Here is a 72089-nt window from a genome sequence, read left to right as displayed (position 1 = left end):
ATCTCTTCATAAAGTTATCACAGACTGAATGGTTGAAGACCCAGCTTGGCTATCAAAATCCAGGTGAATCTTTTCTGGCCGTCTTAGAATGGGAATGCCTTCTTCAGGTTGTCAGTGGCATTCCGGTAATAGATGAGGCAATGTATGACGGTAGAATCAGGTCATATCAGGAAGAGCTAAAGAAAGTTGGAGTAGCAGTAACCATAGATGACTTCTTAGAAGCTATTGCATTTCGATTGAATCATCTTTTAGAGGGAAGATCTATCACAAACAAAAATGTTCTTGCACTGTTATCATGTTATAGGCAGTTTGTAAAAAAGGAAATTACATTGACACATGATCTTTTCCCTTTCTCCCTTGGGAAGGAATGGTTGTATACTAATCATGGATTCAGATCTCCAAAAGCTTCAATCCTATTTAGTCCAGAGTGGGAGCCTATCTCAACTATAACAAATCTTCCATTTATCGACGGTAATTCTGCATTCTATGGTTACTCCAATAAGATCAATGATTTCAAAAATGAGCTCAAGGCCCTTGGGGTTGTAGTTGACTTCAAAGAGGGAGCTAAACTTGTCATAGATAGTATCAACCTTCCCAGAGATCCTTCTATCATTAATCCAGTTAGCATTATATCCTTGCTACAGTGCATTCTCAATCTGAAGGAAAATGCAGAATCTCTTCCTATGGAGTTCAAGCAAAGGATGAAAAGTAGATGGATAAAAACAGTTCTTGGATACAGATCTCCAGAAGAAAGCATTCTCTTTGATCCCAAGTGGAGTTTGCCAAGGAAAGACGGTCCCTTTATTGATGACATCTTCTATGGATCTGAGCTTACATCTTATAAAAGGGTGCTTAAAGAAATTGGTGTATCTGTGAATGCCACTCAAGCATGCATGTTACTGGCGCTTCATATTAAGTGTCACTCTGATATTATTACTATTTCAAGAGTGTACCTGTTCCTGAATGAACATAAATGGAAGGCTGATGATGAAGCTGCAGAGTGGATTTGGATCCCAAGTGGTGGTGGACAATGGGTGAGCTCCAGCAGCTGCATACTACATGATAAGGTTGACCTGTTTGGTTCCCAACTCTTCATTTTGGATAAATACTATGACACGAAGATTCTTGAATTCTTTTCAAGGGTTTTTAAGGTTCGGGTTGGTCCATGCCTCGATGACTATTGCAAGCTCTGGTCCTCGTGGGAAGTTTCGGCGCACCACCTTACTGTGCAGCAATGCTCCTTTTTCTGGGTCTTCATTGCGAATCACTGGGATAGCAACACAGAAAAAATTCTGTTGGGAAGCATATCAAAATTACCAGTGAATCGTAATGATGAGGTCATTCTTTCCAACAAAGAAGATGTATTCATTCCTGATGATCTCTTGCTGAACGAACTGTTTGGCATGGTTTCTGAAACAATCTTTGTATGGTATCCTCAAGTTACCTCTCCTGCACTTTCTAGAGCAAATATGAACAAGATCTATAGCAGCATTGGTGTTCAATCAATTTCTGAGGCTGTAGAAAAGGATGAGTCATTCAGGACCACTGGTGCTAGTGTTAGGAAAGTCAATCAGAAATTTCTGATATGGAACAATGGATTGCTGAGGATTGTGCTTGCTTTTCTTTCTGATACTTCTCTTGATATAATTGCTAATGAAAGGCATCGACTTGTCAAATATTTGCTTGATTTAGAAGTCTTGGAAATTGATGCTCCTGTTACCGTTAGCTATAAGCTGACACTATCCTCTGGAACAATTTTAAATTCAAAAGCTACTAGATTGTTCCGTTGGGAGAAGGATAAGGCAAAGTTATTCTTACAAAGAGATGAAGGTGGAACGAAGCGAAAGAGAGATGGTGGAATGAAGCGAAAGAGGCACAACATTGAATACGCAACAAATTTTGCAGATGTGATAGCAAAGGGCTTATTGTCTGAAATGCCTGACCAGATTGATTCACTTGCTCAGCTCATTTGTTTTGGTTGCTTGTTGGACTTTGAGGAATATGCAGTGAACTACTTATTGAAGAGCAAAAATCTCCAGTTGTTTCCTGAAGACGAAGAGTTTCTATCATCTATATCGTCTAAAAAGGTTCAATTTACTATTTACTATTACATTCTTGTTTTGAGCTAGTAAAGTTCTCTCACGAGTTTCAAACTATACTCACTCTTACATACTGCAGAATGTGCGAAAGGTTGAAGCTGGAAAAACTACTATAGTCCTCGACTAATTAATGCTCAACTGCGCTGCTATTTGGAATCCTTATGTAGGCTTTTGCTTGCCAACATGCTTTTGGTGATGAAGTTTCTTGAGTCCTTCAGTACTTTGTAGTATATAATTTTGTCTGAGATAGTTCAGTAATTTTCATGCTTAGTTAAATATTTATGCTTATCATCACTACTACTGAAAGTTCTTAATGTTTATTATGCTATCATCACTATTTTGCGATCTTCCACTTGGTGAAAACTTTGCATGGATTTTGTTTATGTAATTTGCTTCCTTGGATCAATCTTTATTTTGGATGTTATGTTGGATTAATACCTAGTTTGGATTTTGTTCATTGGAAAGAATGAACAATCCTCCATCATCACTTGGGATTGTAAACACTTTTGCAAAAATGAACTATTGGGTTGTTTCTTATATAAGCATTCGCAAAGTTTTGAGCCAGTTAGGGTTGCACTAAGAAATCCTATATTTCCTCTAGTTTTGTGCTAACTATGCTCAAGGCTTTCAAGTGTTTGGATAAGGTTGAAGGCTCAACTCAAGCATCTTCGTATTCTCTTTTACTCTATTTTTCTCATTACATTATTTTTTAGAGGAGTGGATGATTTTAAAATCTTAGATTTTGATTCTATTTTACAATCAATTGAGTGTTATGCTCTAGTGGAATCATTTATGTTCAGTTTACTTGGGAGAGTGAGAAATTAAAACTAAGGAAAAATTTCTGCAGTGGTAAAGTTTTCGTCGTTTACTTCATTAGAATTTTCAGATGGAAGAGAAATGTAATCCATCAATGGATGGTTTTGGAGTCAAAATTGATCATCTCAAAATCAGACAAAAAGCAGTGGATGAAAAAAAAATGATGCATGTACCTCTTTTCATTCACAAAATTACATCATATATTAAAAAAATATGATGCATGTGCTCTTTTTAACTCATAAAATTACATCATATACTTAAAAAAATAACGCATGTATCATTTTTTATTTATAAAATTACGTTGCATGTATCTACCTTCTTCTACCAAGATAAACAAAAATATAAAGGAAGAGATTTCTTTACCCTTTCTCTTCTATTCTTCCGAAGATAAATTTTTATTATAGATTCTTTTCCCTTCTTCATCTGCGCTTCAAGTAAATAGAATATTAGGGATGATCCACCAACTATATCATAAATTGTGGAGTAGGAGTGAGGTCTCTAAACCATGTTAACCGATTTTTTTTTAATGTTGTTTTGTTTGTGTTTTCATATATATTTTTGTTGCATACCCTTGACATTAACTACATATACAATCATATTCACAGATAACTATTTCACTATTTATGTTTGTGTGAAGAATTTTAATTTATAGGGACACCATGATTGGCATTGGTCTATTTGCACTGGTAGAGGAGGTTGGTCACCATGATTTGGTTCGATTTCCTTTTCTAGCACAAAACTATAAGACTTTATTGATAAATGCTTATAGAGTGCCATGATATCTCAAGTCTATCAAGTTGGATTCTATCAAGTTGGATGGACTTTTTATTAGATGATTTGTTGCCGAAGATATTAAGAAAAATAACTAAATTGAAATTATATAAAATTAATTATAACTTATCTATTGAGATGGCTTGAGCGGATAATCTCAGGCTACTAACGGGGCTGGTTCTGCTAAACTTATGGTGGTTCGAGTTAATTAGTTGATGCGGTGCGTAGCAAAATCGGGAATCGATCGTCAAGTCAGGAAGGAAATTCGCTGAGTAAGATACTGAAGTCTGTGCTCAATGCAGTTTTCTTGAAACAGATTTACCTGACTTTCGGCTATGTTTCGAGATTCTCTCGGATCGTCTGTTTCCCAGGATACAACAGCAAAACCACGCACGTAACCAAGTACTGGTTATTCGTTGCGAGCTGAGAATGTACCCGAGTGTTATCACGAGTAATTCAGCAGAACGGATGTCCAACTGAGAGAATTTTATGGAAGAACACGGGTGGATGGAGGTTCGCTTCCTGCTCTTCCTCTCACACTCTCTTATCTTCCACTACTGTCCACTTTGCTCAAGGTCCAGTCTCCTTATAAAGGAGCTTTCACCCTTTAGTCGTAATAAATGATCGATTAATGATCATTTATTGTCATTAATTGCCGTCAATTTCAATTGGATCAATTAATGGTCATTTATTGTCGTTAGTTTCAATCGAATGAATTAATGACTATTTATTGCCATTAATTATCAACGGATTCAATTGGATTGAATTAATTGAAATTAATTCGTCTGTTTCACCTGAGAAAAAAAACATGGTAAAACATTATTTTATTTGCTTGGACAAATATTACCTTGACCGACCCAATATTCGACGTGCACAAGTCATACTCGCACACGTGTCAACCTTAGTTCAATACAGTTTAGACCCTGAATTTGCATCCACCCTTGCGCACCCACGTGTCAACCTTTGACTTCACATAGTCGACAGTGATAACTTATGTTGAGAGTAGTTGTCTAATGGCATTATGTTTATGACATATATGTCTAGATTTACCATTATACAGATGGTTCTGTGCCCGACCAATTGCTGATTGACTATCGCAATATATGTAAATTGGTGACACAGGTTTTAGCCAACTCGGAATATCTTCTAAGAATTGTCGTAAATATTCAGTCTCTTCACCACATTTCTCAAGAGTTACAAACTCATATTCCATCGTGGATCTAGTTATTACAGTTTACTTAGAAGATTTCTATGATATTGTTGCACCTCCAAGAGTAAATACATATCGACTCGTAGACTTAGAGTCTTTTACATTAGATATCCAACTCACATCACTATATCCTTCGATCATAGCAGGATATTTCGTATAGTGTCGTCCATATTTATGAGTATACCTCAAGTACCTCAGTACTCTTGCTATCCCTTTTCAGTGCTCAACATTGGGATTACTCGTATATCTACTTAGTTTACTTACCGCGTAGGCCAAGTTTGGTCGTATACACTCATCAGGTATATCAAACTTTATGTAGGATCGTAAAGCGCTAAAAGGGGGGGGGGGTGAATAGCGCTCGTTGCTAATTCGTTCGTTTTGAATAAATATGCAGCGGAAAATAAAAACACAATGCAAATACCAAGAATTTACTTGGTTCGGAGCCTATGACGACTCCTACTCTAAGGCCCGCATGTGAGAGTACTTTCGATGGCCAATCACTAATCAATCGGAAAGATTACAAATAGAGTTTTACAAGTAATTTGAAATTTAAAGAAAATCGACAACCTTGTCTAAGAAAATCTTTGATATAACCGTCGTTGGAGCTTTTGGGCATCGTAGAAGCATTTTCTGAGCAGCTCGAAGAAGCGGAAGTCGTTCGTTGTGTTGTTCTCAAGCTCTTGGTCGAAGTTGCTTTTATAGGCTGTTCCGGGCGCTCGGAACCCCTCCGGGCGCCTGGATCACATGGCTCGGCCACTCCGTAAGTTCTACATTAGCTTGGCGATAACTTTTGAGTTTTGGGCCCCTGTACCGACTCCGGACACCTGAATCAGTTCGGGGCACCTGGACCAGCTTTTTCCAACCCCTTATTTTCTGCAAAATAAAGTTAGTACAGGCAAAAACAATATATATATATATATATTATGAAATTTGACAACATCTGACTGTCCGGTTCTGACTTTGAGTTTTATCGAAACTCTAGGTTGAACTGACGCCTACTGTTCTCTCTTTGGGGAGCGCGTCCTCACCTACTCCTCTCAGGAGAGTTTACCTATTGCCAGACCGGTTCTCCAGACCGACTGGACTTTCTACCTAGGGTTCCCACCCCCTAGGATCTAGGGTTCCCACCCTCTAGGATCTAGGGTTCCCACCCCCTAGGGTTTTCCATAACCTAGGATTACCACCCCCTAGGACCTAGGGTTACCTTCCCCTAGAGTTTTCCATGACTTAGGGTTACCACCCCCTAGGGCCTAGGGTTACCTCCCCCTAGGGTTTTCCACCTGCCTAATCGCAACCAGGACTTTCCTTCACATAGGGTTACAACTCCCTAGGACCTAAGGTTACCACCCCTAGGATTTTCCACTTGCCTAAAATCCACTAGGACTTTTACCTAAGATAACTTAGGATTTTTCTGCAAGCTCAATCAATCTTGTTAGATCACAAGACAACTTAACTTCGGACCCTTTGACATAATCAAAATTCAGGTTCGATCGTCTTATGCTTCCCACACCAACACTTTCAATCACTCGAGAATACTCTATTTGAGAGATACTTTCTCCTTTATTTTTCGATAGGTGTCGGCTCGTATCTATCGGTATTTGTGCCAACACAGTATCACCCTTGGTGAATTTCTCAAGAATTTTATCCACGTAATGGGACTGACTAATAACAAGTCCTTCTATTGTTCTAAGAATTTTGATTCATAGAATCACATCAGCTAGGCCCATGTTTCATATCAAATCTTAAGTTCAATATATCTTTAGTAGATTTGATTATCTTATTATTGCATCCAATGTTAAGTATCTCATCTACATATAGGCACACGATGACGTAGTCATTCTCGCTTTCATATAGACACATTTATCACATTCATTAATTTTGAATCCAAATTCTTTTATGACATTATCAAATTTCTCATGTCATTGCTTTGGTGCTTGTTTCAAACCATATAATGACTTCACCAATCTACAAATCTTGTTTTTCTATCCTAACACAGAAAATCCTTCAGGTTGTTCTATACAAATTTCCTCTTCTAAATTTCCATTTAAAAATATTGTCTTTACATCCATCTGATGTATCTCTAGATTCCATAAAGTTACAATAGCCAACAACACTCTAATGGAAGTTATTCTCAACATAGAGAATACATATTAAAATAATCAAGGTCTTCTCGTTGTCGGTATCCTATGATTACCAATCTGTCTTATACATATTAATTGTGTCATCTGACTTCATTTTCTTCTTGAAAATCTACTTGTAACCTAGTAGTTTACTTCCCGGAGGAAGATCCACAAGTTCCCAAGTGTAATTTTGTAAGATAGATTCTATCTCAGATATAATTGCCTCTCTCGAGTGGGATCTATTAGAAGAGCTTACTGCTTCTGAGTAATTGCGGGGTTCACTTTCCAACATGAAAGTAATAAAATCTATTTCATAGGATTTTTCCACTTGAGCTCTTTTACTTTGCCCAAGCTCAATCTTGACTGGTTCCTCATCATCATCGTCATCTTGTGTTTCATATACCCATTTTGTGGAGTTAGCTTCCTCTCAGGTCTTATAAGGAAACACATGCTTAAAAAATAAGGTATTTCTTGATTCTATTATCGAGTTCTTGTATATATTCGGTATTTGTCACTCATACACATAAAATTGATACGTACTGCTGTTATGTGCATATCCAATAAATATGCAATCAACAGCCATTTATCTTATCTTAATTTTTTTTTTGGATCGGACACCAAAATTTTGGCAAGATACCCTCACATTCGTAAATATTTGTAGGATGATTGTCTTTCATTCCACAACTTATAAGAGCTCTTATTTATTTTCTTTAGAAGCACCTTATTTAAAAGATAATTAGTGTTAATACAGCTTCCCTCACATGAACTTTGGCAGTTCAGAGTTCAATAGAAGAGCATTCATCATTTCTTTTAAACTTCAATTCTTTCACTCAGCAACTCTATTTTGCTGAGGAGTATAAGGAGCTGTTGTTTCGTGTCTGATTCCATGTTGAGCACACAACTTAGCAAACGGTGATACATATTCACCGCCTCGGTCACTTCGAACTACCTTAATCTTTCTATTAAGTTAGTTTTCAATCTCATTTTTATAAAGAATAAATTTCTCTATAGCTTCATTCTCACTTTTGAGAAGATACACATAACAATATTTTGTGTTAACATCTACAAAAATAATAAAGTATTTATTCCCACCACGTGTTTGTGTACCTTTGAGGTTGCATACGTTGGTGTGAATTAGCTTGAGTGATTCGTTGCTTCTCTCAATATGTTAAAAGGATGACTTTGTCATTTTCGCTTCAACACAAATCTCACACTTGTATTTTGAGTCAAAGTGGAATGTAGGTATGATTTGCATGTTTATTAATCTATGCAACACATCGTAGTTAACATATCCTAGTCTACCATGCCACAAACATGAATACTCAAGCATATAAGTGGAAGATCTTTCATCTTTATTTATCTTAAGTTTAATGGTCATTACATTGAGTGTGAACCACCCATTAGATACATAGCTCATTCCTACAAACATTCTATTTTTGGGCAGTTCAACTCTGTCTAACTCAAAAATAATGTGAAAGTCATACTTGCTTAACAGTGATCCAGACACTAGATTCTTCTGAATCTCCTAAATATATAACACATTGTTCATTTTCAACACCACTTTTCCTTAGTCTATGATGTTCGAGGTTGCTGAGTTCTCCATGAACAGTTTGTCCCCACCTTTGACTTCTTCAAAGTTGTGGATTAATTCCTTATTGTAGCAGGCATGTCTGGTGGCTCCAGTATCAATCTACTATTGTCGTGGGTTTGAACCGACCAAGTTCAGTTCAGAGACAACAACACAAAGGTCGTCCATTTTTAGTCCCTCGTTCAGATTGATCTCTTGCTTCTTTTTCGACTTTCTGCATTTCGAAGATTTATGACCAACTCGACTACAGTTTAAGCGCTTCCCAGAGAATTTCTTAATGCCTCCTTTGGATCCTATCTTGGAAGTCTTGGGGTTCTTCCATTTCGAGTTTTGACCTTACTCGACCACGTTGGCTTTCACAGTAGTCTGAGAGAACAACTTTCTCTATGAACTCTTGTTGTTTTCTTTGATGTGAAGTATAATAATGAGTTCCTCCACATTCATCTCATTCTTCTTGTGCTTCAAGTAGTTCTTAAAGTCCTTCCAGCCTGGAGGCAACTTCTCAATGATAGCAATCACCTGGAAAATTTCACTCAGAATTATCCCTTCTGAGTGAATCTTGTGCAAAATCATCAAAAGCTCCTGGACTTGACTGATTACCGTCTTGAAGTCAATCATCTTGTAATCCAAGAATCGACCCATGATAAACTTCTTGGCCCCTGCATCCTTCGTCTTGTACTTCTTGTCTAGGGACTCCCACAGCTCCTTAATCATTCTCTTCGTGCTATACACAGCGTACAACGAATCGATAAGGCAATTGAGATTGTAATTTCGACAAAAGAACTCTAAATGAGTCTATGCCTCCACTGTACTGATGGTGTAAATATCAGTATCCTCAACATGCTTGTGAGGGTCCTTTGTCAAGAATCGAGCCAGATTGAGCATGATCAATTAGAAGAATATCTTCTAGTGCCACCTCTTGAAGTTCACTGAACTTCTCTGACATTTCCTCGTGGTTGATTGACACAGTTCCATTTGAGGCGGAGGGGACCTTCATGTGTTGAGTCTGTTGCATCTTAACACTTTGTTCTATGATCATCTCAACAGAACCGAGTCTATTTCAAGATTGTTAAACAATCTATTGCCGGAGATATTGAGAAAAATTACTGAATTGAAATTACATAAAATTAATTCTAATTTACTTGTTGAGATGACTTGAGTGGATAATCTCAGGCTGCCAGCGAGGCTGGTTCTGCCAAGCTTCCGATGGTCCGAATTGCGGAGTTGATGCAGTACGTGGCAGAATCGAGAGTCAATCTTTGAGTCGGGAAGGGAATTCGCTGAGTAAGATACTGAGGTCTGCATTCAACGTAGTTTTCTTGAAATAGATTCATCCCACCTCTGGCTGTGCTTTGAGGTTCTCTTGGGTCATCTATTTTCTAGAATACAACGATAAAATTACGCATGCAACCAAGCACTGGTGATTCGTGGTGACTGAGAATGCACCTAATTACTATCACGAGTAGTTCAGTTGAACGGATGCACGATTGAGAGAGTTTTTGTGGGAGAACATGGGTGGACAGAGGTTCGCTTCCTGCTCTTCCTCTCACTCTCTCTTATCTTCCGTTATTGTTCACTTTGCTCAAGATCCAACCTCCTTATATAGGAGCTCACACCCTTTGACCGTAATAAATGACTAATTAATGGTAATTTATTATCATTAATACAGTTTTAATTTGATCAATTAATGGACATTTATTGTCATTATTTATCGACGGTTTCAATTGAATGAATTAATGACCATTATTATCATTAATTTTCGACAGTTTCAATCGAATGAATTATTGGCCATTTATTATTATTAATTGTCGACAGTTTCAATTGGATTGAATTAATTGAAATCATTTCATTCGTTTCACAAGAGCAACAAAAAAACGTGACAAAATATTAGTTTATTCATTTGGGTAAATCTTGTCTCGATCGGTCCGGTATTTGACGTGTGCAGGTCGTACTCACACATGAGTCAACATTGATTCAATACAATCCGAGCCCTAGATTTGCACTCATGCCTCCGCACCCACACGTGAGAGAGTATCTTCTCATGTATATGTTTACAACATTAATGTATGTATCATAATTTAAACCAATAATAAAACTAAGAGACTTCTAATGTGGAACTAAAAACTCATAAAAGGGTAGCCCGGTGCACAAAGTTCTCGTCATGCAGGATCCCGAGAAAGGATCCATTGTACGCAACCTTACCCTACTATTTGCAAGAAGCTATTTCTAGGATTCGAACCCATGACCTTTTGGTCATAAAGCAATAACTTTACCGTTGCACCAAGGCTCTCATTCAACTAAAAACTCATGCATAAAAGAATTTTTTTCATCCCTATCTCTTTATTTCATTCACATTTCCAACCCTCTTTGTTAAAAGGAGTTACATGAATTTAATTTGAGTGTAAGAAATGTGTAGTATTTGTCACTCACCAAGAAATTGTCGAGGAGGATTGTCTTCGGCTTCTTCTTCATCGTCATCATCCTCTTCATCATGAAAAAACATTGAAGATTCACACATGGTGAAGAGATCAAAATCCAAAGAAAATACTTGCTCTTCATGTATATATAGTTTGCAATCAACTAAAAACTAAGAAAGGCGTAATATTGATTTCAATGTCTGACAATGTGATGAATACCTCGTCATGACTACTAAAAAAGGCCCTTTAACGATAGAATTTCCCATCATCAAAAGGGCAATTTTCATCGTTAAAGCTCATCAACGATGGTATTAAATATCATAGAAAGTTGTAACTAAAAGTACTCGTCAAAAATTAATTAGTGACGAAAAATAAAATACCGTCGTTAATAACTCTTAATGACAGTTTACACTATCATCGTTAATAACTCTTAATGACGGTATACGCTACTATCATTAGTGAAAATAACAACAAGTTTAGATACCGTCGTTAATGGCAACAACGATGATCATATGTACCGCTATTAATAATAACGATTATATTTACCATTATTAATAATTTAATATCATTTAATCGTTTCACAACAATTTAGTATACCATTGTTAATGGCAATAACGAAAGTATCACTAATTCAGACCTATCAAAATGTATATATTTTTAATAAATATATTAATGAATACTAATAAAAATTAAAACATGATATATTAAAAATTAAACCACCATATATATTAAAATATCATTCAGTAATTATGATAATTGTTTCTACACATCATTAAGCTATATATCAAATGTCTAGTAATCATCTAGTAAAATTAACATCCATTTACATCAAAAGCTAAGTATTCATTTCTCTAATGTCTTCATATGCAAAATGTTGACATTCTCAAAACTCAAGTCTATTTCACTTCAACTCTCCCATACCTATAATAAATATACCAAAAAAAAAAAAAAAAAAAAAAAAGACCGTTAGAACTTAGAATTCTTAAGGATCAAATTTGTATACCACATTAAAATGAACATAGTATAAAGTGGAATGTCAATTCAACAAAAAAGAATAAGAACAATAGACAATAATTGTAATTTTACTAACCTTCTCGAATAAATAGCTCACGGAATAACCTCCTCAAGTATGAATAATCCAGCTTGTCCTCAAAACGCAAGGATCAACAGTAATGGAAATAAGATATAAATTCTGAAGGAAATAACTTACAAAGTGCCTAGTTTACATCATAAAAAATCTAAACTCTCGCACAATAAATATGCAAATTGAAATAAAAATAAAAGTGGCTGACTAAATTGTTCTCAAGTATGTAAAAGAAGAATTTTGAATTATCTCAAAGGGATAAGCACTTTCTTCTCACTAATTTTGTCATACTTTTGCTTTTTACTGACAACTTTAAGTCCTTTCCAAAGAAGGCTGAAGCAAAATAAAACCATCAAAGATATCATATTAAGTATCCAATTGAAACAAAAATGAAAAGAAAGACGGTAGATGGACAGATGTTAACCTTCCTCTTAAAAAATACATAAGAACGTAACCAAGAGATTCCAAATCATCTTTGGCTTTGCTCTGCAAGTAAACAATCATGTATTAATAAATACAAATGAACAGTGTCAAGTACATTATATTTACATTAATATAAGGATCAAGAAACTCACCAATCCCGTCCCCTCGGATGGGTCTAGTGACTAGCGCATAAAGTGTTGCCACCATGAGGTCTGGGGTTCGAATCTCGACAAACTCGAGGTAAATGTCTCCCTTATGTGCTAGTCACTATTTGAAAGGCTAGTAGCCGCCCGTGATTTACCTCTTTCGTGTTGGCCCTGGGACAGGTTGGCGGGGGCGCTGGGGGCGAGCATATTCGTCTTTTGCCACCAAGAAACTCACCAATCCCTATATGTGTATTAACACTGGCATAGCTTGCAGTTCCGGTAAGATTCTTATTCTCCCTGTAAATGGATACACCATATGAAACCAAAAACACATTGCCTATAAAACAATTCAACAAAATCCCATGATAGGAAAATGTAAAATATAACAAAATTTGTTAGGCCGGATGGAGTAAATAAAAACAAGAAAAAGATTCCAAAGAAAAGTCAATTTATAGTCATAAAACAAAACTTGCTTAGGAAAAGACAGAATTCTCTGCTCAATTTAGTTTGTACATTTCTTGTTAGTCACCAAAGATCCTAAAGTGTTATGCCTAATTGATTGTTTACTATAACACAACCCCCAAAAAAAATCATTTCCTTTCAGAAATAACAAAAACCCTGAAATTGATCAAATAAGCTTGATTAAAAAAAAAACTGTGCAAACATCTCAAATTTTATTTTCGCCCTCCATTTCACTCTTTACCCTTCCTGTCAAACTGCTTATAAAAAAGCATGTATAGTACAGATTAATTTTTAGGGGTTGAAAAGTCTCACAAACAGTGGCTAGTATGGACATGAAGAAACTTATAAAAATAATGAATTATAAACTAAGAGAAACAATACAAATTCATTTAAGATTCTGCATACTTGTCACTATTGAAACATCAGCCTCAAAGAAAAATTTGTAAAAAAAAAAAACACAGAATTATTATATCAAGATCAAGTTTTGATTACCTATAAGGGATGTGCTTATGAGTTTGGAAATGCCTGTACTTCTTTGCGTGACCATAATTAATAATATAAACTTAAGAGTCAAAAGGTAATACCAATCAACAAATCAGAAAGTGAACATGTCATGCTAGTTACTCGGTTGCTCCATTTCTAACATTCACAACATAATAGATGCGGAAGATGGCTATCAAATCTTCTCTTGAATAAAAAAATAAACCTCACGTGAGGCTGTTAGAATAGGTTATCTTCTTGTGGTATTGTGGTGATAGATTTGAAGAAGATAGCCTCATCTTTGACAGTTGAAAAGAAACCCTATGCAATAAAAACAAAACCCTAGATCCCAACCTCATCTTAAGTACTGCAACCATTGTGAATCAGTGAAAAAAAGATTAGGATTTTAAAACCTAGATTCCGTAATGCGATTTGGGGGAAAATACCTTGATTTGGTCGCTTTCGATCTTGGAGAAGGTGGAGATGTTGAGCACTGGAGGCTTTGAAGTGGCTGCAAGCATCCTTGACGCTGCGAGGGTCCTTATGGCCGTGTGAGGTCGCCCGGGCGCCCTCACCGCGCAACCTCGTGTTCGAGTGAAGGAGGCTCGGTTACAAAAGAGCATATGCTATGAAAAAAGATAGAAACGTAAATTCATGGACCGTCATTTTTTTTGGGGGGGGCCTTATCAATCTTAATTTTTTCTTGAAATTTTTTCCTTTCACATATCATTTTTCGTTAAAAAGGAGCAAATTTGAGGGAAAGAAAATAAGAAACTGATTAAGACAACCTAATAGATATGTACATATATTTAAAAAAAATAATGTTCAATATTGACCGAATAAAGTCTGTATGTATTCAAATTTCTAAATTTAACTTCTCAATTTTCTTTTTCCAAAATTCCCATGTTTGACTGATTTTAAAAGTGAGAGATAAATGCTCATAATTTTAAAATTGATATTTTTATTTATTTATTTTTTAATTTTAGTGCACTAGATTCACCAAGTCAGCCGGCTCTTAAATTTATATATAAATAAATAAAAATAAAATTTAGAAAACGATCGTGTTTTTATGTTTTAAAAAATTTAGGCTTTAAAAAATTTAGGTTTCAGCGCAGTAAAAAAATCAGCTTAAATTTCTAGCTCAATAAAAAAATCAGAAAACTAACAATGACGAGAAAAAAAACCATGGTTAAAATTTTCCAATAACGACGAGTGAAAATCCCATCGTTAAAAGTATGATATTAACGATCGAAACAAAAAATATCGTCATTAATGACAAAACATCAATGATGGGAGAAAATATCGTCGTTAATGCATATATATCAACGACGGGTACTAAATCTGGTGGTTATTGAATCACCAATAACGATGATATTTGATACCGTTGTTAATTTTCGACGTTAAAAGTAACTTTTAGTGCATGATATCTTACCAGGTGCCATCATATTTTTTTTAATTTCTATACAAAGAAAATAAACTATGCATCCAACAATTCGATTACGAAGACTTAGACACAATGTCTAAGTGGTGTCATCATACGTTTAAATACCTATTCACCGAAAATAGAACTATGCATCGATAATGCTATTAGAGTCCAAAGAGCTTCTTGCATGCCTTCTTAAGCTTCCCCATCTTTTTCTTAGACATGTCTTGGTGATGCTCTTCCTCTTGACCATGCTCTTCATCGTGCTCACGATTGATTGTGATCTTCTGTTTGTTGTCGTGAGCAATGTCATGTTCGATACTCCTATATTTGCCATCCTTTACCGAGGTGGATCCCCTCATGGAGAAGGTTCTTCGAAGGGTGGTGGTGTTATTTGATCTCGACCTTTGTGGAGTCGAAGATTGTGCTCGATTAAGCATTACCTCTAGTGTCTCTTTACCCTTTGTGGTGCCACTTTCATTCTTGAAAGGAACCTCTTTCATTGAAAAGGAGTTTGTGTTTTCTCCCATGTTGAATGTGCGCGCACACACACATAAAAGACTACTAATGGAGAAAAAACAGAGAGGAGGCTTTCATTCTTGTTCTTTAGAGTAATATATATTAGCAATCCTGGGAGGGAAAGAGTGTTGGTTGAGCGGAGTTATCGGGGATTGGTTAGCTATGTGTTTTCTTAGCCAAACAACACCACCCGATAACAATGGAAATCTATTTTGCTCCAACAACTATCAGTTGATATTATTCAATAATCACATTCTGCCAACAATTTGTGCCACTTTGACATGTGTATAATTTTTGATAAAGACATGTAACTGATGTGTATTTAGAGTAGACCAATAAGTTTTAACTTCTATTTGAAATTTATAAGAAAGCCTCTAAAATAAGTCAATGAAATAGCACCTAAGAACATTTCAAACATGGTCATGGAACTAAAGTTGAGTGAGCATGGCTTCATTATGGATCACAAGTGCGGACCGTTAATGATTTCTCCGAGATTAAAAATGAGACTTCAGTAACTTTAGTATATAAATTAACCGAATTAATCGAAAATTGATTTAATGTTGGCTAACCGAATCTAATCAAAGCCTTGTTAAAATCGAATTAAATTAAAAATAGATTGTATCGATTAACATTGAATTAACCGAATTTATTTAAAAATAATAATAATAAATAATATAAAATTAATAATAAAATTAACTAAATTAACCGAATGCTCACTCCGACCGAGATAGTTAAGGACATATGAAGTTCATAGTGAAAATATCCAGACTTTTATTAAAATTTGAAATTTAAGAATAAGCGTCTAGAGACAACTAAACTCAATGCTCATGGGTAGGTGGAAGAATCCAATTCAAGATGACTTTTGATTTTAACTACGACAGAAGTAATGGCGAAGGCAAACAAAGCCCAAGAGCATATTTGACACTTAGAAGAGGATAAATAAGGTTATGCCCGAATTCCTAGAAGGAAGAATATCTTGAAGATTAGTACGAATCTCTTTGCCCTGAATTCTTGGTCTCTTCTCAAAACAATGTACTTCGGATGCCGTTAAAAGTTAAAATGGTATATTGATGTTGTTTTAAGTTTAGGTATATTCAGTGTAGCATTCTTTGATAAAATAAAGTATTTTATAAACGTTTGGGGGGGATGTTTTTTTAGTTTTTTTCGTCAAAATTTGAAAGTTCTGATTGAATTTGTATTTTTTTTTCACAAATTGGTAATATTTTAAGTTTAAGTATGTTCAATGTGACATTCTTTAGCGGAATTTAGATTGTCAGCATAAATTTAACTGCATCCGAAGTATGCCAATTTAGAAGAGACCAAGAGGGAACCAGAGATTAGTGACCAAAAGATCAGAACTGCTTGAAGGCCATTTGGAAAGGCTAGAAGAGTTGAATTTCCTTTACCGCTTGTACATTCCAATATTTGTGGTCAGGCATGGATTTCATTATTTTTATAAATTGGAGTAAAAATGATAATATTTATCTCATGTGGCTTAATATCATCGACTCCTCAACTAAATACAGATCGATAAATGACAAGGGAGTATTTTATCTTAACTTACCAGTCCTTTGCACGGGGAGGTCAGACACTCAAGAAGGTGTTTTGCATCTGCTAAGAATTGACCCTAAAGTTTATTGGATCAGTGATCCCCCTAAAGTCCGTCCCACAGATATAGAGGGAGATAAATACATGTACACAGTTGAAAGCGCATGGTAGAGACATTAACCTCAGGTCATGACATCCCGAGGATCGAACCTTGGATCTCTCGACCATAAAATCATGCGCCCCCAACTGTACTACACCCTAGGAGCATTCATTACTTTTATAAATGACTATACTTGACATGGTTGTCTATTAAATCACATAAAAAATCTAAAGCAATAGATTGTTTCATTGTAAAAAAAAAATGATTATACTCATCTCATGCGTTCCTTAATATCCTTCCCAAGATTATGTGAATGAGGTAAATCACAGAATTACCGATCATCAAGTTGTTAAGGCTAGGAAGAATTTTTTTTCCCTAAAAAACATACGCCCATCAAAAATTAATCTTTGTCCATTATAATAAATCTGTCAACCGACCAATTGAGCATTTTCATGGGGATGTCTTCGTGCTGATCCAAGGACAGGTTGACGGGGGGGCATTGAGGATGAGCGAATAACTTTTTTCCATATTTTCATATAGGAATGTAGAGTGCTTCTCATATGAGGATGAGAGTCAAATAGATTCATGATAAACCAATAAGGCAGAGAGTATCTCAAGGAATTATGTAATGAAGAAGGGATTCCGATAAAGAGTATACAAAAACTCTTATAGGACCTCAAAAGGAATACGTCTTTAACCTTTTGTATGATGCTCTTGGTAAGTAAAAGGTGCGCCTTTAACTTTTGTGGGTAGCTGCTTCGTCACGGATCGGTTCGTTCTATTTTTGAGTCAATTAGATATTTTAGATAAAATAATTTGATGTATTTATTTATTTAATAATAAAATCTAGAACCACCAGTTTTAATGTAGGAATACTTACATGTATAAATATTTTATTAACGGTTAAGGGCATTCATATTGCTCTTATGAATGGGGTGTTATAATAACCTTTTGGTATTAAAAAATATAGATTTGTTATATTAATGATCCTTCTAGTGTCAGTTTTATGGATATAGAGAGAGGTACATATAGATACATAGATGTTAGGTGTATGGTGGGGTAAATCCAAAGTCGTCAGTTCCTGAGAATCGACCCTTGCTCATTACGCTAAAGATGTCATGCGCTCATCGTCTGCGCTACACCCTGAGAGCACCCTTTTGGTATTAAAAAAAGGTAGATCCGCTACCTTAGCGGCCCCCCTAGTGCCGGCCCCATGGATATGAAGGGAGGTTCATGCAGGTACACAGGCCATGGGCACATGACGGGGTACACCCTTTTGGTATTAAAACTATTATGAAAGGGTGTTCCACGTGTTCGCGTATAAGTTGGTGTGGGGTGGGTCAGCCCTAGCCCACCCCATGAGTGTATTATTTTTTTTAATTTTAATTATTCATTTTTTATAAATTTTAAAATTAAAAATTAAATAAAATGAATAAATAATAAAACATGAGCGTATTTTTAATAATAATAATATTTATTTATTTTAAATTATAATAATCTGATTTTTATATGCTTTTTTTTAGCATTTGGATTTGTATTTTGTATCATTTTATTTATTTATAAATTTTTTTTATTGCAAATGATTGAGTGGAATGTGAGACCCATAAATAATGAATGTTAATGTTAAACAGAATGTGGGTGAAAGAAATATGCTATTTTAATGAGGTGCATGATGAATGCTATAATGGGAGTGGGCTGTGGATGCTCTAAGGGTGCGTTTAGTTCGGGGTTATTCTTGATAACCTTGGTTATCCATCCAAGGTTATCAACAAAAACCTTGTTTGGTTTAGGTATTCGATGATTCCCGAGTAATATTCCATGCCCGACACGTCAGCAAAAGGGTCATGCAGCCCAGAATCGGAAAACCTCAAAAAACTAAGGTTTTCTTGATTCTGGGGTTAACGAATTTTTTTTACCAAAAATACCCTCCGATAAGAAAAAATATGGAAAAAAGAGAAAAAATTGTAAAAAATATTAAAAAAAATAAAAAAAAAAATTTAAAAAAAGTAAAAATAAAAAACTTTAAATTTTTAAAAAAGATTAAAATTTTTAAAAAAAAATTTAATTAAAAAAAATTAAAATAAAATAAATAAATAAAAATAATATAAAAAAATAAAAAAACACATAAAAAAGTAAAAAAATATACAAAAAAAAAAGTAAAAAAAATAGAAAAAATAAATAATAATAATAATAATAATATGTATAGTTGATTTTGTAACTGAGGGTAATACGGTAAGATATTAAACTAAGGTATTCATTAAAACCTTAAAACAAACAAGTTTTTGTTGCATTACCTAGGTTGAACCAAACAACATTTGATTATGTTTTATTCCCCATAACCTTGGTTATGTGATCACTAGGTAATCACATAACAGATCTATTTTATGTGATCACATTACCAGGTAATCACATAACCAAGGTTATATATGATAACTTGAATCAAACGCACCCTAAAAGCTAATAAACGTTTCCAAATGGTTCGATTAGATAAAATTTCCCATTCTAAATACATTTTAAGGGGGAAAAAAATAAAAATTGGATCTATTTTAATCATTTAGCTGTGAGTGGACTAGACCTGTTCACGGTCAAGTCCTAATCCGGATCTACAATCGAGTCAACAGATCATCAATCCGTTGATTCAGATTGCAAGCTCAAATTGTAATTGGCTCGTCCTTGTCGGACTGATTAATATTTAAGGGGCCCTGAACCGTCTGATAAATTTTTTAGATGTAAATACATGTCTCTCAAATGAGAAGTGAATATCTTAATCGACTATGAGGGTGTTTGGCTCAGCTTATAAGTTCTACAAAATAACTTATAAGTTATTTTAGGGCTTATAAGCTCTTCAAATATATTTGATAAATTTTTTTACAAATAGCTTATAAATTGTCAAAATAAACTGTTTGACAGCTTATAAGTTGTTAAAAAAAAAGTAAGGGAGACCTTATTTTTTTTAAAAAAAAATTTATTTTAATAATTTTCTTCTCTAAAATATTCTTATATATTTTCATTAATCTCCATCTTATCCTCTATAGATTTTTACAAACCTAACAACACTCTCTACATCAACTTCTTTTCCCAGGGCACGAAGTCTCCGATACTCCCTTCCATTTCTTCTCTCCCCAGTGCACAAATTCTCTGACTCGATTAGAATTTTTTTTTTATCTAACTTTTTCTTAGAATTTAAAAAAAATAAAAGTGTCAAATATATTATTGATCAATTTTTAACTATAATTTTTATTAGAAATATTAATGATTATCATTAAATTTTTGAAAATTTCTAAATTAAAATATCAAATAGTTTTATTTTTTATATAAGTTTAACCTATTATAAAAGTGTTAACTAGTTTCGTTTGTTTTATATATATATATGTGTGTGTGTGTGTGTGTGTGTATGTGTGTGTGTGTGTTGAGAGATGTTTTGTGCGCGACAGTGAGCGATGCACAGACGTGGCGTTGCCAGCTCGATTTCGCTATAAAAAAATATGTCATTTATTCTCTCTCCCCTTCCGCCTTCTATTCAAAACTTCTGCGTGAGAAATTTCTCAAATTAAAATCTCCCTCGACGTTCTCTCTCTCCCTTCGTCTCCATCGTTCGTCGGACCTCACGCTCCAACCGGGAAAGTTTCACCAGCGTCTTCAATCTCACAACTGATGTGAGAGCTTACCACCTCTCTCCTTCCCAATGGTAATTCGTTTCATTTTAATTTGTTATTTCCCACCGTTATAGCATACATATATTAGAAGGATTAATGCTATAACGTGTAGGGATGACGCCAACTACAAATGCCTGCAGGCTACAACCATGTCTGTGCATTAGCTGCTACACGTTTAGCAGCTACAAACGTGAAGCAACCACTTGGTAAGTCATTTTTTTGTGGTGGCTTCATTTTCTAGCAGATATTACCCCTACAAATATTTAAGTTCATGTATATCAACTTGGTAAAAAATTATTTGAAATTATTTTTTTACTGATGCAGCGCCTTTGCTTCGCTTCTAAATGTTGCAGCAACTACTTCGCAGCAAACTGTCCTTGTAGCTGCTACAACTTGTTGCAGCTAACTTGGAATGGTGGTCATAGAAGGAAGGAAGGATTTATGCTACAACGTGCAAGGCCGACGCCTGCTACAAACGCTTGCAGCCACATGGACTTTCATTTGCTACTACAAGTTATAGCAGCTACTTAGACAGTTAACTACTACACCTTGTAGCAGCTAACTGTCCATGTAGCTGCTACAATGTGTAGCAGCTACTTCGATAGTTAACTGCTACACCTTGTAGCAGCTAACTCTTTATGTAGCTGCTAAACTTGTAGCAGCCGCTTGGTAAGTCATTTTTTTAGTAGCTATATTTTCTAGCAGATATTAACCCTAAAAATATTTTTATAGTTGTATATTCACTTGCTAAAAAAATATTTAAAATTATTTATGCTATTCCAGCGCCTTTGCTTTGCTGCTACACGTTGTAGCAGCTACTTCGATAAATAACTGTTATACCTTGTAACAACTATATTTTATAACAGATATTATCCCTAAAAATATTTAAGCCGATGTATATCAACTTGGTAAAAAAATTATTTGAAATTATTTTTGTTGATGCAAGGCCTTTGCTTTGCTGCTAAACATTGCAGCATCAACTTCGTAGCTAACTATCCATATAACTGCTACAACTTGTAGCAACTAACTTGGAATGGTGGTCGTAGAAGGAAGAAAGGATTTATACTACGATGTGCAAGGTCAGCGCCTGCTACAAATGCCTGCAACCACTTGGACATCGAATGCTGCTACAAGTTGTAGCAGCTATTTCGACAGTTAACTGTTACACCTTGTAGTAGCTAACTGTCCATGTAGCTGCTACAACGTGTAGTAGTCACTTGGTAAGTCATTTTTTTGGTAGCTACATTTTCTAGTAGATATTATCCCTAAAAATATTTTTGTAGTTGTATATCAACTTGGTAAAAAATTATTTAAAATTATTTTTACTGCTGCAACGCCTTTGCTTTGTTGTTACACGTTGTAGCAGCTACTTCAATAAATAACTGTTACACCTTGTAGCAGCTAACTGTCCATGTAGCTGCTACAACTTGTAGCAGCTAACTGTCCAAGTAGCTGCTACAACGTTGTAGCAACTCTTACATAAGTCGTTTTATGTTAAATTGTAATTTCCTCTCATCTTTTCATATTATATATCGTTTATCTATGAATATCTTTACAGGATGTCTCGGGTGGTAAACTGTTAATTAATTCCATAGCTAGTTGCTACAACACTGTAGTAGCTACTCGGAATGATAGCTGGTACAACGCTGTAGCAACTACTCGGAATGATAACTGCTACAATGGCGTACAGTTACACGGAATGATAGCTGCTACAACTCTATAGCAGCTAAGTCTACGGTTAGCTGCTGTAAAATTGTAGCAGCTACTTGGAACGATAGCTGTTACAACGTTATAACAGCTAACTTGACGGTTAGCTACTACAACGTTGTAGCAGAAACCATCGAGGTAGCTGTTACAGCGTTGTAGCAATTACTTGGAATGTTAGCTGCTACAACGTTGTAGCAGCTACTTGGAAAGATAGTTGTTATAACGCTGTAGCAGCTAACTCGATGGTTAGCTGTTACAATACTATAGCAGCTACTTGGAATGTTAATTGCTACAACACTATAATAGTTATTTGGTTTTTGCTATGTGATATACGCAGACTGCATAGTAGCTAAGCGAGCTAAGAGGGCGAGCGGGCTATCAGTCGATCTGGCGAGTAGAGAGGCTAAATGCGCTTTTGCCGGACGACCAAAGAGACCAGGCAGGCTAAGCGTCCGGGCGGACGAAGCTTAGAAATCGGCCGGGCGAGTGCGCTGAGCGAACCGATCTGCCTCTTTCCTCTACATCTTTTCTCCGTTCACACATATCCAACAGAAGATTTGGCATCTATAGCTGGTACTTTCAAAGTTTTATTTCACTTTAATACTAGATCTTAATAAATATAGCTGCTATAATTATCTTTGTTTTTGCAGGTTCTAACAACATGCCCTTGGAGTAATGAAGCTAGGTTTACCAAACTCTAAACTAGCGATAATTTTCTTTCTACTCTGATTCTTACGCTGTTAGTCCATTAATCATCTGAAAAGTATTACATAAAGTCTCCCTATGTATTCATTAATCCATTGATCTTTCTTGTATCCTCGATCCCTAATTCTGCCATTAATGAATTGATGGGTCTCCAAAAATCTATTAATTTCAAATTATATGAGTGACCATTGAATTATTAATAGGGATTGGGACTAGTTAGTTGCATTAGCAATAGCACAGATACACGTTGTACGGTTGTAGCACCTCACTTCTCTAGAGTTGCTGCTACAATGTTTAGCAGCTAATCCGTACTAACTGCTACACAGTATAGCAGCTACTTATGAGAAGCTACACATTGTAGCAACTCGCTTTAATACTGGATCTTGATAATGTTCAACTTATAATTGTCTTTGTTATACTAGTTCTTGATAGGTAGCTGTTACAACATGAAGTGTGTTGTAGCAGTTACGAACCAGCAATTGCTACAACATCAACTTGATTAAAATTAAATTTCATTGACTCCTTCCATTGCATTTAATGTGTTATCTAGAAATGATTAAAAATATTGGAGAACAAATTCAAGCACGGTGTTTAACATCTATCCACAGAATAATCACAACAGCTAGTTGGCAGTAGCTGCTACATCATGTAACAGCTACTCAGGAGTAAGAAAATAAGGCGTAGCAGCTATAAAATACATTTATACCTTTCTTGACAAAATATTATCAATAAATTTACATTTCGATTACATCATAAGTTTAATATTAAACATAGTGTTCAGAACCCCCATGAGCGCTCACATTATTCTCATAAGTTGTACAACGTCATTTTCATATTGGCCGAGTTGCGTCCACAGTCTTCTCCATGAGCGATCACCCTTAATCAACGTACAGAGTGTTGTGAACACCAAACAACTTCCATTATTTTCCATGTCTCTCGTATCCTTTGGTCGTGGATGGGAAAAGTTCGTCGAGGCGATCATCCTCTCCCTAATCCAGGAGTATTCCTCAAGGCATTGCTGAGGCTCTTCGTCGGCAACACGGAATATTGGGAGAACTTAAACTACTCCATGAGCAGCCTAACCTCATCAACATACACTCATTGGGGCTAGACGCTAGTGGTTCCTTTAAAGAAATTCCTTTACGAATATGAAAGTTTACACTAGACTGTGGAAGGCAACAAGACCGCTTTATCAATCCCGATTTGGAAGCAAGATACACTTCAAGATTTACAGTGGATGTCATGAAAGAAATGACAAAGGTGGTGTCGAGAAAATGTCAGCAATCCATGAATAAGCTACTCATTTCCATTGGGATTTCATGAACGGATCCACCCTCTGTTATATAGGAACACAACGGTGCTATACAATTCAATTTGGGAGTAGGTATATTCATGAGCCCACAGTTGCCCTTTTGACAAAGCAGGATTTTACCAGTAGTCATGAGTCATGATTTATGATAGCTATGACTAGTCATATGAGTTATGTCAACTATGAGTGGTCATTCTATGGATGATGAGAGAGTAATGGACCAGATTTAGTAAGTTGTCATTGAATTAATTTATGTGTCTCCATAAATTCATTAATTTCAATTTATATAAGTGGCCATTAAATTATTAATACAGATTAGGGCTTGTTAGCTGTATCGGCAGTAGCCACTACACGTTGTAGTAGCTCACATCTCTGGAGTAGCTATTGCAATTTGTATCAGGTAAGTCGCACTAACTGCAACACAGTGTAGCAACTAGTCTTGAGAAACTGCTACACGTTGTAGCAACTTCTGCTAACTAGCTATTACAGATTGTATTCGTGATTATCTTTATTGGACATCTCGGATGATAAACTGGTAATTAATTTCATAGCTAACTGCTACAATATTGTAGCAGCTACTTGGAATGATAGCTACTACAACTCTATAGCAGCTAACTCAATGGTTAGCTGGTACAACATTGTAGCAACTACTTGGAATGATAGCTGCTACAACTTTGTAGCAGCTACTTAGAATAATAGTTGCTACAACGATGTAGCAGCTACTGCCATGGTAGAGTATACATTATATGCATAGAAGGAATCAAGGCTTGACGGTTAGTTATCCTTGTCTTTACTGCCTGTCTTATCTTTTCACAGGTTTTAATGAGTTGTACTATCTGTAATTTGATGACCTATTTTTATGGTATTGGAAAGACACTCTGGTTTGACTTGTCTTTATCAAGAGTTAATGATGTCAGAACTCATTTTCCTATAAATCGTCTATCAACCTAACTCCCTCTTTCACACTACCTAGCCCTTCGTTCTCTTATACATTGGGTTTATTGTAGTTGTTCAAGGAACATGTCTTTCTTTAGCAGGAAGAAGAAACTCACTCTGGGTGGTGTTAAAGAACCCCCTATCGAAGAGGATTCAAGCTCTACATCTTCTTCCTTCGAAAGACCATCTCTATTAGTAAAATCGTCTGCTTCTCGGTTTGTATTATCCATTCTTCTTCTATTATATATATCTTTCATTCCTTGAATTTACAAATTTTCTAAAACAATCCTAATAGGTATCTCAGTCTAGCCATGGAACATCATGTTGTTTATGGCTATATTAAGATTCTCACAGAACAACGGAACCAGGCGAGGAAGGAGTTAGAAGCTGCCCTTTTCCGAGAGAAAAAGAACCAAACTGAACTTGTACAGCTACGACGACAACTGTCCCAAGTTAATGGAGAATTAGAGGATGTTATAAATCAAATGAATGAATGAAATATCATTCTTTGTGAGGTTTAGCCTAACATTTCTCTAGCAATGCTGCCCTTCTACGAGAGAAAAAGAATCAAACTTAATTTGTTCAAGTGCAACGATAAATATCCCAAGTTAATGTAGGATTAGAGAATGTTATAAATCAAATGATTATAGCATTAGAGTTTATAATAACTTTTTGACTTAAGATCTTGTTTGTCTTATATTATTATCTTTGTTTAGAATATTAATATTATTCTATTCATGTATATCAAACCCAACTATAGTCTCCAAGTCTTTTTTCATTTACGCTCAACAAGATGTTACTCTGTCAATCTCAATTTTTTATTTAGATTAATTAAATGAGCTTCTAGATGTTGTATCAGTTAATGTATAAATAGTTAGAAACTGCTACTTGTTGTAGCAGCTACTGCAGCACCTTGTAACAGCTAGTTGTCAGAAGCTGCTACAACGTGTAGCAGCTTCTCAAGAGTAGCTGTTACACTGTGTAGCGGTTATGATGGATTAGCTGCTACACATTGTAGCAGCTACTCCAGAGACGTGAGATACCACAACGTCTGGCAGTTACTACGGATTAGCTGCTACATATTGTAGCAACTACTCTAGAGATGTGTGCTACTACAACGTATAACATTTATTGCGGATTAGCTGCTACACATTGTAGCAGATACTCCAGAGATGTGTGTTACCACAACGTGTAGCAGTTGCTGCGAATTTGCTGATACACATTGTAGCAGCTACTTCAGAGATGTGAGCCGCTACAAGCTACAACAGTTACTGGTGATGCAAATAACAAGCCCTACTCCCTATTAATAATTCAACGATCAGTTATATATTTTAAAAATAATAAATTTATGGAGACACATCAATTAATTAATGGTGACCTACCACATCTGGTCCATTGATCCGTAACGTTCATAGAATAACCACTCATAGCTGTCATTTATGACATGTATGACTAGTCATACTTGTCATAAACCACGACTCGTGAAGAATTCAAAAAGCTGTTTTGTCAGAAGGCCAGTTGTGGATGTGTGAATACAACTATTCCCAGATTGAATAATAAGCGCCTCTGTTTTCCTATATAATAGAGGTAACCAGGCTCATTTCATGACATCCAAAGATAAATGAGTAGCTTATAAATGGATTGATGATATTTTCGCGGCACCACCTTCACCATTTCTTTCATGGCATCTAGTCTACATCTTCAAGTGTTTCTTGCTATAAATGCGGGAATGAGAAAGTGGCCATGTTGCCTTCCACGGTCTAATGTAATCTTCCATATTCATAAAGGAATATCTTTAATGCGAACATCATTGTCTAGCCCTGATCAAAGTACGTGCATGTGGTTAATCCGCTCATGGATTAGTCTAAATTCTGTACAAAATCCTGTGTTCGCGATAAAGAGCCTCGGGAATGCACTGAGGAATCCTCATGGAGTAAGCACTGGATTCTTGCCTTGACAAACTTCTCTCATCCTCAACCAAATGACGTGAGAGAAATGGAAAACAATAAGAGACCAATGTGAGAGGTCATGGGGGTTTAGAACACTGTGATCACTGTGTTCAATATTACACTTACAATGTAAGGGAAATGTAATATTTGATTGACAATATTACACTTACGATGAAATCTTTGCCATATTGCCAATAAATGTATTATTTGAATTTTATTTCATAGGTATGTTGTGATATGATAATACGGTAAATTAAAATGGACTCATGAGTCATTATCAAACTCACGAACAAGGAACATGAGGTCCACGTTGTAGCAACTAGAGTGTGGTAGCTGCTACACCATGTAGCAACTAATGGGGTCAATGAAATTTAATTATAATTAAGTTGATGTTATAGCAATTACGGGTCGGTAACTGCTACAACATATGACTTCATGTTGTAGCAACTATCTATTCGTAGTTGCTACAACACAGAGGGAGGCATTATATAAGACATATCAGATTATTAATAGAATAATAGTATAGAAATCAGAGTAGAATAAGAAATTCTACCAATCCTCGTTATTTTAGGAAAAAGGTGATGATTTGAATAAATCTTACCTTGTTTAAAAGATCAAAAGAGGAAGCCTTAAGAATAGAAAAGGAACGAAAACATTTGTGAATGTTCTATTATAATAGTTAATCTTTCATTATAGGCAAGGGAGCATATACATACGCCGCTCTACATATAAAATGTCACTTTTTGTCTATTATGATATCGACAGTATGACAGAAGTTTTTCAAACCGATCTATAATGACCAACAAGGTTGTCAAATTCATCTGTATTAACTAATAATCGCTCATCGACACATTGTAACCCTAGCTTCATAATTCAATGGTCGTGTTGTTAGAACCTGCAACAACAAAGATAATTATAAGCTAAAATTTATCAAGATCCAGTAATAAAGTGAACTTTTCCAACATGTAGAACTTCTCAAGAGTAGCTGCTTCACTCTGTAGCAGTTAGTGCGGATTAGCTGCTACAAATTGTAGCAGCTTCTCAAATGTAACTGCTACTGTTGGATCGTGAAAGTCGATAGGGGGGTGAATATCGATTTAAAAAGTCGAAAAGAAGATCGAGTACGCAGCAGAAAAATTGAAATTGAAACAATGCTAACATAAGTAATTTTTTACTTGGTTCGAAGCCTTGGTCGACTCCTACTCCATGGCTCACACTCGTCGAGTGCTTTCGTTAGACAATTTACTAGCAATTCGAATAAGTTTTTACAAATTGAAAGTACAGGAATGCTTAAGAAGATTAAATATCAACAATAATTAAGAACGAAAGGAAATAGTGCGGTGTCGGAGAAGCTTTAGCGTCGCAGGAGCACAACACGGCAGAGCAAGCTTTGGAAGGCTTTGTTGTGTGTTGTTCTTTGCTCCAGGATGCATCCTCCTTATATAGGAGGCTCCGAGCGCCCGGATCCCTTTCGGGCGCTTGGACTGTGACGTAGCCCGTCTAACCAGAGTACTCCACGTGGCGCCGTGCGTCGGGGGTAGAATTTGCATTTCGGGCGCCCAGACCACTCTTCTCCAGAAAGTCCTTCTCCTGTAAGAAAGAGTTAGTCTGAGGCAAAATGTAAATTATATTATCCTGCAAAACAAGGTGTTAGCACAGTTATAATAAACAAAGTATTAATTAGATTCTGTCTTACCGAGATCGGAATCTAGTCAAGATCTCAACTTAGAATTCCGAAATGGTTCTAAGTTGGATCGACGCCTAAGTTCCCTTCCCAGGAACGCGTCCTCACAGTCATTCCCCTCTAGTGACTTACCTTAACTTACCTGCCAGACGTCCCGTTATCCCTTCGACCTGTCTGGACTTCGTGCCAGCTATCAGGTCAGCCCGTCGACCTAGCTGGACTTCATGTCAAACATCCGGTCAACCCGTCAACTGGTCTGGGCTTCGTGCTAGCTATCATGTCAACTCGTTGACCTAGCTGGACTTCGTGCCAGACATCCGGTCAGCCCATCTACTAGTCTGGGCTTCGTGCCAGACGTCCGGTCAGCCCTTCGACCCGTCTCGACTTAACCTACTTTGTCATTCATCAAAACTTGAGTTAGACCGTTAGTGCATATATATATATATATATACACACACATGAATATGATATGCTGCGCGATGCTACAGTGTGCGTCGCGCAATATAACAATTTTTTAATATATTTTTTAAAAATTTTGAATTAAAAAACTATTAAAATATTTTTTTAAGAATTTATTTCTAGGATTAAGCTTCTAATTGGATTATAATTTTTAAGCTAATTTTTTTTAAAGATTTTACCTCTTGGGTTTAGGCTTCTCAATTGAGGGGAAATAAAGTTAAAAATAACCATATAAAATGAAATAAAGAAATGTTATGGAGTATTGTAATGTGTTTAGTTAAAAGAAATATTAAAAATGAAATAAAGTATTTACGGAGTATTGTAATGTGTTTAGGGGATATATTAATGTATTAGGGATTTATATAAGGAAATGTTGATTTTTTTAATTCAAAATCTAAAAAAATAATAGATATTATTTTTTTTATTTGTTTAAATTTTGAATTAAAAGATTTATTATAATATTTTTTTAAGATTTTATTTCTAATCTTCCCAATTGGGTTATAATTTTTAAACTATTTTTTTTTTAAGATTTTAATTTTAGTGTTCAGACTTTCCAATTGGATTATAGTGTTTAGTTAAAAGAAAAATTAATAATGAAATAAATTTAAGTAATTATAGAGTATAGTAATATATTCAAGAGATATATCTATGTAATAGGGGTTTATATAAGAAAGTGTTGAATTTTTTAAATTCAAAATCTTAAAAAAAATAATTACAAAAAAAGAGAAAGCTAATACGCTGCGCACAGTTATGTACTGTGCACGACTGTGGGGTAGGATATCAAGGTTTTTTTTAAATTTTTTTTTTTTAATTTTGAATTAAAAAAATAATTAAAATATTTTTAAAAAATTTTATTTCTAGAGTTCATGTTTCCCAATTGGATTATAATTTATAAGTTATTTTTTTTTTAAAGATTTTACCTTTAAGGTTCAGATTTCCCAATTGGATTATAGTATTTAGTAAAAAGAAAATTTAAAATAAAATAAATTTAAATATTTATGGAGTATTGTAATGTGTTTAGGAGATATATTCATTGATTAAGGATTTATATACCAGGAAATATTGATTTTTAATTATTTTTTTAATTCAAAATTTAAAAAAAATAAAAAGAAAAAAAGCGCTGATATCCTGCGCGACGCGCATAGTCGCGCAGGATTAACACACACACACACTCTCTCTCTCTATATATATATATGATAATTTTATTAATTAAAAGATGTTATAATACCAAACACTTTAACCGCTTATATTTTTATAATAGACTTAACAACTTATAAGCTCCTAAAATAACTTATAAACGAGTTTGTAATATATTTTTAATAAATTTAGTTAAACACCTTATAAACAGGGGTGTAAATGAGCCAAGCCCCTCGCGAGCTATTCGAAGCTCGATTCGATAAAAGCTCGTTTGAGCTCGTTTAATGAGGCTCGTTAAGATAAACAAACCAAGCTTAAGTTTCACAATATTCGGCTCGTTAGCTCGTGAACATGTTCGTTAAGCTCATGAATCAACTTTTAAATAAAAATAATAATAATTTTGATATTAAATTTATAGATTTTACACTCTACTTATGAAAAACACAGATAAATATATTAAATTTATTTATTAGAATAAAATTATAAATTTTAATAAGAATATTATAATTTTTTAAAAAATATATAATTTAATTTGTAATGAATATTTAAATTTATAATTTATATTTATTAAGCTTGTTTAGGCTCGATAAAAGCTCGAATAAGTTCGTGAGTCATGAATATATTCGTTAAATAAAGCTCGAGCTCGGCTCGATTATAAACGAGTCAAACTCAAACATCCAAGAGTTCGACTTGGCTCGGTTTGATTACACCCCTACTTATAAACTGTCATAATTAATATTTTCCTATTTAATTAATTATTTAATAATTAATTAATATTTGTTTATATGGTTATTCTTAATAAGTTGAAGAAATGTAAGAGATGATTCTGTTAGTTAATTATTTAATAATTAATTAATAATTTATTTTGTTATATGATTATTTTTAATAATTATGGACCAATAATAACGACAGATAATTTTATGAATTTATCATTTTATTTGTTTTAATATAATAATCAATCATAACTGACGAACTCCGGGCGTACAGATGTTGACCGTTCACTACGAACTATTACCGATTTCCATGTGGCCGGTACAGAAATTTCGTAGAGCCGAACCCAGGACTGGGTTTATCTATATATACGTATAATTCAACCCGACTTTAATGTATAATTTAGGGAAACGCTGGCTGGAGTGTGGGAGAGAAGGAAGAAATGGAGAATGCCGCAGATCGCCCCATCCTAATCCTTCACAATGGCGTCATCGTTACCATGGACCAGTCGTCCCGCGTCTTCCGTGACGGCGCCGTCGTCGTCGCCGGCGACCGCATCGAGGCCGTCGGCCCATCTGCTCAGATTCTCCGCGATTTCTCCCACCTTGCCACGGTCGACTCCGTCGTCGACCTCCGCGGCCGAATCCTGCTTCCAGGTGCACTGCTCCTCCTGTCGTTTAGCTGCTGATTCGATGTTTCATCTTTCCACCCTCATTTTGCGTCTCTGGCCGGTGATTAGGATTCGTCAACACGCATGTGCATACGTCGCAGCAGCTGGGGAGGGGCATCGCCGACGATGTTGATCTGATGACGTGGCTTCACAAGCGTATATGGCCATACGAGTCCCACATGACGGAGGAGGATTCCTACCTCTCCACGCTGCTCTGCGGTATCGAGCTCATCCGATCCGGAGTGAGTGGCTTGTGGTTCTGAAGGATAGCATTTGTTAGAAACTCTCGATCCTTCTACAATAATTTGTATGCTTTGTTTCCCTATCTTTGACGTCATAGAATTCATATGGTTGAAATTGTTCTTTGCAAGCCGTTACCGTCCTATATAATCATGGACTTTTGTGGATATTCAGAGGTTGCAATCTTCGCAATTTCGTTTAGGGGAATTAGAGTATTTGCGACTCAAGTTTTGAGCACAAGGTCTCCAAGCCAGAATTATTCAATGCTTTGGATGATATTGATTGGTTATTTAGCATGAGCTAGTGTGGCATGTTACTATAATATCTGAATTTTATGCCAGTGATTAGGCTTATAATTTTCCCATTATATTTCAATTGGTGGTATTCATCTTTTCAAATGGAAGTTTGTGATTGTAATTTGCGGGTTAATGAATCAGGTAACATGCTTTGCGGAAGCAGGTGGCCAACATGTCAGCGGAATGGCTAGAGCAGTGGAAGAGCTGGGTTTGCGTGCATGTTTAGCAAAATCTTCTATGGACACAGGTGATGGATTGCCTGCAAATTGGAGTGCTTGTTCTACGGACAATTGCATTCAGGTTTTAAATCACACAACACATTCTACACTTTGCAATTTTTGATATGCTCATAGCATGCCCAAATTTCATTTAGATTTTTCACTAAAAAATTTAGACTAAATTTAGGTTATATTGTGCTGTTAAAGTAAGAGAAGAGGAAACTTAAATTGCACTAGAAAATGATAGAAAGCAAACAAAATAACCAGACATGGCATTTATCTTGATTGCAAAGTTCAATTTAATATTTATATTTCTTTTATATCGTTCTTCCAAGGAGTTTTGAAGTAAAATTGTAGCTTAGTATGCCAACACTTTCTAATCCATAAAATATTAATGTTTAACATGTTTTACCTTTCATTCGTCTTTCTTGACAATATTGGACATGATATACTATTTAGTGTACAAAAAAATGTAGATATTTTTTTATTCAATTCTTTAACCACGTTTGAGTTGAGATACCAATAGAAGAGATTCATTGAGAAATTAGAGTCTGATCTACCATTCAATAGTTATGTATAACAAAGTTCGAAATCTCAGCCCAAGCTTAAATTTCAGTCTTTTGGCCAACTCAAGACATGTATGCCCATGTTGAATGCTGGTGTTGGAGGCATGTTGAAGATGAACAGTTGGAGAGGAGGAGACAAGGAAAGGAGAGGAGGAAAACACATGAAACACTGAACACCAGGAGGAGGACCTAAGGGTTGCCTCAAGTGGTGACAAAGTCAAGGGTGATATGACCTTTGATGTTGATGAATGGCGTTCCTGAGTTGATTGAAGGGTCACAGAGTTTCACATGCATCTCTCAAGCTACCTCACTATAGACCATGGGAAGTTTTTGCCTAGGTGAAATCTTAATTCATAGTCTATGGAGAGATTTTGAAATTTTTTTGATGAATTTTTCATGGACCACAAGAAGTTGTCATTGTTACTAGTAGTTATGCGGAAGTCTCACGAGCTTGTGATATCTTCCTCAAGTGAAGTTGCCACTATTGTTGGAAGTTGTATGGAAAGCCCTCATTCCATTGTGAAAGCTTGGCCAACCTTGAGTGAAATAGTTGCCATCTCAAGAGTCTTGTGGAGTTGTCATCATCGTCACAAGGTGTTGTTGGGTTAGGTTTCCTTGTTTTGAGCCTATTTCGTGTGCCAGCCACCTAATGTAACGAGAAGCTTAACCTGTGTTGACTAGTGTGGAACAAAATCTTAATCCATTATATATAGTTACCTCTAGTTTGGGAAATTAGATATGAACATATGCTGCTAGTGTGTGAGTGCAATACTTAGTAAGTAGCCCCACCTCTTACTTTAAGTTGATGCAACAACAAATTGAACTGAAACTTACATAGAGAATTGGACAAAATTGATGAAATAAAGTGACAACTATCTCACATAGAGAAAAACAAAATTTTGAAAATTAGAATTTTATTCATTAACAATTGATCAATTAAACAATGAAAGAAATACCACTAGTTGAGAAACAAATTAATCTCATTAAACTACTACCAAATTACATGTTCCTCCAACCAAATTAAAGGATATCAAACTTTTGAATTTCAACACCTAAAATAAAATAATTATCAAATCAATAAAAAATTTGAAATTCATGTGAGTGCAATCGCCCTCAGGTCAAGGTTGACCAGTTTGACTAATCTCGAGCTTGAGTTTCGATATTTGACAATATGTGAGAGAAGTCAAGCAGGTCAAAGGAGGACCAGATATTTGTCAAGGGAAGTTTTAACTGGACGTTAGGTAACTGAAAGTCTTAGGTTAGTCAATGGGAAATCCTAACTAGAGATTAAGCAACCGAAAGTTATAACTGGTGGTTAGGTGATGGGAAATTCTAGCGAGGCTAGGCAATGAAGACCTAGTTGGGAACTAGGCAGTGTAAGTCCTAGCGGGGTTAGGCAATGGAAGACCTAGTTGGGAAAGGTTGACCAGACACTTGGGACACTTGGTGATCCAATGGGAGTTGACACAAGATGAAAAGTCCAAGTGGGTTAAAGGTTGACCGGACATTTGGTGATCGGAAATCCAACAGGAGTTGGCACGAGATGAAAAGTCCAAGTGAATCAAAGGTTGACTAGACACTTGGCAAAAAGCCCTGGAAAGTTAAGGGTAACCGGATGCTAGGCAATGGGAAGTCCCAACGAGTCACAAATGACTTTAGGTTGGGAAAAGGAACTTTAAACTCGAGTTCAGAGTTTAGGGTTGGGCAATCGATTAGTCTAAGGCCAATCGATTAGGTAGATTGGGAGGTTTTCGCAAAGCTCTGAATCGATTGACTAATTGATTAGGCCTTAACAAATCAATTGGGGGATGTTTTCGTGGGACAATCGGTTAAGGCCAAACCAATCAATTTGAGTAATCGATTGAGGGCTTTTTCACGATAGCACAGAAAGTCTTGCAATTGATTGGGTAATTGATTAGAGGCTTCATAACCAATTGGTATGACTTACCAATCGATTAGTCAGGAAGAAAAAGACATGTTATGTAGGTTTTGATCCATCAAATGGCGTGCAGTCGATTAGGGGCAAGCCTAATCAATTAGGAGGTGAAAAACAATTTGAATAATGTTCATATAAAGGGAGTTCTTCTAGGGCTTTCACCGCCGGTTCTTGGGTGTTGGAGAAGAAGTGTTGTGGCATTTTCCACCACCAAGAGGCAATCCAAAGCAAGAAAAGTGTAAGTAAAGCAAGGTTTATGTTGTAAAGTCGTTTTCGATTTCCTTTGTAATATAGTTTGCATTTCTTGATCGTATTTCTTGTGCCCTAGATCGTATGAGGTTTCTCCACTTCCGGAAAGTTTCCAAGAAGGAGGTTTTCATAGTGGATACTGTGAGAGAGAGTCGGATCCTTGGATTAGTCACCTCAAGAAGGTGGATACCAAGTAAATTGAAGGTGTTAGCATTGTTTCAAGTTTTCTGCTGTAACATCAAGTTCAAAGAAGCGATTGAAACTATTCACCCCCTCTGGCTCTCTACATGTCCTAACAATTCAAATAGACCCTTTGTTTACATTACGCAGTCACTTTGTGCAAGCCATATGTATTATTATATATACACTTCTTTATTGTGTTCGACTATTAGACATAACTGATAGATACTCACCGACTGATGTAGTCTCAGAGAGAGCTATACACTAAGCATCATAATACAGCAGAAGGAAGAATCAGAATATGGTTTGGATTAAGACAGATTATGAATGCAAGTGATCAATTATTACTAAAAACAAGAGATGCGGCTGAGGAATTGAAGACGGGCATCCATATGGTAATCATTTTTGTCTTGGATATTTTCACTATCTTATGCAAAGGCAAGTTTATAAGTTTTAGCAAAATTTTGGAATTTCTTAGATGATGATAATCTAATCAAGCTGATTTATTTACAATTTAGCATTCATATGCAATGTATATAGCATGTTCTGAGAAACATATTAGGGTCAAAAAATTAAAATGTCTATATAACTTACTTCTGAGCTCTGTTTTGCAAAATACAATTAGTTTTATTTGACAACTAAAAAATTCACAATCCTTAAAAAACCGATACCAATTTTATAGTGTTTGCACATCCAAGATTCTAAGAAAATCCAACCTAGAAAAACATAAATGTGTCCTCCATTGGACACAAAGGTCATAGAAAGATTACAAGGAATTCTTAGGTTAAACACAAAAAAGTTATAAAGTATATTGAAAAAGTGTAACCAGACATAACTGCATTGAACTAAGAAATCGTTTCAAACAAAAAAAATTGTTGCCGATGCCTTATATATTTTGCATTTTATCTTTTCTTGGTAAAGATAGATAATTCCCTATCATGATGGCTCTTTGTAAATTGATGGCTTATTTTATGGAATTAAAATTTTGTCCATTAAAAAAAGTACATTTCTATGCATTTGTTTTGAATATTGAAAATTGAAATGGAATCTTCCATGGACTTATGAAATGGAAAATTTGTCATTTCTGCTTAATTTTTATTAAACTCATCACCCTACATTTCTGTATCAGTTTTAACTTTCTTTATATATTAAACTGGGAAGATCTCAATGTTAGGACAATTGAATTTGGAGTATGTGGAAAAGATTTCACTAATTGTGATGCTTGGTTAACGTAGATGGTTGACTAGGGCAATATTTCATATAATTTTGATGTTGGCTTAAAAAAAAATATTCTGTAGCATGTTGCAGAAATCCCTTACGAAAATCAGCTTGTGATGAGCACTAGAAAGGTTGAACATGGTACAGTGACTTACTTGGAGAAAATTGGTCTTCTACGGAGCAACTTGTTGGCCGCTCATTCTGTTTGGCTGAGTGATGCTGAGGTACCACTATCATAGCAGTTACTTTTGCTTTATTGATACGTTGGATTCGTCATTGAACGTATTTGTGGAGTATTCACATGGTTTTAAAATTTGGGCAGGCCGCCAAGTGGCCGCCTCCTAGGCAGTCCAACTGATTCACTGGAATAAAAAATCTGTTTTTTTAAAGTGTTCCTTGGTTATGATCTTCTACATAACGGTCACGTAAGAGAAATCCCACTAGTGAATATGGAAGATATATTGGTTTTTGTGTCCCCCTTATACTGCTGCAGGGAAATAATTTAGAATGAATCATCTTTACCTCCTGTGAATAACAAACGTTTTTTATATGTGGGGATGTAGCTTTCTATAAAACGATTAATAACACTTTTGTTGGAGCTCTCACTGCTGGAATAATAATTATTTGTTTTCCTTTCAACCTCTCTACTCATCCTGCAGGATTTGTAGCAATGACTATAAATTTCTTTCAGCTTGCTCAAGTGTTGCAATTCAAGCAAATAAGGAGTTTGTTTTTCATTTAAATTTATTTCTATGCAGATTGGCTTCTTTGCTAAGGCTGATGTCAAGGTTTCTCACTGCCCTGCCTCTGCAATGCGTATGCTTGGATTTGCTCCCATAAAGGAAATGCATGAAGCTGGTGTTTGTGTTTCTCTTGGAACAGATGGAGCGCCATCCAACAATAGGATGAGCATTGGTATGCATTGAGATCCTTGTATGTGAAATGAAAAACTATTAGTTCAAAGTTTAGCTATTACATAATCTGATAAAACTTGGAAATCTACCTGCATAATAATTGTTAACTTGTGTCTGAAATTTCATTTCCTAGATAGAAGTTTGAATAAAAGTCTGGTGAGCTTCAGAATTCGATTAAACTATTAATATGTCTATGAAAATGTTCCTGACAATATATGAAAAAAAGTTATGAGACCATTTTGTCTTTATGTATTACCTCCTGTCATTCCCCATTAATATACCTATATAGGAAAGTTTAAATTGATGAATAATGTGCTTTTGTTAGAAATTAATCTTTTAGATTTAACTAGGTTTGAGTCATAGCCACATTTGCCCACTAAAGCTAGATAACAACAAAATGATTACATAAATACATATACTTGACTGTAGACAACTTCACGTAAGATGTAACTTGAACAATGTTGGTGTAATTTTCACAAGATTGTGATAGAAACCTTTTTTTTCACCTTTTCCTGGAATAATATTTAACTGCAATATTTGGTGGATGTATTACTTTTTCCTTCTTCATTCAGTTGATGAGATGTATCTAGCTTCACTCATAAACAAAGGAAGAGAAGCTTATACAAGTGGGACAACCAATCCAACTGTTGTGCCTGCTGTAACAGTATTAAAGATGGCCACAATAGATGGTGCAAAATCAGTGCTCTGGGACAATGAGATTGGTTCAATTGAGGTTGCCAAAAAGGTTGGCCAATTATCTGTCCTGTTCTTTTTTTTCCCTCTTATCTCATTCTAATCTTCTTCCTGTTTTGATACTTTGGAAGGATTTTGATAGGAAATTACACTAATCTAGTGTTTTGTAGGAACACTACTTCTACCTCTATGAATAGGATTCCTTTTGAATTCAAAGTATTCCTCATCAACAAGTGATTTAACTTTGATTTTTTTTTCTTTCTGTTTTCAGCCATTTTTTTTTAAATCTATATTATTTTGCTAAATTATTTGTTAATTATTAATGATGTTCAATTTCTTGGGCAAAATAGGATCGGCAAAGGCCAATCTAGATTTGGAATTGGCAGTCTTTGAAAACTATACTAGAAAGTTTAAAACTATATGCTGATATGCCATTTGTTGAACTGATAATAGGGAAGTCATGTAAAGACATGTCAAATTTATTCCAAATTGTAACCAGCATTTTAAACAAAAAATTACAGCAACTAGTTTTCAAGGAAGATTGAAATACTAGTATGAGTTATCATAAACTTAGAACTAAAAAAAGATGATCAAGTTGGTTAGCCTAATGATTTTGTTTGTTAATCTGTTTCTTTCAACTATATTAAGAGTGCTACTGATTCCATACGAGAGATATATTCTGGTGTTACGTGAAAAATCACACATGATTATTATAAAGTACATGTTGATGCATTTTTGTAAACCAAAAAGTTTAATACAAGATTATCTCCTTGATTACATAAGCTTGAATTTGGATATGCTTCTCCAAAAACTCTCATATTTGTGTTTTGAGAAAAATTGATAATAATGCATATTTGTTTGTTTTTCCATCTGACTTAAAATACCAACTCAATTTTCATCATAGATACTTTACCTCCATACCGGGAGATATTCAAGTGTCTTTCTCTTTTTGTTGACATTTCCACCATCATTCTCCCTTTGTCCAAATGCTCTCATTTTGATCTTCAACACTTTTCTTTTCACACATTAAAGGTATAGTTGAAATGCATTATGTTTCCATCTTATGGTAATCCGAATGTTGCTTTGTTTACGGTAAGGAATGTCGGACTTGAAGATGATGGTAACTTGTCCTTCAGACATTCTCTTCTCTTGCGAGATTGTTGATTAAGGCATGCAACCCAATAGGATTACCCCTAAGTCATAAATTTATGGGTCAACATGGATCAAATAGAAGAAGTCAGTTGTTGTTTGGCTTGAATTTTTCAAGAAAAGAAACGGTTGAGATGTGGAGAAAGTTTAAAATTTCATACCATGTCAGCTAGCGAAATTTACCATTTCGTTCGGCACCGCGAGCCGCCACGACCTCTGCCATCCCGTGACTACCATAGGGACATCAGAGTCCACCGTGACCTTCTGCGGGGTCACGGAGGTCACCGCAAGATTAAATTTAAACTTAGGTTTAATTAAACTTATATTAATAATTTCAATCGATTTCTGCCTATCTATTCTTTATACCTTTTTCAGATGAATTATGTCTATTTCACATCTAGGATTTACATATACAACATATATCACTGTCAAGATTAAATTTGCAAAACAAACATTAGGTTGCGTCATATATATCAAAGAGTATATAATAATGATGTATTTGATTCATCAAATACACGGTCAACTCCTAGAGATAATAATAAATTTTTTATTTATTTACCATGTAAGAGATGTCAATATGATTTCGATATTTTTTAAATATGAAATATATTAATTAAAAAATCTAAATATTATTTTTTTTTAAAAAAATAATATTTAGATTTTTAAAAAAATTAATATTTAGATTTTTTTAATTAATATATTTTATATTTAAAAAATAATATTGACACAATATAGTACCAAAACCATATCGATTAGGTCCTAAACTAAAACTCCAATACGGCTGCTCGAGATTTTAAACCATGGGAGATTCACCATGTAGTGATGACACATTTCAATTTTGTGCCGCTTGTGTAGGAGCAAAATTAGATGTGTTGTCGAATAAGGGTGAGATGAAATTACACTTTACTACTCGGTTTGCTATGGAAGTATTTGTAGAAAGTGGAAGGAATAATATTGTATTACTTGTTAATAATACGAGACAATTACATAGTTATATAGATCTCATGAGCAAACCCTAAATATAAAACTTCAATGTGTGACTAAAATCTCTTGCACATAATGCAATTAACCCTAGTTACCTCTAGCGAAGGTTCAGGTTGTGTTTCCTAAAGAGACACAACAACGGAAGGAAGAAGTTGGGGGAAATATTCTTTGACCACCCTTTCTCTCTATTTCCTTAGACATAATGGAGGGAAGGAAGAGGTAGAGGAAATCTTCCTCCAAAGAGCTAGATTTAATTTCTAACATAACTGTGAACAGTCTCCATTTGGGTGGATATATATATATATATATATATATTCTTTATCTTGGTTTTGTTTTCTTTTTGTGTTTTCACTTGTGAATTTTGGAGATTTAAAACCTTGCTCTTTTGTTTTATATGAATTGATAGGAAAGGAAACTCTTCTAGCTTGGTTACTCCCTAGTTGTTTCCTTGTCCAGAGGTAAAACAACCATAAATTTTCCTTCTATGTCAGTCAAGTCAACACTGGTGGAACTCATCTTTCTACATTGACATGCAAATGAAGGTAGATATTTGATATGTCATGAGGTGAGGGCCAGTGGCTTCTACTAATTGTGCTAGATGTGAGGGCATATCCGGGAGGCAAGTGCTTTGTATATGGGAGGCTAGGGTGGGAATGGGATGCTATGCGTGTGTGGGAACTGGAGGCATGACATATCTTTTGAGTGATGGATTTTGACAAAGTAAGCTACTATTTTTTCTGGCTCATTGGTGCCATCGATACCACATGTTGGAACAGTCGATACTCTATTTTTCTTGGGTCGAGGTTGAAACATTGACTATTGAATGAAACTTAAGCTTGCTTCTAACATTCCCCTCTCAAGCTGAAGCGTAGGTACTATCTATGTCTAGCTTATTATATAAACTAGAAAATGTAGACTATGGCATGACCATGATAAAAATTGAACAAAGCTTAAGAAAGAGTTATTGGAGTGAGAAAGCATCAATTTTTCTGGCCTTAGAATAGCATATTGATAGAGAAAAATGAAGCAAGAGAGGACAAAGTGAGATCTCAATAATTTATCTTGAGTGGACTTCTCCTGCTGGTTCATATGATAGCATGTGACAAACATATGAAAGGGGAGAAGGATCAACAAGGCTTTAGGACAAAGATAAATTGAAGGATGAGATAAAGGCCTAAAAAACAAGTCTGTTAATTGGGTTCTCCTAGCATGGTCTAAACAACAATGCATGATAGGCTAAAGAAAGGAGAGATGGAGAACATTGACAAGGTTCCTAACGTCGACATGAAACATACAAGAGTACATGAAGATATCCATCAAGAATAAAGAAGACAAGATGTGGAGGTAAAAGGAAATATATGCAAACCAAGGTAAAAGTAGAGGTGAGCAATCAGTTTAAACCAAACCGACCGAACCAATTAAACTGAAAACCGAACCAACCGAACTAACTAAACTTTTCAAAAAAATCGGATAAAACATTGGTTAATTTGGTTTTCAACCGAAATAACTGAATTTTCCGATTTGGTTTGGTTTGATTAGGTTTGGTTCGGTTCAACTCATAATATCAATTTAGTTTGGTTCTGGCTTAGTTCAATTTGATTTGGTTTGGTTCCGATTTGGTTTGGTTCAACTCATAATATCGGTTTAACCGAATTTTGATTTTAAAACCGAAACCTAACCGATTAAACCAATATTTCTAGAAAAAAAAATTCCGAATTAACCGAACTGAACTTTTAACTTCGGTCGGTTCGGTCGGTTAATTCGGTTTAGCCGAACTTTTGCTCACCCCTAGGTAAAAGAAGAAGATGCTGGTACGAGAAAGAATCCTTTGAAGCAGCAGGTAGTAGGAAGAAGAATGAGCAGCAGAGAGGAGTGTGCAGTGTGCTCGAATCAGGTCTAGAGGAATAATAGAGGGATGCCTTGGAAGACTGAAGTTGGCAGAGGGGAAGGAGACGAAACTTTGATTGATGAAGGTGATCATGTGATGTAGAATTTCAGATGTAGGAGCCATCGGTGTTGGAAGGTGTGGTCTGGATAGAGGAAGAGGTGAAGAGGCTGTTTATTGCTGGAGGAAGTAATTTATCTTTCTGTTGTGAAGGATGAAGAAGCATAGTGTACATAGGAAGAGTAGTTGTTAGGCAAGAAGAAGCATTGTCAGCCAAGGGAATCACATGTTCATCTTCAACAAAACTTGATCATGGTGGTGGAACACAATTTGGAGAGGTGGACGACCCATTGAAGGGTTCCTCCACCTGTATGGCTAATGCTGCCACAACCCTTTTGCAGCTGTTGCTTTTGGTCTTGAAACCAAAATATCAACAACGGGGGCAGACTCCAACACCAGGAGGAAGTTGACGCCGCCTTTGATTTTCACTAATGTAGAAGCGGAGAAGGGCCACTCTACAAGCATGGGAAAAAATTCCAGAGGTGGCTATCATCCACTTGAAGTGGTTTGCCAACAAAATCATTGAGTTCAACACGCACATGATGCATCAGATCTGGTACAATCCGTGTTCATGGAAGACTATAAAGGAGAAAAGGTTTACTAACAGGAACATCCGTGAGGAAAAGATGCCTGAATTGATTTTTGTATGAGTTGATCAAAAGGAAATCTTACAAGAGGAATAAATGAATGAGGACTGGGTAATGGGGATAATTATGTGAGAGGAATATTTAAATAAAGGTAGCTGTCACCAAAAGTGCAGCCTCCCCCTAAGGTGATTATTTCTAGAAAACCTAACCCAAGAGAATAACTCTAGTACCATGTAGAAAGTGGGAAAAATAATATTATATCACTTGATAATGGTTTGGACTTATGATAAAATTCTAAATATAAAATGTCAATGGAGAACTAAACTCACTAGGTATAACTCTATTTCAAAATATGAGAGTTATGTACGGTTTTCCACTTTCATCTTTGCTTTTTTTGCTTGCCTCACTCTAGTTTTAATCTTGCATGTAGAGTTGTGGGGTTGTTAAAGGGGTTCAAAAGTTTGATGATCAATTAATATTAACTTGATCTTAAGCATTTTTGGTTAATACTTTGGCCTAACAAAGTTAATTGGTAAGTTCTCAAACCTGAGCAAGTTGTTGCCAATTTGTTTCATAATGAATTTAATCCTAGACATGCAAGGTGCTTGGAAAGTATTGTCCATGTATTGTAGGGCTATACTGGGTCTCACATGTTGTGAATTAGAGATGATTCTGGGTACATTGCTCCTGATTGTGTCTTCTACTTTCTAAAGTTTTCATTTTTTAAACAGGCTGACTTGATAATTGTCAATCCTTTTTCATGGACCATGGTTCCATTGCACGATTGGTAAGCTTTGTTTTTAATTGCAATGTCCAGAGAATAATTCTTAATTTATAATTATAATATGAGTATGACTGTCTATACAGTTGCATCAAGCAGAAGGATAACATAATGTTTTCAGTTAACTGGAAAAGACATGTTATTTTCTAGTAAACTTGAGTTTAAAAATGAATATTTTGCCATTTTTCTTGATTTCTTGATTTTTAACCTCATTGGAAGGTGCTAACTATGATATGGAACTTGCAGTATCTCCAGTCTTGTCTACTGCATGAGAACCGAAAACATTGATTCAGTCATGTGCAATGGTCAGTGGATCATGAAGGACCATAAAATCTTGAGAATAAATGAGGTGCATACCACTAGTTTCTATTATAACCTAGAATGACTTAAATCTGCTGAAATTCTGCCTTTGTTCTAGTTGCTTATATGATTTTCAAAGCATATTTTCAGATCTGCAATGTTTTTCACTATTCTTAAGCCAAACCGTATGCACTATTTCAATTAGGTTTTAGGTTCAAATTTAATGCATAAGCATTTTTGTGCTAAGTGTTACATATTATTATTTACTAAGTCGTTAATCAAGAACAAGCTGCGTTCAATTTATCTGGGGTCCGATGCATGTATTATGATGTAAGGCCATGTTTTAGCACCTTCACAATAAGTAAATTGATTTTGGAAGGCAAAATAAATAGTATATAAGAAAGTACTTGCGGTGTCATAGCTTTTCCTAAAATGCATCTTTAGTTATGGATTCACGTAGACTCTACTGGTGCAAAGATTTCTTGTTCCCTTTGAAAAATTCAGCAAGTAAAACCTTTGAAACTATGCAGTTTAGGTACATATTAAACCAAGGGCAGGATCAGCATTCAAACTGCTCTTTTAATTTATAAGTAGCTTTATCATAAATAATATTGGATCATCTTCTATAAGGAAAATGACTAGCATAGCAGAGTTGAACATTTAATGCAATTACATCAATGTAATCAATATGCAATCACTAGTTAGCCTGAGATTCTAGCTTCACAGTTCAGGTTACTTTTAGCTGGCATGGAGTAAAGAAACTCCATGATCATTGCTTCATGATGATTGTCTGTTTCAACACAAGATGGAGCCATGGATATCCTAGATTCATTTGATGCATAAATGTTCTGGCAGCTGTATGCATTTTGGCTGCAACCAAGATGACTCGTTACTCTACTTAGAACTTTTTGTCTATACGTCCTAATCTAATCCTCATTCCTCTGTATATTGCATTGTGGTTACTCTACTTAGTTCAGGTTACTGCTGACCAATGTCTAATCATCCTCGTTGTCATGACCCAACTAGGTGTGCATGGCCTTGACATGGCATGGAACTCACGAGGATTGTTTACAAATATACTAATGAACACCACCAGACCACAATGATATAAGCAAAGTCATTAAGCTCAACATTTATTGCAAAAGAACAACACGAGTATTCTCACAAAACATAACTGCAAATCCAACAAGATAGCATAACTGTTCTATGACATAAACAAGAGAAAACACATAGGAAACACACAAAAATTTAAAAAAAATGTATGAAGCCTCCTCCAATCAATCCTAGCAAATCTGACTCCAAACCACTAAGGATCTAGATACCTGCTCCTCGAATGGAAAGAGAATGAGAGGTCAACAAGGAAGACTGCAAGTAGAAATGATGAAATGTGCAAGGTAATAAGGGAGATAGTTAACTTCAAAAGTGTACTGCATTTTAATGACGTAGGTTAAAACTGCATTGCATGAATATAATACTACTTGACAAGGATATAAACCAACTGCTATTTACTAAGGTACTACAATTGATTGACTGTAGTCTAGAACCACTCATGGGTATTATCATTTGTACTTCTCATATTGCGACAAAGAGCGGCACCACAAGCACACTCTCCACAGATGCGACTACTGAGATAGACCTAGATCATCTTAGCCATCATGGCCAACGAACAAATTAGGAGAGAAAATAATAATAATAACAATTAAGTCTTATTCCACTAAGTGTGGTCAACTAAACTAGGAGAGAAACCAATATATATATTACATGCTGATGTTATGTTGTGCATTGCGTAACATTTTTTTATTTTTTATTTTTTGTTTTTTTAAGCTTAGGGTTTATCTTTAGGATTTAGGGGTTAGGATAGTGTTAAGTCTAAATAAATAAATAAATATATACATACATATAAAAAAAAGTCAACCAGCATATACAACTGCATTGATAATCTGCGTGCATAGCACCCACTATGATGTATGTATTAAGAATATGCTATGAGGTCAACATGATAATATAAACAAAACAAGCAGAGTTGACAAGGTAACATCAAGATTTCCTTGCAAGGATCAGCACAGTGAGCTCACTAAGGTGAGACTTACGTTATCACCGCCCTCAACCTCATATACAACATCAAACTGCAAACTTAATTCACCACTCTAATACTCACTACTTGCTATCACTCAAATCTTTCCTTTTACCTCCAACAAGGTAACATCCGAGTTAAATGTGCACTCTCGATATACCTCATTGCTTCCAACTAATTTCCTCTATCAAGTATCTCACCACTTGACAAGCTGCAAGGTAGCTAGGATACCAAACTGGCTCACTTCCCCATTCTACCACCATCAACTCAAGGACACCTCACGCTCCGAAGCCCAAATATCTACTTGGCAATCTTCTCTTATGATCCCACCTGATGCAAAGGAAGGAGGAACAAGAATCTACCCTGTGATACCTAAATCCTTTTCTCCTCGATGAGAACTAGCAGAATCTCTACTTATTATCCTCTAGGGAACATGATGAAACTTTAATCTATCTTCACCAAATGGGACCTTTATGAAAGATGGATTTTCTAACACATACAATGCAATATTGTCATTCAGCAACATTTGATTGTCATACATATGAAACTGCAAATGAATCACATTCCATGGAAAATGTATGATTCTATTGGAAGATGGTTAGTTTGAGTTGAAGTTAGCATGCTTCATTGAGTAGTTCCATTAAGTTGTGCTTATCTTATCAATGAAACTACTGATGATATCTAAATTTTGCATGGTCTTTCTTGATCTACATATTATCGTTTTTCCTATGGACAGGAAGAGATTGTCTCATTAGCAATCCAAGCTGCAGATGCTCTCCTAAAAAGAGCAGGGATTAGTCTTCCTGAAAGAATGAACTATTTGTGATCGTTTTGCAGCTTTGCAGAAACCACGTACGTCCATCAATAAAAGCTAAGTATGAACTATTTCTGATTTTTTTGGTCATGCAAAAAAGTGGCTTTGCCGTCTCCAATTTAAAAGCTCAACCAACTATTCCCTTGTTGTCTAGATGGCCATGCAATAAGACATCTTGGAGAATTTTACTATGAAAAAGCCTGAACCTATTGCTGGAGAAACTCCAACTGGGATGTTCTTCCACTTGATGTAAAATCTTTGCATTATTTTTGATGAATAGATGATGAGTTTGGTGCTCTCTACTCTCCAGGTCGAGCAACATGCACAATCTCTGGAGTTGAATAAATAAGTTCGGAAGAAAAGTTTGCCTTAGTAAAAATTTTAATATCATGGTCTTTTTTTATGTTGATAAAATTCATAAAGGGCATCCTAACAGTGTTAATCTTGTATTTCTCTTTAGATTTTGTGCCTGCTTGTTGGTCATTCAAGGCAAACACAGTCGTTGCTAAACGTAGCGATTAAAAGATGCAATTTATTACACAGATTTGAGCTTTCATCCCTTACAATTATTTATTTATTTATTTTATTAATTAATTTGTCAGCACTGTATTTGACTGCTGACCAATGGACAACCTTCCAGAGTCATCCACGCGTACTTAAACTTACGGGTGCCACCTGCGTGAGGCGAACAGATCTTCTGATCTATGAGAAAATCATTTTTAATTACGATCATATCGTGATCATAATAATTATTACAATCTTTTTTAGTTTATCATCTCATCAAATTATAATTTAGGTTAGAACAAATAATATAATAATTATTATAATCTTTTTTAGTTTATCATCTCATCAAATTATAATTTAGGTTAGAACAAATGATCAAAAGCTGCCCCTCATTTAGTGTTCGGCAATTTGGATATTTGTCCACTTTTGATAATTTTTGGATGGTCTTTAGTCATCTGTTCCGACTCAAATTATAACTAGGTGGGGAAGCCGCCCCTCATTTAGTGTTAGGCAATTTGGATATTTGTCCACTTTTGATAATTTCTGGATGGTTTTTAATCATCTATTCCGACTCAAATTATAACTAGGCGGGGATGATAAATTCAGAGAGGGATTATAATTAATTATGATCCGATCGTTATCCGACCATAATTCTTTTAGTTTATTTTTTTTTTTTATGTACGAAGAGATCTGATCTCCTTGCGTGAGCTGCTGACTGCCGGTGATGCTGCAATTCTTGTCGTTACCGGTGAGACTGATGGCGCTAGGGTTGACCAGCTCTATCCTGTTAAGGCCGAAGCACTTGACGATTACGTTCGACTTCGGGCACGAGCAGTTGTTGCTAAATGTCACCTTATACTCCGGCTGCCCCTCGACTGATGCCCCTGTACTCTTTTGTGTCACAACGATATCCGATAGTCCACATGTCGCAGCCTCCACTCCTACATTCAGCTAACTTAAATAACTCGTTCCCACTTCCAAATAAATAAGACACAAGAGTTCTTATAGTTAATCTTTTCTTTAAAATGAAAGAAAATATAGAATTTATTTAATTGTATAAGAAGAGTTTAGAGCTGAAGCAAACGAGAACAAGAAGAGAGAGGAAGGATTTCAAAATGTTGGATGCCATTGAATTGAATAGCTCTTGGATGTATAGTTTTTGGGAAGGCAACCGTTTAATTTATTGTGGATAGGAAATTATGAATTAAAGGGAGGGAATAATTTTTTTTTAAAGATAAAATAATAAATGCGTTTGGTTTTAGCAAAACTATTTCGGTATTTTAAATTATTTTAATACAACTGTCTTTTTATTTGACTTCAAAAAAAAATATAAAAAAAAGACAACATGTTGCACGAAGGTCCCGTCATACGAGGTATTGAAAAAAGATTCATTATACACAGTCTTACCTTGCTTTTTGTAAGAGACTATTTTCATGATCGAACTCAGTGACTTTTTGGTCACATGACAATATTATCGTTGCACCAAGACTCCCCTTCTGATATTAAAAACACAAAATGTTAGAAAAATATTTTGTTATAATTTTAAATAAGATTATTCCATGTGCACTAATACTCGGAATTTGAATAATCTTCTCCAATTATTTAATTTTTAAATTAATTCTTGCAAAATATTTAGATAATATACTAATAAAATATTATTTTCAGGCAATATGAAAATGTTTTTTTTAACCAATATCCATACTTTTAGGCAAATTTTAATTTAGATTTTAAGTTATTGCATTCATAAAATTTATTAGTATTAGAGTAAAAAAAATCAAAGAAAATTTTATTTGATTGTTTATGATCTCGAACAAGTTGGTAATAAAACAAAAAAATTAGTAACTCGGGTTGCTTGGGCGGCCGCCTCTCAGGTGGTCCAACTGATTCATTGGAATAAAAAATTTATTTTTTAAGTGTTCTTTGGTGATATGTTAGAAATGCAAATGGAAAAAAAAAAAAATGAAAATAACATAGACTAAATTATAAATGAGACTTTAATTTCACATTAAAAGTTTAATATAAATTTGTTGATTTATATTATGTCATGAATATTATAGTTGTGAATAAATATATATAGAGAGACTCTCTCTCATGCATGAATCTATAGGGGTGTAAATTCAAATTGCACTGAACCAAGTTAATTTTTGTGCATGATCTGTGCATGTTAAATGTTGGACTAGTTGTAGTAAAATTTGTCCAAGCGAATGAAGCAAATGTTTTGTCACTCGAATTTAATTTTGCTAAATGCTCAAGTACATAACGGATGCATTAACTAATATTTGATGACATATCTGAGTGCCCAAATTTTCTACGTTTTCAAGTGCATAATGGATGTATTAATTGATGTTAATAGCGTATCCATTATCTCTCGAGTGAAACGGTCGACTAAAGCTGGTGTTTTGATTTGGGTGAGTAAAGATAGAAAATGGCAATTAATTGGTCATTTAATGTTGCCTAAGGTCGAAACTCTATAAAGAGGAGATCATGATCTTGAACAAGGTGTGTGCAAGAAAAGTAATCTCAATCCACCTTCATTCCCACATCATTTTCCTCTCTGTCGTACATTATCCACTCGTGATAGCAATCGGATATAAATTCAATTCGTCATGACCACTAGTGTTGGGAAGTGATCAATATTTATTGTTGGATCATGGGAAACGAATGACCCATGACAACCTCTAAGCTACGCTTAAGGTGGGGTGAATTTGTTTAAGAACATTGCGTCAAATGTAGGCCTCGACATTACTTTTCAACCTAGTATAGAAACTCATTCCGACTTGGTCAACACTCGGTAGTCGGGGGCACTTCTTCCTGATTCGGACAGTCAAGTGATTCCACTCCTAACTCGACTACAATATCTACTTGGGAATACTTCTCGAGTATCAACTTCCGTTCTCGACTTGACATCGACTCCCCGAGCACTCTACAATCAGCACTTGGGTGACTCTGCAGCTCGGTGATCTTAGTACTCGGGCAACTTGACACTCAGAGTACTAAGCTGACTTGCCACTCGATGATTCAACACTTAGTCGACTTGGTAGTCAGGCGGCGACGTATCTTCTCTACTGCACTCGTCCTCCGACTCAGACTCAAAAAGCATCAAAGAAGCAGCATAGTGACTTCCACTCGGACAAACTCCGAAATCGCTCAGAGCAGCTCCTCTGGACCATGAGCCTTCCTAGTAGTTTGAGATTATCTGTTCATGTTACTTAACAGATAAAACCGATTTTGATTCTACAATTTTAAAATCAGATTTTTTTTCCCCCATATCTCCAGCAACAAGAATGTCTAACATGATCTTCTGTGTAAGGGTCACATAAGACAAATCCCACTAGTGTCTATGGAAGATATATTGTTGTTTTTGTGTCTCCCATTACTGCTGCAGGGAAATAACTTAGTGAATCATTTTTATCTCCTGTGAATAACAAACGTTGTTTTATTTGGGGTAGCTTTCTATAAAACAATTAGTAACCCATTTGTTGGAGCTCACTTCTGGAATAATAATTATTTGTTTTCCTTTCTACCACTCTACTCATCCTGCATGATTTGTAGCACTGACTTTCAACTTGCTCAAGTGCTGCAATGCAAGTAAATAAGGAGTTTGTTTTTTTCAATTAAATTTATTTTTATGCAGATTGGCTTCTTTGCTAAGGCTGGTGTCAAGGTTTCTCACTGCCCTGCCTCTGCAATGCGCATGCTTGGGTTTGCTCCCATAAAGGAAATTCATGAAGCTGGTATTTGTGTTTCTCTTAGAACAGATGGAGCACCATCCAACAATAGGATGAGCATTGGCATGCTTTGAGATCCTTGTATGTGAAGTAATTAACTATTAGTTTAAAGTTTAGCTATTACATAATCTGATAAAACTTGGAAATCTACCTGCATAATAATTGTTAACTTGTGTCTGAAATTTCATTTCCTAGATAGAAGTTTTGAATAAAAGTCTGGTGAGCTTCAGAAGTTGATTAAACTATTAATATGACTCTGAAAATGTTTCTGACAAAGCATGAAAAAAGCTAATGAGACCATTATTAGTCTTTATGTATTACCTCCTGTCATTCCCCATCAATAATGTGCTTAATCTTTTAGATAGACTTAACTAGGGTTGAGCCATAGCCACATTTGCCCACTAAGCTAAATAATAACAAAATGATTACATAAATACAGATACTTCATTGTTGACGACTTCACATGAGCTTAGTCTATGCTTAAAAAAAAAATATGCATGTAACTTGAACAATGTCAGTAATTCTCATAAGATTGTGATAGAAACCTTTTTCTTTACCTTTTCCTGTAATAATGTTAACTGCAATATTTGGTGGATGTATTACTTTCTCCATTCAGTTGATGAGATGTATCTAGCTTCACTCATAAACAAAGAGAAGCTTGTACGAATGGGACAACCAACCCAACTGTTGTGCCTGCAATAACAGTATTAAAGATGGCCACAATAGATGGTGTAAAATTAGTGCCATGGGACAATGAGATTGGTTCAATTGATAAACACAGTCGTTGCTAATAAACTCAGCGATCAGAAGACGCAATTTATTACTCAGATTTGAATTATCATCCCTCACAATTATTTTATAATTTCTTTATTGTATTGATTAATTTATCAGCTAGCAGTGTATTTGACTGCTGACCAAGGGAAAATCCTGCGGCGTCTTCCACGCATACTTAAACTTGACGGGTGCCCCCTGTGTGAGCGGCCGGCCGCCGAGGATGCTGCAATTATCGCCGTTGCCTATGGGTCTGATGACACTGGGATCGACCGGCTCGACGCTGCTGATGCCAAAGCACCGGACGACTACCTTCGACTGCGGGCACGAGCAGTTGTTGCTAACGGTCACCTCGAACTCTGTCTGCCCCTCGACCGACGCCCCCGTCCTCCTCTGCGTCACAACGATATTCGATAGCCCACATGTGGCCGCCTCCACCCCTACAGTCAGTGATCGGTTAACAAAAACAACAAGAGTCTAGCTAGAGTTGAATAAGACATGGCAATTCTCAATAGTTAATCTTTTCTTGAAAGTTAAAGTAAATATAAAGCTTATTGATTCTAGAGATGAACAGTGATGGATCCAGATAAAAAAGAAAGATGATGTTTAAAGAAGGGAATCGGAGCTTGTCTTCCTTTTCGCTATCTCTCGGATTACAAGTAGAATTTTTAGGGAGCAAAGGGGTACTCAAGCACACCCTGGCTCCCCCCTAGATTTGCCACTGGAGATGAATATGTACCTTTATGGATGAAGCAAACGAGAACAAAAAGAGAGAGGAAGGATTTCAAATTGTAAGATGCCATTGAATTGAATTGAATTGCTCTTGGATGTATAATTTTTGTGAAGGCGACCGTTTAATTTATAGCGGATAACAAATTATGAATTTTAGGAAGGGAATAATTTTTTAAATTTTCTTTTATGATGAAATAATAAATGCATGTGGATTTAGAAAAACTATTTAGGTACTTTTTTTTAATTATTGTTTTTTATTTGTTTGGGAAAATGAAGCATGAGACAATAATTTTTAATTTATTTCCTAGTTCATACTTTTCACTGCCTTTTTAATAATATCGATTCGTTCAACTTACTAAATCCTTTTTCTATATATTACCAATTTATTCAAGATTCTAAAGAATCATGGACTAGAGTTTGGAAATCTTGATTGCCAAAAATAAAAATATTTCTATGAGTTTGGTAACTATGAGTATGAGTTTAATAATAAAATGAAATGAAAATAAAAATAAAATTCATAAATATGAAAATTATTCTTAAATTATCATTTTCAAACTCATAATTTAAATATTATCTTTTACTATCGTTTCATTCATTCATTCTCAAACCCATCACAAACACCCCCTTAATATCTAAATTAAAAGTTTCCTAATTAAAGGTATAGATATTGGTAAATAAATAATTTATATTGTCTAAAAATAATAATTTGTTAGTATATTATATAAATATTTTCTAAGAAATAAAAAAATGGAGAAGATTATTCAAATTTTGACCGTTGTAGGTGGGATAATCTTATTTGAAATTATAACAAAATGTTTTTCTAACATTTTGAGTTTATAATATTGGTCATATTCAAATGCTCATATAAGGCATTAATTATTAATGATTTAAAATATTAGCAAAACTATTTATAATGATTTATTTTTATTATTAGTTATTGATCTCAAAATGTCATAAAATATTTTGTTATAATTTTAAATAAGATTATTCAACATACAATATCGTCAAAATTTGAATAATCTTCTCCAATTATTTATTTTTTAAATTTCTTAGAAAATATTTATATAATATACTAATAAATTATTGTTTTTAGACAATATAAAAACGATTTTTTTTACGAATATCTATACTTTTAGGAAAATGTTAATTTAGATTGTAAGTTATGGCGTTCGTAGATATTTTTAAAAGTTGTTTGTTACATTAGCATTAGAGTAAAAAAAAACAAATTGGTAATAAAAAAAGAAAGAAACTAGTGACTTGGATGAATTGATTATTAAAAAAGGAAGTGAAAAATATAATTATGAATTAGGAAGTAAATTAAAATTTATTTTTTCATGCTTCATTTTTTTCCAACCAAATCAAAAATAATAATAAAATAATTTTAAAAACCTAAATAGTTTTGCTAAATCCAAATGCATTTATTATTTCATCATAAAAAAATTAAAAATTATTTCCTTCCTCTAATTCATAATTTCCTATAGTTAAAGTTAAAGAAAAACAATGATGGAGGAGAAGAACTTCTTAGGATTTTCATTATATTAATTATGTAAGTTACAATCTCTATTTATACATAAGGTTATGCTAATTGAGTATTTAGAAAATTATACTAAAATTAGAAAATAATCACGTATTTATGGAATCACAATCAAATATTAATGCTTGACTAATTTAGTTGATCTTGGAGCATTGAATTATTATCTCTAACATGATTCTCTGATTTGATTGTTATTGTGATTGATATTGGAGCATTGAATTATTATGTTTATGTCTAACATCCCCCCTCAAACGAAACGGGGAGGCACACATCATGAGCTTGCCCCGGAGAAGAGCAAATCGATGTGATGAGAGACCCTTTGTGAAGATATTAGCAACCTAGTCTTGGGTAGAAATATAATGTATCTGAAGTAGCTTGCGAGTGACTCGTTCACAAACAAAGTGAAAGTCAATCTCAATATGTTTGGTTCGTGCGTGAAACACCGGATTAGCAGTTAAGAATGTCGCACTAATATTGTCACACCAAAGGATCAATGGGTCTGGTAAAGGAACTCGGAGTTCTGTTAAGGGCTTGGCATGGTCAATCTGAGCCCGAGATAGAAGATCTGCTATATACTTGGATTGACAGAGAAAAAGCCTTTGAGGGGTGCAAGTAGCTTCAATGCCGAGGAAATAGGGAAGTTGGCCTAGGTTTTTCAGAGCAAACCTCTCACACAGTTGAGCAAGCGTAGCAAAGATATGAGAGGAGGAATTTCCAGTGAATATAATATCATCAACATAAACCAACAAATAGAAAATTATCTGAGTTGAGTGATAAAGGAATAGTGACTAGTGAGGTGTCAGACCTGGTTCCTTAAAACCCAAGGAGAGGAGAGATTCTCGTAGTGTGGCATGTCATTCCCGAGGAGCTTGTTTGAGACCATAGATAGCCTTGCGAAGTTTACATACATGATTAGGAAAGTCGGGATGTGTGAAGCCAGGTGGTTGAGACATATAAACCTCCTCACGAAGAGTCTCATGGAGAAATGTATTACTAACATCAAGTTGATGGATGGGCCAACCTTGAGTGACAAAAAGAGTAAGAACTGTATGTAATGTGGTGGGTTTAATGATAGAACTAAAAGTCTCAACATAGTCTGTAAGTATCCCGAGTAATTTTGATATGGTCAACCAAGTTCAGTTAGATCCTGTTGTGTTTAATCCTTGTGTCTAAGTGTGCAGGAGCTTAGGAACATAATAAGTAGAACAAAAGACGTAGCTAGCGAGAAGGATGACACGGGAAAGGAGCTGACGGGTTCGGCGCATCCGAGGGACGATGTGCTATGGAAGAGCACCCCGATGGATGAGAATGACGTACGCGACGTTCAAGGGATGAGAAATCGGGGAGAAAGTTTGCTCGAGGAGAAGGTCAGAAAATGCGTTCGGGTGAGCCCTATTCCGGATGGTTGAAATCACCCAAGCGAGTGGAGCAGCGGAAGAGCGAAAAGAGAAGTTTGAAGCTCGGTAGCAGCTGCTGAAGGCCCCCTTGCGCCTTTCGGGAGGAAGGCGCCTTTAAGGGTTGAGGGCGCCTTCGAGCCTCTATGAAAGGCGCCTTCAACCCCTTGAAGGCGCCTTCAAATAGTGATTGTTTGCAAAGATAAACTTTATCTTTGTACAGATATGATTTGCTAAGCTGGAGACGCCTTCCACCCTATTGAAGACGTCTTCCAACCTCGGATAAGTTTTTCCAGAGGCTATAAAAAAAATCCCCGGACCTAGGAAAAATACAACAATTGAATTACAAGTCTTGTATTTACTTCCTAGTCATTCTGTGAGCTGTAAATATCTGTAAGAGGCTACTCTGCCTTCAACAAAGAAGTTTTTCTAGTGGAGCCTTCTTTAACGCCTTAGATTAACAACCACCTAGATTATAACCAAGTAAATAGATTGTCCTCTTACTTTTTGTTGAGTTTTATTATTCTGTTTAGTATACTTGTGCAACTAACTAGAGTTGAAAGAACGAGAAAGGTTCGCTTTGTTTTTAACAGATAATTCATCCCTCCTCTTGCCGGCCCCGCTGTACCAACATAGTCAATACCAGGTTGTTGGTTAAAACCTTTGGCAACAAGACGAGTTTTGTGACGCTCGATGGTGCCATCAGATCGACGCTTGAGTTTGAAAATCTACTTGCAACCAACAATATTCTGAGTAGATGTACAGGGAACAAGTGACCAAGTGCCATTCTGAATGAGGGCATTGAATTCAAAAGTCATGGCATCCCGCCAAGCAGGATCTTTGTTGGCGATGGTAAAGCAGGTTGGTTCATAATACTCCATAGTGACAATATGTGCAATAGCTTTTGATTTGGCACGAATAACCATAGGATGCAAGGAGCAAGCTGGTGCTTTGAGATATCCTCTGGTAGATGCAGCAGATGGAGGTGTAGGGGATGGAGGGTCAGTAGTATCTGAACTGGAGTTAGGTGAAGTAGCCAAAAGATCAAAAGGTGGAGGCGAAGAGTCCTCTGGAGCAGTAGAAGACCAAATAGAGACTTCTGAAGGAAGCAATGCAGTCGATGCTGATGGCATAGAGTTAGAGGGGATCAAGGATTGGGATGCAACAAATGGAAACGAGGTCTCATCAAAGTGAACATGGCAAGAGATAAAAATTAGACCTGTAGGTGCATAAAGACACCAATATCCTTTGTAAGTATCACTACATCTAAGGAATACACACTTGACAGACCGGAAATTTAGTTTATGACGATTGTAAGGTCGAGTCAAAGGATAGCTAGCACAACCAAAGGTGTGAAGAAAACCATAGTCAGGAGGTCGATGGAATAAGACCTCAAAAGGCGACCGGCGATGCAACGTAGGAGTTGGGAGTCGATTGATTAGATAAGCTGCAATGAGAAATGCCTCATCCCAGTAGTAGAGTGGCATAGTCGCATGAGCAAGTAAGATGAGACCCATTTCTGTAATACGTCTGATCTTACATTCAACGACTCCATTTTGTTTACACGTGTAAGGGCACGAGAGACGATGATAAATTTTGTGTAAGTGGATGACAGTAGTAAGATTGCGATATTCGTCACCCCAATCAAATTGAATGACTTTAATTTTCTTGTCAAATTGGTTCTCAACAAATGTTTTAAATTTTATAAATACCAATAAGATATTAGATTTTTACTTGAGAGGATAAATCCAAGTATAACGGCTATAATCATCCACAAATGGCACAAAATAATGACATCCATTAGAGGAGAAAATCGGTGATGGACCCAAACATCTGAATGTATTAATTCTAAAGGACTTAGTGTTCGAGATTGCGAATTTGGAAATGGTTGTTTGTGAGCTTTCCCATGTTGACAAGCATCACAAAAAGAAACTATCTTATTTCATGAGACAGATAACTGGAAAGTAGAGATAACAGAAGATACTACTGTTGAAGACGGATATCCAAGTCAGGTGCCATGTAGTAATTGAGGAGTACTCTCCGAGAAAAGTAGCTCGTTTGGTGTTGAATTCCTCAGATCGATTTAACTGATATAAGCCCCCATCAAGTGTTCCGTGAAGAAGTTCCTTCTTCGTGACCTGGTCCTTAACAACACAGAATGCCGGATAAAATTCAAAGAAGACGTTATTATCGGTTGTAAAGCGAGCAACACTTAATAGATTTTTAGTTATAGTAGGCACATGCAATATATTACGCAAGTATAGTGACCTGTTGTACTCTTAACAACAGAATGACCAATATTTGAGATTGGGAGATTATTATCGTTTCCGACCATAATTTTCTTTGTACCTTGGTATGGAGAGTGTAGATGGAGATTGTCCAGATCAGTAGAAAGGTGATCAGTAGCACCCGAATATGGATACCATGCAGGATCAACAATAGTAGATGGTGCAGCAACCATTGCAATCGGGTTGTTATTGGAGTCGTAATTGTGATCAAATTGACACTGGCAGGAGACAGCGGAATGCCCTATACCATTACAAATTTGGCACGAGAGATTAGATCGACAATTAGCTGCAATATGACCAAATATCCCACATAATTGGTATTTGGGTCGTCGATTTTCGTTGTGTCTTCCTTTATTATTCTAGCCACTGCGAGAATGAGATGTTGGGTTGACGGACCTTGATGGGCCATAATATGAAGAGGGCCTGCTTGGGCCATATGAAGAAGGCCCACTTCTAGAAGCATCAGCGCTGGATGGTCCTCCTATAGAAGAGAAACTTTGGACAATTCCAAAAGGAGAAGAAGAAGTCCTACCATGGCTAGAAAAGGGATGACGACGCATGCAGCCAGAGGTGCCTATCACGATGTTGGTCGTTGGTGCCGAATTGAAGTCCATCTAGTGGAGTTCCTCAAAACGGTATTCATGAGTTAACAGAAGCCCAATAAGATCATCAATATCCATCATATCTGACCTCGTTGAGATCAACCTAATTAAATTTTTGTACTCAAGGCCCAAGCCACCGAGAATATAGAGGATGAGGTCTACTTCGGGAACTTTTTGACCTGCAACCGCAAGGTTATCTGATATCGACTTCATATGTTGCAGGTAATCGGTGATGGAAGTTTTTTCCTTTTCTAGCAGTTTGAAGTTGCATACGGAACTGCATCACTCGTGCCTTCGATTGGGAGGAGAACATTTTCTCTAAGGAGAGCCAAAGACTTCATAATGAGATGCACGAAACCCCGACAACCTGTGCCAAGATGGTTTCAAAAATAGTGGAGAGAAGCCAACTAAGGAGACGCTGATCTTGTTGCTCCCAGATGAGATAATCAAGGTTGGCAGCACTGATAGAATCTCCATTTTCATTGGTAGAAGAAACTATTTTAGGAGGGATTGTTGCATCTTCACTTACATATTGAAATAATCCATGCCCTTTTAATACGGGCAAAACTTGAGACCTCCAAAGTATATAGTTTCTTTGATTGAGTTTGATTGACATTGGATGTGCAAACGAATAGATCGATGTAGTCAAAACTAGGGGAAGATGCGTCATAGCAGCTTCTGGGGGTTTTCCCTTTACAGTACTCTGATACCAAGTTAAAGTTAAAGAAAAACAATGATTGAGGAGAAGAACTTCGTAGAATGTTTACTATATCAATTGTGTAGGTTACAACATCTATTTATACACAAGGCTATGCTAATTGAATATTTAGGAAACTCTGTTAAAATTAGATAATAATCACATATTTATGGAATCACAATCAAATATTAATGCTTGACTAATTTTGTTGAGCTGATGTGATTCTCCTTATCTCATTGTAATTATTGTTGATCTTGGAGTATTGAATTATTATCTTTATCATGATTCTCGTGATCTTATTATGATTGATCTTTTGAGCATTGAATTATTATGTTTATGTCTAACACCTATCCACTAAAAATTAAGCGTACGGTTGCCTTCACCCAAAAAAAAAAAAACAAGTCGACACAGTTAATAGTAAGTTCATTATCATTGCTTCATCCATGAAGGTAAACCTAAACTCTAAACTCGTCTTATTCAATTCAATAAATTCTACATTTTCTTTCATTTCCACCAAGCAGTAGCAAAGTCGACACAGTTAATAGTAAGTTCATTATCATTGCCAAAGATGATGCCCACTTTGTAAAAATGCTAGTGGATAGACATTACAAGAGATTAACAGATACCTAACAACACAGAAATAATATCCTCCAATTTACCATGATAAAGATGGCATGTACAAGGATTGAACTTACGTAAAGAACGTGTGAGATGATTCGAACACACACTCAGCATCCTAGTCCATGTTTTTGCTTAGTTTGGTGGATTCCGCACAGGAAAGTGTCAAACATGCATCGAAGAGCAAGAATCTGTTGTTTGTCCTCTTGCATGAGTCTTCTTTCTAGATGAAGCATTTTAGAAGATAGAATTTGACTAGGAGAATCTCTTTACATAGACCATGACACCAAGGCCAGCTATAAGTGCAACTGCAGCAGCCATGTTGTATGCTGTTATCCAAGAATCGCTGCTTGCCATATCCGTACTTAGTCCGTCCTTCCAACCACGCAAGCCCGTGTAGTCCAGGTATAATCTCAATCCCTGCACAAAGTACAGGAAACATTATTGAATGTAGCGAAGAGACTTACAAAGTCAGAATATGATCTCTAATTTGTATTTGAAGGAAGAATCTGCTAGTTAGCAATTAGTCATGCCTTCCAACCAGCAACCCTGGCATGATCAACAGCTGCAATCAGATCACCATCACACGCAAGGACGACCTTATCACCATCCTCATCTTCATACTGAAGATTTAATGTTTGCAAGAAAGGAATCAAGTTAACCAAACTGTAGCACAGAGATTGTGTCCATGACAGGCTAAGCATTGTGGGAATACCAGAATCTGTGGTAGTTGATTCCTGTCGAAGACACCTCCTACCCTTTGGAGGATGGAAGTGATGAGGTATGTCAAACTCCTCGTTTCTGAAGTGGGCAGATAGTTTACCGAATCTTTATTTATCCGAAAATAAACATGACAAAAGCTAAAGGGACAGTTAAGTACCACAATGGAACCTATGGATTCTGCCCCCCTTATCCTGGAGCTTAAAAGAAAAGGTGTCTGGTAAATTTGAAGAAGGGAATGAGTAAGCCACTGTTTCTGTCCCCTCAGATGCCATTTTCATAGACCCTTCACTGAAGCACAAGTTGGTAATGAGATTTTAAAGATAATAGCATTTACCAACTTAAAATATAGCTGCTTACCTCCTTGTCTCATCATCTTCCTCTAGAGATCCAGTGGTCAGTGCAGAATCCCAAAACTTCTGCATCAATGAACTCACAGCTTCATTTCCTACACCACCATTGCTTTCAAACTGGTTGATGATGAACCAAAGGATTCAAAGATTAAATTCAGTGAATTAATGAAGGCACAAGAATATAGCATGAAATGACACACAAATGATGGAAGTTAAAATGATACTTTTGATCATGACAAAGGAAACTTAGTTTGATATAAATACTAGAGAACTCAAGCTCAAATGCTTTGTTGTTGATAATCAACAAGGAGATTCATGAATCTTTCTGAAATTGAATGCATCACAGATTCATATTTCCAGAATAATCAGTTACTTTTTGGGTAATATATAGATACACACCCTCAACGTGGATCTATGTTAAAATTTAGCAATGTAACTAAGCCAAGAGTATCATCAGTAAAATCAATAAGATCATTATACAGCAATCCCTGTGGTTACAGATTGCTCCAAGCTTGATGCCAACAATTAGTAAGGAAACCTTATCAATGAAAAAACTTTTGCTTAACTGCGAGATGAATTCCTCTTGCATTCAACTGCCTGATTTCCTTTTCTACAAAACAGGGCAAACTAAAGTATTCTCAGTCCCCCCCCCCCCCCCCCTAAATTTCCCTAAAAACATTATCTCTTGATACTTAAGCATGCATTAGAAGCTTTATTTCTGAAAGTAAAACTAAGGGGTGGAGCTTCTACCTTTTGGCGTGTCCTCTTTCATTATGACCCCTTAGGCCAACATCACTGGAGATGAGAGACTGACTTGATACCATATCAAAGCCCAAAGGGAAACAATCCAACTCAACAATGCCAAGGGACATCAGATAAGGGACTTTTTGATATTTAACCATGATACAATAAACGGTTACAAAAGTTTAATACTAACTCATGCACATCCACAGAGAGGTCTCATAAGCTTATTAGGTCTAGAGCTAGCTTTCAGGTGCATGTAGTAAAACAATGCAAAAGGTTTACAAGTAGAGAATTTATCTGTACTTCTATGTGTTGAGGTAGTCAATGAATGAAATTTCATAAGAAACAACCATCCACTTGGTGAAAATTTAAAGTTCTAACTTACCGTGGCTAAGGCTGCATGCGTGATATGAAGTACATCTAAGACTGACACAATTTTACCACCTGCAATGGATGTTCTTTGATGAAGAAATAACTATTGAAAGGAAATACCACATATATATAGACTAAGTTTCAAAAGGATCTTTAGCCATTGTGTAGGAGGAAAAATACTAAAAAATCTTACTTTTGTCTGTAAGTGGAAGATGCAAAAATTTTCCAGCTCTCAATGTCTGAAGAGCATCAAGGATCGATGCATCAATGGTTCGGCAATCAGGATTGGGAGTCATGGCCTAAAGATGAAAATCATACACATCAGGCACATTGTATATTTTCTAGCTCAATTGCCAGCATAAGGCTTACAGGTAAATATCCATACTCTGATAACAAGCATTATAAATTTTGTCAATGTAGTAGTAATACATGATGAAACAAACTTTTGATCTAATCAACTATCTATTATACAAATATTCCACAATACAACTGTTGATCCAATCAACTATCTGTCACCGATTTCTATAGATGACATAGATGAAAGTAACATGAAACTTTTATTGACAATGAAAATAACCACAGGAGAAACATACCCTCTCCACAGATGTAGTGTCTGGTTGAAGATTTTTCGCGACAACACGCATCAAAATATCTCTTGAACTGATCAGTAAACAACATCAAAAAGGAAGGAAAAGGAACTCTCAGCAAAGCTATGCAGGTAAGTATTCAAGAAAAGTGAAGATTTTAAGTTAAAGATTTACGTCAGTATTCCAAGTAGCTTATTCCCCGAAGTTATGATTGCTGAGCTTGAATGATATTCGAGCATTTTCTTAGTCGCAGCTAAAACTGACTCAGCTGGTGAGACTGTGACAACCCTGTCATACAAATTTGATAATCATGAAGCGTTGTCCCTAAATACTGATAGAGTTTATTCCAAAGGAAGAAATTACCTACTTTGGATATGAGTTGCTTGGGATAACTGTGGCCAAGGATGGTTGATATACCCTCTGACGAAGAGCTTCAAGGAATGAATTAGCCCCTGGTAAGAATGAAATCGAATTGATTCAAAGTCAATAACCCCCTTGAGCATCCAATCCAATTTAAGATACAATTGTTTTCGTGAAAAAGTTGGGAGAAAAACATAAGTTTTTCATGAAGCATTTGTTTTCTTTATATCAGTTAAGAGAGACCAGAAATAGATGTTCCCCAGTTTTTCTCCACCCCTTCAACAGCTAATTGAATAGCTTTTCCTTTCTCGGCGATCCTCTCCACTCGTGCTATGGCATTGTATAAACACTTTGTGATGTCAAGCAAAGCAATAACTTCACCATTCTCCACAACAGGCAGATGTCTGAATTTACCTGAAGGTATAAGAAAAAAAGAAAGAAGTAAATTTACAGCTATTGTGAACATGGCAAAGCCACATATTTAATGCCGACACAAACCAAGGACCATCTTCTGCAATGCTTCCTCTGCGAGTGTATCAGAAAGAACAAAAATAGGGTTCCTTGTCATCGCTTTTGAAACAGGTGTATCCTGAGGTGACAACTCACAAGCAACGACTCTCATTGCTACATCCTTCAATTCAAAGAACAATGGTCAGCAAGTTAATCTCCAAAAAGTGGCTTCATTTTCAATCCGTGAGAGATTCGTATACCAACCCTGTCCGTAAGGATTCCACAAAGCAACGCATTCGAGTCAGTGAGCAGCACAGCGTCAACCCTCTGTGCAGCCATACGACGGCAAGCCTCCAAAACAGGTGTGCTATCAGGCATCGTCAGTGCTTTGGATAGCCGAAGCCTCTTCACAGTCCTCTCACCGCTCAGAGTTCTGATCAAGGATCCAAATAGCAACCCCATCAAAATTGACAACATGACTAATCTTTAAAATCCGAAGGGCAGCAAAAAAAAAAATATGGTTTTGGGGACAAAATGTTAAAGAGTTTATGAGAAATGAGAAGCGTACGAGGGCGAGGAAGTGGAGAGAGAACGATAAACTGATCCCTTCCGGATGTAGTCGGGGCTGGCCATCTCCGGCTGCCTCTTCCTCGCTGGCGAGGAACCGAGTGACGAGGACCTCCTGGAGCGGGTTAGGGCTTCCATCTCCACCCCGCCTGGAATCCCCAGCAAGCAGCGGCAAAACCAGTCGAGATGTGGAGAAGGTGAGAGAGGGAAAAGGGGCAAGCTGCTGCTGTGGCTGCGGCATGATCGTGACTCTTTTCTATTCTCCTCTCTTCTTCTCTTCCCCCGTTTCAAACGGAACGCAACTTTTTCAGGCCGCAAATCTTCTTCTTTATATAGAAAACGCTACAAGGACGACACACCTCACACCTTCCCTCTCTTTTCTCTTCTTTCGGAAAAAAAATATCTTTTTTCTTACAATATTTCAAAAGGCGCCCTTATTATTATTATTATTATTATTATTATTATTATTTTTATTTATTTATTTATTTATTTTACTCCTAAAGCTTCTTTTCAATTTTGTTTTATCAAAACAACACCCTTTAAAATGATCAAGTTACCCCTTAGCTGCGTTTGGTTCAGGTAACGATGATAACTTTGGTTAATTCATTTTAGATTATATTATATAATCTTGTTTGATTTTGATAATGATTGATTCCTGAGTTATACCATATAATCGTCATGAAATGTCAACAAATAGATAATGTATTTCAGAATTATATTATCATCAAATTCTAAGATTTTATTGATTCCTCTATTAATTAGAATAAGTTGTCGGCAAAAAGGTCGCCCAACGCGATTAGCGAGGAGGATGAGCAACTGCAGGTCATGAAACACAATCAACGAACAGGGGCAGAGGCAATGTCAACGTCCTGTGTGGATGGAGGTAACCGATAGGCATCGATAGGGGCGGATCCAGTGGGGAGCGACATCGACGGTCGCTCCTCTTTGCCGGCGGTGAAATCGTGATGGAACCCCTAGTATTATGGGGTTCTATTGGTGGAGATGGAAGATACCACCCCTTGTTTATCATGATCACCCCTCCATACTTGAATTCCTAGATCCGTCATTGCCGTGTCGGTTGCTTGTAAGACGCTGGCAACAACGCTGCAGGCACTCATGAGGAACAACGAGTGAGGGTAAAGGCGATGCCGGTCTCTCGTGTGGATGGAGGTGACTAGCAAGTGGCAGCTACTCATGAGACGCTGGCGACGCTGGCTGCTCCGGTCAACAACACTCGATTGTCAACTGCTCCGGCGACAGCAGGCCTTGCGAAGAACTCGCATTGACGTCTTGCATGGAAGGAGAAGGATGGGGAGCCGGCATCTCGCACAGACTGAGGCGACATTAGCGCCTAGCGTATACTCGATTGCCAAACTCCAATGACAGCACTCGCTCCTCGAAGAAGGAAGAGAGCGGCACATAAGCTTGTAATTAAAACTTAGGTTTTAATTTTTGAAACTCTGATTAAATTTTCAATCAATTTTCAATTTAATTAGGATAGTCAATCAGACTTTTCTAATTTAACTGATTTATCACATTAAAATATTAAAAAAATCTTAAATTTTTTGAAAAAATCAAATAAATTTTATATATTCATATATATATTTATTTCCTTAGTAATTATGAATTATATTATTAATATTTAAATAAATATTCAACTAGGTTTTGTATTACCTAAGGTTGAACCAAATAACATTAAATTATATTTTATTCTCCGTAACCTAATTATGTGATTACTTAGGGACCATAAGGATAAGTATGATAACTTTGAATCAAACGCACCTTTAAATATATGACTCAACGTTATAATCTCTCTTTGATCCCGGTAATAGTTATTTTTTTGAAGGAAAGAAATTAAAATTTAATTATTTTACCTCGGTAACGGTGCAATAGTTAGGCTCTTCAAGTGATTAATGAGACATCTAAAGATTAAATCATAGTTACAAGACACCATAAGGATTTTTTTCCAATGGGATGACAACTCTAAGAACATTGGTTGCAATTGGATGAGTCTCTACAAGTTCTTCCCGATCTATTTTGATGGCCTGTATAAAAAATTTTGTGAGGCGGGGCTGGTCATCTCTAGGATTTGTCAATTCGAAAAATTATTGGATATTTGATTATAAAAAAATATTATTATCTCTCGCCACACGCATTAAATCCTAAATCAATTGGGTGTGTTATAACTTTTACAGTTTATAGTTGCTACAATGCATACTTAACCTATTCAAAAATATTCACTTTATAATATTTATAGTCTGTAAATGTTACAACACAAAGTTTACCTGTTTATCTATCATTCACGTTATAACAATTACAGTTTCATAATTGCTACAACATAAATTCAACTTTCTCACTTAACATTTACACTAAGTTATAAATTCGTAATTGTTATAATACAGATTTAGTGTACTCACCTAACATTCAAATTATAGCAATTATAATTTCACACCTTCCCTCTCTTTTCCTTTTATTTTTTGAAAAAAAAAAATTCTACAATAATAAAAGGTGCTATTATTATTATTATTATTATTGAGTTCATTTTCAATTTTAATATAGTTGCCTTCAAATATATTGTTCAATATTATTATCTCTTGTTATACGTATTAAATCCTTAAATCACGAGTGACTACTAGTCTTTGGAATAGTGAATAGCATATAAGGGAGACATTTATTTCGACTTTGTCGAGATTCGAACTCCAGATCTCATGATTATAACACCTCATGTGCTAGCCACTAGATCGTCCCGAGTGGATGATTTACTATAACTATGTTACTATGAGTGAGAAAGCTGAGGCAACTTTGTTATTTTTAGTGTAGACTACTAAGATGAGTCGTCTTTTTATTTAAAAAAAATGTAAACACACTGATCCGGTGATGAGGATAGGAGGGCTCACATTGGTAGAGGTCAACGACACGTGGACAGGGAGGTCAAAGTTCAGGGGACCCGCCAATGGTTCCTACCGATAGGAGATAAGACTTGGCCTAGCAGCCGAGATAGCAGTCGAACTAGTACGCAGACAATCCAACCACAGGTCGGGTTTCCGACGCTCATAAGAGGAGTTGGTCTGCCGAGCGGTCTGTCCGCCCGGCTGAACGCCAAGTCGAACAGTGTTGCTCGTCCGAGTGTGCGACCGAGCGGGAAGGTCGCTCGGCCCGGTACGCTCCCTTGACCGGACGCTGGGAGGCCTAAGCGGCCGTCCCGTTCGGCCCGATGACAGACAAACAACGCAGAATAGGACAAAAGGGGTAGTGGGTGACATCAACCTCGAGATAGCTGCCGCCGACGGGCAGCATGGTCGGCGGCCGGGTCGTACAGAGAATTGTACGGTGGAAGTTTCCACTGTCCTGTCAGGGATATGCTCAGACAATTGCGGTATAGCGTCAGACACGCTTTTCTGACACTGACACTCCAGGTATGCTTTGAGGAGTGTGCACGCTTTGGGATACGTGCATGCATCCCCCGAGAGCCCTATATAAGGACCCCCAGGCTTCGACGGAGGCATGCATTCTACATCACTGTAGCTACAGTCTTCATTCTCGTCATTCTGCCTCAATCTCTTCCCGCCGGAGTTGACTTGAGCGTCGGAGGGCCGTCGCCGGGAACCCCTTCCCGACCCGGTTTTGTGCTTGCAGGTTTCCACTAGAGGCTCACACCAGTCGGAGGATCGTACGCCGTCAATGAGAGCGCTACATCCCGAGCGTCTGTCGACTCAGCACTCGGACAGGATCAAATTGGCGCCATCTGTGGGAACGCACCTGAATCCGGCCGAGAAGATGGAAGAAGCTGGACGCCAACTCATGGTGACGCTCTCTCCCAAGGAGCTCGACACACTCATCCAAGCGCGAGCTGCAAAGATGGTCGAGCAACAGCAGAAGGTCCAAGCCGAGCGGATAGCGCAGCAGGCCACCTCGATTTCAGGTGGCAGAGCGGCGATGGAGGACTGACCGGAGCAGTACTCTACTTGGGCACAGAACAAGGGGCAGACCGGCACACCAGGAGATGCGCCGCCCGCCCCTATTCTGTTTCATCGGACACTGTTCCAGACTTCGTCGGAGCTAGCCCTAGCCAACCAGGGATCATCCGATGAAGCACCCGCGCGGGACGCCAGGAAGGAGAAGGCGTCGTGGGCTGAGTCATCCCCCGAGCGGGTCAATCGCCAGTTCTCCGAGGAGATCTTACAAGACCCTCTCCCAAAGCATTACGCTCCCATATCGATCGGAGAGTATAACGGTACAACCGACCCAGACGACTACCTCGGTAAGTTCGATAATGCCGCTACTCTCCATCAATACACCGACGGAGTCAAATGCAAAGTCTTCCTCACTACATTGTCCGGTTCGGCACAACGCTGGTTCCGGAGGTTGCCGGACGGATCCATTCAGAGCTTCAGAGACTTCCAAACGACATTCCTTCTTCACTTTGCCAACAGCCGACGTTACCAGCAGCCGACGTTATCAGAAGACCAGCGTCAGCCTCGTTTCCATGAAGCAAGGGCCAAAAGAAACTCTCCGAGTCTACATCCAACGCTTCAACCAAGCAGCTATGGACATCCCCACGGTCGTCCGAGACAATGATGCATGCTTTCACACAAGGCTTAGTCGACGGGGACTTCTTTCGCTCGCTCATCAGGAAGCCGCCCCACGACTACGACCACATGTTGAAAAAAGCAAATGAGTATATTAACGTGGAAAAAGCGCCGGCGGCCCGAAAGAAGGAAGCACCAGCCGAGCCTTCGGTCCCGACCGAGCGGAGACCACACACCAGCTAGCAACCGCCAAGAGGACCACGTGCCGAGGGGATGAGGCAACATCAAGACTCTAGGTCACCCGTCGTTCAGCACATTGCAGCCGAACGACCTAGGCAAAAAGGCAAGGTATGGACGCCCATGTTTTGCAGAATCCATCAATTAGCCACTCACAGCACTCGAGACTGCCGGAGTCTCCCCCCGGTCAGCCAACCTGAGCCAAGGAACTATCGTCGCCGATCACCTTCACTGGACAGGTGGGCTCATCATCAGAACACCGAGCGGCGAATGGCCAGGCGTTCACCCGAGTAGCATCACCATCAGCAGCATCATCACCAGCCAAGGGCCAACCCCCGAGCCTGACAGGAGCGAGCGAGACCATCTGCTCGGGAGGAGGAAAATAGAAGCAATGCAGCTCGGGGCGAAATCAACATCATCGCCGGTGGACCAACGGGAGGTGGCTCGAATCGAGCCAGAAAGTCACACGCCCGGCAACTCAAGATCCACGCGGTTCGCTGTAGTCAAGAATGAGCATCCGAACCCGAGATCAGCTTTGGTCCCGGGGGCCTTGAGGGAGTTGAAGTACCCCCACGATGACACCCTCATCATCCGAGCGGTAATATCTAACTATACTATTCACTACATATTTATTGATATAGGCAGCTCGGTCAACATTATTTTCAAGAAGGCGTTTGACCAGCTTCAAATTGACCGAGCCGAGCTATTGCCAATGACGACCCCATTATATGGGTTCACTGGCAATGAAGTCCTTCCGATTGGGCAAACCAGGTTGGCTATCTCGCTAGGAGAAGAGCCGCTTCGGAGGACGCGGACCACTAACTTCATCGTGGTCGATGCCCCCTCTGCCTACAATGTGATATTGGGATGACCGGCCCTTAATGAGTTCCGGGCGGTCGGCTCAACCTTTTTCCAAAAAATTAAATTCCCTGTGGAAGATCGAGTAGGAGAAGTTCGGGGAGATCAGCTAGCGGCCCGGCGATGCTATACGGAGATGGTCCGAGCCGAAGCAAAGTCCGCTCGAAAAGCACCACGCCTTGAAGTAAACGCTATAACTGAAAAGCCCCCTACTTTGGTTTGTGAGGAAAAGGAGGAGGTGCAGATCCATCTCGGCCGACCGGAAGCCAAAACATTCATAGCGTCTGACCTGGAGGATGGCCAGAAGAGGAAGCTGATCCGATGTCTCCAACGAAATCACGACGTCTTCGCATGGTCAACTCATGAGCTGCCAGGTATTTCGCCCAGCATCGCGCAGCACGAGCTACATGTCCGGCCGGACGCTCGACCCATGAAGCAGAGAATGAGGGACTTCAGCGAGGAGCAGAATGCCATAATTCGGGCGGAAATCGAGAAGCTTTTGGAGGTCGTCCACATATGGGAAGTGTAATTCCCGAGCTAGCTCACGAACATGGTGTTGGTCTCCAAACCGGGTAACAAATGGAGAGTTTGCATCGACTTTCGGAATCTGAATAAAGCATGCCCGAAGGATTTCTACCCTCTGCCCCGAATTGACCAAATGGTCCACTCCACTGCTGGGTGAGAGTTAATATGCATGTTGGATACCTATCAGGGTTACCACCGAGTGCAGCTCACCAGAGAAGATCAGGAGAAAGTAAGTTTCATCACTGCGGACGGTACCTATTGTTACAATGTGATGCCGTTCGGACTGAAGAACGCCGGAGCAACATACCAACGGCTAATGAACAGAGTGTTCCGGGAGCACATCAGGCGCAACCTGAAGGTATACATGGACGACATTCTTATTAAATCATCCCGAGCGGTGGATCTTTGTGCAGATATAGAGGAAACCTTCCAAACGCTGAGGAAGTATGGAGTCAAGTTGAACCCCCAAAAGTGCTTATTTGGAGCGAAAAGTGGACGCTTCCTAGGCTACATCGTGACCGAGCGAGGCATAGAGGCGAATCCTGGCAAAGTGAAAGCGCTGCAAGATATGTCGCCTCCCAGAAATCTGAAGGAAGTGCAACGTCTCATCGGTCGGATAATAGCGTTGTCGCGATTCATCTCCAGAACGGCTGACCGGAGCCTGCTCTTTTTTAAGATTCTGTGCCGAGCTACCAAATTCCAATGGGATGAAGAATGCGACCAGGCGTTCGAAGAACTAAAGGTCTATCTAAACCTCTTTCCCTGTACTAGCCAAGCCAGTTACCGGCGAGCCGCTTCGCATTTACTTATCTTCGACCGAGCATGCTGTCGGCTCGGCGTTCGTTCGGCTGGAGGGCGAGGAACAACCTGTGTACTTTCTGAGTCACATTCTAAAGGATGTTGAGTCTCGCTACACTGGTCTCGAAAAGCTTGCTTTCGCGCTAGTCCTCGCCGCACGAAGACTCCGTCCTTACTTCCTCGCGCATACAATAATCATCATGACGAATAACCCTCTAGGGAGAGTCCTGCTTAACCCAGAGGCGTCCGGGCGACTGATTAAGTGGACGACCGAACTCAGCGAATTCGACATCCAGTATCAGCCCCGCTTGGCGATTAAGGCGCAATCGTTGGCAGATTTTGTAACAGAGGTACAAAACCCCGAGCCCGAAGCTTTATGGAAAATATTTGTGGATGGATCATCCACTCGGCTCGGAAGTAGAATCGGTGACTTACTGCTTTCTCCTCAAGAAGAACGGATGCATCTGTCTGTCCGGCTAGATTATCGAGCAACAAATAATGAAGCAGAGTATGAGACCCTCATAGCCGGCCTGCAGGACGCTCGACATGTGGGGGCTGGTCGAGTAATCGTCTACTCAGACTCTCAACTGGCCGCCCAGCAACTCTCAGGAGCTTTTGAAATAAATAGTGCAAGGCTCAGGCTATACGCGGAGGCCTTCGAGAAGCTCAAAACCAACTTCGGGGAAGTGATCGTACAGAAAATTCCCCGAGCGAAAAACCAGGCGGCGAACGAATAAGCTAAACTTGCAAGTTCGATATCGTCGGTCGTCATCCAGCAACTGATCGAGCAGGTGTCTCTGGTGGCGCACATCGACAGAATGGAGGGTCTCACGTTCCCAAGCGATTGG

At 37.0% G+C, this 72089-nt stretch overlaps 3 protein-coding genes and 1 long non-coding RNA gene across 5 annotated transcripts in view; 2 read left to right on the top strand and 2 right to left on the bottom strand.

The window, feature by feature from the left end:
* LOC121987073 overlaps positions 1 to 2226 on the top strand; it is an 8025-nt gene extending 5799 nt beyond the window's left edge. The window contains exons 3-4 of the mRNA XM_042540978.1: positions 1 to 2087; positions 2179 to 2226. The exon at positions 1 to 2087 is cut by the window's left edge and continues 2637 nt beyond it. Of these exons, the coding sequence (XP_042396912.1) occupies positions 1 to 2087; positions 2179 to 2226 (2135 nt within the window). The remainder of the gene's footprint in view (positions 2088 to 2178) is intronic.
* Positions 2227 to 11745: 9519 nt separating this feature from the next.
* LOC121986108 lies at positions 11746 to 12740 on the bottom strand. The gene is made up of 4 exons (XR_006113343.1): positions 12681 to 12740; positions 12530 to 12591; positions 12112 to 12438; positions 11746 to 11942 (listed from the first exon to the last, which is right to left on the bottom strand). It is a non-coding gene; the product is annotated as an uncharacterized LOC121986108 (long non-coding RNA).
* Positions 12741 to 31851: 19111 nt separating this feature from the next.
* Positions 31852 to 47829, top strand: LOC121986107 (5-methylthioadenosine/S-adenosylhomocysteine deaminase-like). 2 transcript variants are annotated; one of them, XM_042539917.1, is made up of 11 exons: positions 31852 to 32115; positions 32199 to 32371; positions 32807 to 32965; positions 36060 to 36209; positions 37113 to 37256; positions 37791 to 37947; positions 38519 to 38691; positions 44036 to 44091; positions 44332 to 44434; positions 47196 to 47311; positions 47428 to 47829. In XM_042539917.1, exons 1-10 carry the CDS (start codon positions 31902 to 31904, stop codon positions 47283 to 47285), a joined length of 1419 nt encoding a protein of 472 aa, XP_042395851.1. In that variant the 5' UTR covers positions 31852 to 31901; the 3' UTR covers positions 47286 to 47311; positions 47428 to 47829. The 2 variants fall into 2 exon arrangements, with proteins under 2 accessions (XP_042395851.1, XP_042395850.1); XM_042539916.1 differs by having other exon boundaries at positions 47196 to 47334.
* Positions 47830 to 60089: 12260 nt separating this feature from the next.
* LOC121987900 (CBS domain-containing protein CBSCBSPB5-like) lies at positions 60090 to 63894 on the bottom strand. The gene is made up of 12 exons (XM_042541603.1): positions 63776 to 63894; positions 63521 to 63691; positions 63285 to 63369; positions 63092 to 63205; positions 62924 to 62990; positions 62524 to 62629; positions 62344 to 62402; positions 61222 to 61331; positions 61022 to 61152; positions 60857 to 60942; positions 60675 to 60764; positions 60090 to 60561 (listed from the first exon to the last, which is right to left on the bottom strand). The coding sequence occupies exons 1-12, from the start codon at positions 63843 to 63845 to the stop codon at positions 60397 to 60399; spliced, it is 1254 nt and encodes a 417-aa protein (XP_042397537.1). The 5' UTR covers positions 63846 to 63894; the 3' UTR covers positions 60090 to 60396.
* Positions 63895 to 72089: the final 8195 nt, after the last annotated feature.

Source organism: Zingiber officinale, chromosome 5B (assembly GCF_018446385.1).
Source record: "Zingiber officinale cultivar Zhangliang chromosome 5B, Zo_v1.1, whole genome shotgun sequence".
Taxonomy (NCBI): Eukaryota; Viridiplantae; Streptophyta; class Magnoliopsida; order Zingiberales; family Zingiberaceae; genus Zingiber; species Zingiber officinale.
Note: the sequence above shows the minus strand (reverse complement) of the source record. Positions and strands in the feature narration are given on the sequence as shown.

Excerpts from the sequence above, each read along its gene's own strand:
- LOC121986107 (XM_042539917.1), top strand. The coding sequence starts at position 31,902 with ATGGAGAATGCCGCAGATCGCCCCATCCTAATCCTTCACAATGGCGTC. Across the intron at positions 32,116-32,198 it reads CGGCCGAATCCTGCTTCCAG|GATTCGTCAACACGCATGTG; the intron begins GTGCACTGCTCC and ends GCCGGTGATTAG. Across the intron at positions 44,092-44,331 it reads ATGGTTCCATTGCACGATTG|TATCTCCAGTCTTGTCTACT; the intron begins GTAAGCTTTGTT and ends TGGAACTTGCAG.
- LOC121987900 (XM_042541603.1), bottom strand. The coding sequence starts at position 63,845 with ATGACAAGGAACCCTATTTTTGTTCTTTCTGATACACTCGCAGAGGAA. Across the intron at positions 63,206-63,284 it reads CCAAGCAACTCATATCCAAA|GGTTGTCACAGTCTCACCAG; the intron begins GTAGGTAATTTC and ends TTTGTATGACAG. Across the intron at positions 61,332-62,343 it reads CGCATGCAGCCTTAGCCACG|TTTGAAAGCAATGGTGGTGT; the intron begins GTAAGTTAGAAC and ends ATCATCAACCAG.